The sequence below is a fragment of the Malurus melanocephalus genome, unplaced genomic scaffold, assembly GCF_030028575.1.
Source record: "Malurus melanocephalus ecotype Western Australia unplaced genomic scaffold, MMel_1.1 scaffold_28, whole genome shotgun sequence".
NCBI lineage: Eukaryota > Metazoa > Chordata > Aves > Passeriformes > Maluridae > Malurus > Malurus melanocephalus.
The window spans coordinates 673,883-735,892 of record NW_026623260.1 but is presented as its reverse complement, the minus strand read 5'-3'; the positions used below and the strand labels follow the sequence as shown (position 1 = coordinate 735,892).

Genomic DNA, 62,010 nt, shown 5'->3' with positions numbered 1-62,010 from the left:
AGGATTTTCAGGCCTTTCAGTTACCATGGCAGTATGTTTCCATGGAAGCCAAATTTGAAGCCTGTTGCTGCCACTGGAGTGGCCAAAGAAAATTATTAGTTTTGCAAATTAACAAAGCTACTCACTACCTTGAAAGTCAGCCCACCCACAGCCCTCCAAATAATAAAGGCATGTTGCATCCCTGATAAAGGATTCAATGAATACGTGGGGAAGGAAGAGAAACAAGCAAAAAAAAAAAAAAACCACACAAAGAAAAATAGGGGCTTCCTTTTATGCAACCAACAATGCAGAAATTGCACGAGGCTGAATACACTTTGTGAAATATTGCCCATAAAGGTCAGCAAAATCCTACAGAGCCTCCTGTGTCACTGGCTCCTGAAGAGACTAGAGCTTGGCTGCCATTTGTTTGAAATTAATTCCCCATAAATCACGCTGATGGCTCTCCCTTGCTTTGCTCACACACTTCCCAGGAAAACCTTGGGGAGGCAAAGCAGAATTTTCCTGTGGCTTGCCTAACCAAACTTAAAGACCAGTTTGGCTGCTCTGACACTCTCCTTGCTGATCAGAATATTTTTTTTTAATTCTCGAAATCCACCTTTTGTCTTGTCAACCCTGTTTCCTCACCAAGATGACGTTTTCCCATCATTTTTCAGAGGCCAGGGAGCCCGCATAAGCTGCCTGGTGTTTATCACCTGTAACTGAAACAACAGGGCACAGATTCAACCCTTGCCAAAGGGGAGGCATTGGGATTCAGTGATGAAGCAGACATGTTCCATGGGCTGCCAAACACGAGACCTGCAGGTGACCCAAGCACACCCAGCACTACTTCAAAAGGGCAGATCAGAGTCTCYGCTTTAGAAGCAAGAACCTCCTCCTCCTCACTGGCATGAGAAGAGCACTGTGAAGGCTTTCCAAATTAGGCCCTCTGGGGATAACTCACCTGAAGAATGCTGAACCCTCAGGGAAAGGTAAAGATCAGAGGGAAAGAGGCRCCTGTTGGATCATCAGCTGAATCTGACTTCTTATGTTGAGTCAAAGAAAGATCCAAGGACTRCCCATCGAGACATCAGTCTTGTAACCCTGTCACAAGGTCTCCTGTGCTCTCTGCTACCTCTCTTGCCCAGGGGGAAAAAGYGAAGGAGGAGCAGATAATTTTAAAGCACAGTTCAACCAAAAGCATTCATTGTATATATGGCAGACTTCCTTTGAAAGAGAGGCAAGTACGAATAAAGGGCCTGGCAGCTGGTTTGGGATTCCTGCTCTGCTCAGATTTCACTCAAGGCAGGAGCAGCACAAAGCACTGGGGAGTGCTGCATCCTACCCCTCTGGGAAGAGAWCCATCTGGATCCCTCTGGGAAAACAACCTTCCCCTCTGGAATAAAACCTTCCCCTCTGGGAAACAACCTTCCCCACCCAARAGCCACAGATCTCCAAAGAAACTAAAAAATTACTCTGCAAGAGGCACTCAGAACTAGACTACACATGAGAGCAATTGKCGTAAGTTAACTCCTCTTCCTTGCTTGAGGCATTTTTCTCAGTTCCCAGAAAGAAATCTGAGATCAGAGACTGATAAAATAAATCAATAGAAGAAGAAGGTATGCCTAGTGTTCAGAGACTTCAACTGTCTTAAATCCAATGTCACACAAAGAAATAATTCTCTTTTCTGTGTCACCAAAATAAAGAGGGGGGAAAAAAACCACAAAGAGCTGCCAAATGTGTTAAATACATAACTTAGGGCATTTTAATAAAAAAAGCAAAATACAATTCATCATTCATTGGCTGGCACAATGTATAAAAACCTTTAAATAACAACTTTAATATTAGTCACAAAATACAGCATGRTTTATAAAAATAGCTGTATGCACGGATATTACTGATTATGTAAAACCACTCTGAATAGGCCTTGCAMAGACATTCAGCTTTGACCTTTCAATTTCCAAGTGCTTGTTGCATCTGCTACTTTATTCCTTCTCACTCTGCTTGGGAGGGTTTTGTGCTGGCATTTGGGGGCCGCCTCCTCCTACCCCGCTGCACACAAAGCCCTTGCAAAGGGTTTCACAAAGGGCTGACAAGTTAAGGTGCATCATGGCCATCTAAGTGGCCCAATTTTCACAGCTTATATTTCAGAAAGTGCTCAACATCTGTGTCCTTCTCCATGGACCTCCCTTTGGTCACTTAAAACCTTCAGCTTTTCAGCCAAAACCCTTCCAAATTATTCTTGGCTCTGTTGTACCACAGTTTTGAAACTGGAAGCAAAAATCTGGACACCCAGCCTGAGATTACTGCAGGAGGCAGAATTCAGTGACTGCAGCACCATTTTTGTACAATTGTGCCTCTGCTTCTGGAATTTCTAAATTATTCACACATCAAAATTCACTGATGTCTGTCCAGTCACATTAGGAACTGCAGGAAAGACACACAAAAAGTCATGGAGAAATACAAATTTACAGAAAGGAAGGTTTAGCTGAGGAGAGCATTAATATAATAAAACCCCACATTAATATTAAAATCCCTACTTAATAGTAAATATAAACTGTTACATAAACAGTCTGTTACATCTGTGGCTACCAGATTTAAGAATGTAACTGTTTGACGGTGACATAATGGACACCAAACTCCAGAAAATTAAAAAAAAAAAAAAATCAATGGTATGCAGTACATTATAGTTAAGAGCAAAGAGATGTCAGATTAAAAACCCACCCTTCCCAGTTTTCAGCCCACATGCTGACACACAAATTATCAACCACATAAATAAAACTACAAGGTTCTCTCCATCTCAAGAACCACGAGCAATCCTTGCACCTTTATAGTACCATCCTTATTCCATTTAAACCCAACAAAGATAATGGAGACAGAGAGGCACCCAGTAATCTTCATTCCTGAGTGTACAGAGGGGAGGGCACTGTTGGTTGAGAACAGTCCCTACTGCTGACCCTAACAGCAGCACCTTCACAATGTGCCATCAAGGAGACCAGCCACTGGCAGGGAGAGGTTTGATGCTCTGCTAGGCAAAGTGTGGGTTTTTTCCTGATGTTTTCAAGTTTCCATTTTAAATTGTGCTCTTCTAAGAARAAAATGAGGAAAACTTAGTGATTTATCACCTCAGATAATACAGCAGCAAACTCATCTTCTGCAGTCTGAAAAAAAAATCAGCTGAATTATCTTAATGCACTAAATCTGACAGGCAAAAAACATTCCCATAAAAAGCTGTCCCCTTAAAGTTACAAGTCACATCACAAGAGCAAGCTCCTAATCAAAGTGTCAGAAGCAGAGCAGCTTTTATCAGCGCTGAGAATCCAAATAAGAACACAGAGTGATCTTGCCCCCTACAGAAGGAAGGGACTTTAAAAGGCTTTATGGGGAGCTGGCTGGAAGTCTGTGGTTTTGGTGGCCTGTGCCATGGCCCTGCGCTTGGCCAGGCGGGATTTGGAGGGAGGGGACAGTTTCATGGAGCACATGGCGTGGGCAGCACTCTCCTCCTCTGCGCTCAGCTCGCTCTCGTGCTGGGACAGCTGCCGGTTCAGGGCRATGGCCTCGGCAGCAAACAGGGTCAGGTCCTTTGTGCTGCTGTTCCTGTCCAGGGAAAGAAAAAGGAAGAAGYAGTTTCAGCACTGGCACTTTACCCACTTGCTCTCACAGCAGAGTATCTGTTTCCAGGCACCTCTATTTCTTCTACCAAATCATTTGTACAGCAAGCAAAATGACCAGTTAACATTGGCATCTATCCTCACTCAGCARTACATGACAAAAACACACTGGAATTTTGGAAACGGTCACAGTTCTACTCCTCCTTCCACCAAGCACTTCCGATGTAAACCCAGGAAGCCACCTGAGACGTTGTCTCTAATGTCTACATGTTCTCAAAGGCTGGGCACAAGAGGCCATACTGCTGGCTTTCTTCAGAGAGCTGCAGTCCCATTATAAATGCACCTCTGGCTTAAGCAAATACATTTCTGATGGGAAGAACCACTTGGAATCTCCAGGAGCAGACATGGAGATAGAAACAGAAGTGTGACTCAGGCTCTCTGGCATACAGAATCGCCCAGCAAATCATTTCCAGTGAGGCTTGCCCAGCTCACAGTAAATGGATACTGTGATTACCACCAACCACAATGAAAGTCAGATCCAAGCCTGTGTTTATGGTGATTATTCACCCATCAGAAAGCAGTCTCTTTGAGTAACACATGCCTTTATGCCTTTTCCTCCCCCTCCTGGGCARCAAGCTGACAAAACCATCATTATATCCCATCTAAGATTAACACTGCACTGCAGGAATTCCCTCTAATGCCTTTCCCACAAACAAGCAAGATTAGATCATAAAGAAAATTCAGAGCTTTAATATTTCTGATGTTCTTAACAAAATTAGTGCTRCACATTTATGAAGTTCCATTCTCAGACAGGGATGTTACTGCTTAATTTGCCAACTCTCTCTCACCCATTCTTAGAATAATTATTCTTGGCCAAGTTTACAGATGTTTAGAAAATAAACCCTACCTTTGAAGAACTTGAGGGGTAGGCAATCCCCTTTCAGGAGCCTGCTAGAAGAAGCAGTTAAGAGAAGTTAGTTACATATAAGCATCTGGAAACCAAGCTTTCCCAAGAGTGACAAAAACCAGGCAACTCCCCCCAATCTTTACAACTAACAGATATTGCATATTAACGAATTCACTGTGGGTTTACAAATCACTGTTTGCAAAACGTATTTCATAATCTGCCTCCCCTCACAAGAAGATTTCAAAGCTTGCAGGTATAAGACTATAGGTTTGGAAGCTCTCCAGAGGGTCTATTCCTTCTTTCCTGAACTGGGAACTAGAGCAAAAGAGGACACTGCTGTTCTTTTATAATCATATTTACCAGCATTCTGCTTTACTGCATTAACACAATAATTTGTGTACTGCAGTGCTTGCTATTCACAAGAAAGCCATTTAAAATGCACAAAGCAATAATTAAACAAAAACAAAACAAACACTTAAAGGCTGACATATTCATCCAAATATTTACCACATAGAAAAAATAAAGTCACTGTATATCATTTAATTAATCAAGATACAAGCACTAAAACACACAAGGACTCTAATAAAAAGTTCAGACACAGGGAACAGCTTGTTTGTGACTTTGGAAGAAAAATAACCCTCAAAATAATATGAAGGGGGATACATACTCCTTGAACCCATGAATGTTGCAAAACTTGAGCAGCACTAAGTCGTTCTTTGGCATCACAAACCAGCAGCTTTGAGATGAGATCTTTGGCCTCAGAGGAAATATGCGACCAGTCCTTGTCGGGAAATTCGTACTTGCCTTCCTGAATGCTCTCAAAAAGCTTGTTCTAATAAAGGAAAATTTATTTAATTGAAATACACTGCAATCAGAAGGTTTCTCAGGTGAGACTTCTCACYCACTTTTATCTACCCAATGTGGAGGGCAACATCTGAAACCATACAGTCTCCCCATGGAGTCAACAGAGAGTGACAGGCAGCTCCAGAGAGTGGCTCAGTGCATCCTAACATGGACACAATACACKCTCTGCTGAAAACACTTTACCTCTCTTCACCCCACCAACAAGAGGGCAGTTTAAATACTCAGGTTTTAGAAAGAATAAATTCAGGCAAGTCTGAATGGCATGTCTGCCTGGGCTCAACTTTTATCTGAGGAACTGTGGTGACTACCATAAACCAGATCAAGGATTACAGAACAAGGAAGGGATTGCAGCATTGGGAAGAGGGTGAGGAAAAGCTCTGAGATCTCACAAGAGGAGGAAGGAGAGGAAGCTGCCCAGCCTTACTTTAGAAAGAGTATCACTCAACTTCTGTACTCACTTCTGTCACCCTCACTTCTCAGTGACCGATTATCCTCCCAGTCAGGCACTGCTGCCTTAAGGGCAAGTCCTACACCTAAAGCTCACGGGACAACTCTGCACTCCCCACRTGGCCAGGACATGCACACTCACCTGGCAAACTCTGCAGACTTCTCCTCTGTCCCAGCCACAGTCTGTGCCGCAGTTGCCCACAAAAGGGGGGTAACCACTGAGCATGATGTACAGAATCACTCCCAGGCTCCACAGATCACATCTCTTGTCATAGAATGTGGCCTCCTCCATGAAGACTTCCACYACTTCAGGTGCCATGTATTCTGCAGAGCCACACTAAGAAACCAAATTCAAGCAAGTTTTCAAAGGGTGGGTGACATCAAAACAAGAGTCAGACTCATGATTTTCCTCTCTTTATACCAAGTGGTTTGGTCTAAAAGCAAAAATCAGGCATCAGTGACTACTGAAGTTCTTATAGATGTTTAGCAGCACCATAAGCTGCTCCATATGACTACGAACCTTTAATCCAAGGTCATAATATTAATTTATATCTTTCAAGTTTTTAAATCTTATTCATTAGTTATCAGACAAGTGTATCAGGGGAATAGATTTCTGTAAGACTTCTGCAACACTGTCAGATTTTTCTTTCACAGTAATGGCAAAAGCAAAGGACTGCAGTTTTTCAAACTAATGGCTATTATAAAGTCACACACTGATTACAGAGCTTGCATTCTCCTTAGCTCATTGGCTTAGCTACAGAAGCCAAACATAAGAAAATGAACACAAACATGGGGAAATGAAAACAAAACTAAGGTTCAAAGTCTGCCCATAAGCACACAAAAAATGTGCACAAAAGGTTTCCCCATTTGATTATGTAAGGGATAAGCAGGACCAATGTGTCACTTGCTCGCCAACAGGAGCATTAACATTGGGAGTTCCTGTGCTTTTGTGTATTTGTTCTATCATTGGGAAAGCAAGACAGWTTTTATCACACGTACACTTGCTTGAAACGAACTATTCAGCCCAGGGTGTAGTGGCAGTAAGCTCTTGGGAAGCTCTCCTYTGGAGATAAGAAAAATTGGTTTATGGTAGAGCAACAGAAAAAGAAAGCACAAAGCCACARTAAGTCTCTCACCGGCGTTGTTAATTCTGGAGTAGTTATCGGAGTACATGCACTGTTCAGCTTCACCCCACTACCAAGATCAAAGTCACATATTTTTACTGGTGATATCTAAAAAAAAAAAAAAATAAGAGGTCAGGAAGACTGGGATTAATGCCATATATATGAATGCATACATATATGAAATGGAAARCCCCAGGACAGAACACAAGTACCTAGTGAGACCCAGTCTCTTACAGACATCTTCCATTCCTTGCATTCATCTGCTCTGACCCAGCTGCACCACATCATCAACATCTGATCCTGTTCCATTATTTTTTTATTTGGTTAGGAAGTGCCAGTACACATCAGACCACTTTGGAAACTGGTGATATTATTGACCAGCTGGCCTCTTAAAATGYTGCCTGTCCATCTGAGTACCGGCTCAGAACAGATGAGGCATGAGGGCATCATTGCCATGCCCTCTCTAAGGGCAGTTGGCTTTCTATCTCTTAGCCAGATGTTCACATTTTCACAGCTCTAAAAAGAATTTAATCTCTTTTAGGCTTCACTTCTGTTAAATTTAGTTGAAGTTCACTAATGGGTTCAAAAKTTTTCAAGAAGTTAAGAGACCAGAGCAGCACCTTATCTGGAGATTCACACAGGATGTTTTCAGGCTTCAGATCTCTGTGAGCAATACCTAAACAGAGTATAAATGTKCATTAGAAAGGATACTCCCCTGTTTTATTTCTCATAACTTCTCTTTATTGGAAAGTGGCCTGGGATATATTCTAGGTCTAAGCATGCTACACACACCCACCCCTCTTAAATATTTTAATTATAAAGTGCAACTGTTAAAAGCCATTGTTTCATCCTGCCATACCATTATCATCCTTAATTGTACAGCACAGTCTGTCAAGCAAATAAGAACTTGCTAACACCAGAATTTTTCTTAGCCCAAATTAATTATGTTCCTTAAAACCAGCTTATTGAGATGACTGACCTGTAGGAATGTTTAATTCTTTACACAGTTTAATGAAAATATTTTTGTGCCTTTTACAGTAAAGTTCTTCTTTCCAGATGGATCCTACCAGCACAGATAGTACTTGAAGCACTCTCCCCTGCAAAAAGTTCCCAGAGTTCCCAGATGAAAATATCCCTTTGAGATACAGACTCATTGCTGAAGCAAATGAAAAACTAAAGGCTCAGTTGGAGAYGCAGAAGAAAAGCTAAAGTAAAACAACCAAAGGGCTTCTTCATTCAACTGTTATCAGAACAGGCAAACCSAACAGGAAAGCACAAAGTTATCCATGTAATCCACTTGCAAAGGTGGTTCTGTGTTGTAAAACAGCTCTTCAAATGCCAAAATACACAGTTTCTGGAAGTTCTCCATTTAGTATGATCAAACTCTATTGGTAGGCAGAACATGAGAGGCAAAAAAAATCAAATCAAATGAGCAACTTGGCTGTAATTTACCTTCACTCTAGCCTTGAATTAACACCTTACACTCCAAGGACACATGATTCTACTTCAGAGTACAAGAAGGAAAATCCCACCAAAGTCTAGGAGCTTTAATGTCTTTTCTTCAGCACACTCCACAAGACATGGCTTAAAATATAACAGCAGAGCCAAGGGAATCAGAATATTCATACTGACATAATGCACACGGTTTGGTACAAGAGATGGCCMAATGAACCCACTGAGGTGGCCTGTGATGATATTTATAAGATCAGTGAAACTCCCAAGAGTTGGCTTGGCTTGCAATGGGAAAGCCAACAGTGCCTTTTTGTATTATTGTTTGAATTTAAATGTCTGATTATGTAACATTTGATTTTGCAGTTGCAGAACACTGAGAAAACAACTGCCCTTAGACACCCCTCCAGTAGATTATTAGCAATAAAGCACACACATCTCAAGTGGGTGTAAGGCAGTATTATCCTCCAGCTGAGTTTTAAACTACTCCTGGCAAAAGAATTAGCTGTCCTCGTTCCAATTTTTTTAAAAGCATTTAGCTATAGCAYTTCACCATTAAGCTGTGCAATAAAACTGCTTTAATTTCCTGTTTACTTTAGTGCTCTGTATCCTACTTACTAATTATTTTAATGTCACACAGAAGAATCATAAAGAGAACAATAAAATGAAAGGGGGATGGATGTTGCTGTAGCTGATTCTGCAAGCCATGTCCCCACTGTCCCAGTTCACAGCAAACAACAAGAAAGCAGATTGCTGCTCTACAGCCATTTTAATGAATCACCCTCYTCTTGTTTGGGGAAAGGGAAATTAAAACTWAGAGCTCAGAGAGAACTACAGAAGRTATTAGCTGATGTGATGTTAAACTTYTTGAATGGGGTACCTGGACTTTCAGCTGTTAAGAAATCCACTATAGCCCTAACACATCAAATAAGATTTTTTCCACATATTCAGCCTAAGTTTCCTGTTCCCTATTTGCCCTATATCTCAAAGTTTAAATCTGCTAAACACAGGTATTCAAAAAGTACCTTCTCTRAAGGTTTAAAGTTGAGTTATCACACAGACAGGCAATGAAGATTATGAAAACTCTTAATCCAAACTAAGTTTGGCTTCACATTCTTCACATTCAAATTAACTTCTCATAACAGTCACAACATGGGACAAGATCCATATTCCCCAGGTTTATGACTTTTATGCCTATGCATTCCTACACTTTTCTTTTTAATGGGTTCAACCTGTTGAGGTACMATGCTGTGATTCCAACTCAGCATATAAACAATCCTGCAACTTAAAAGTACGGACTACAACTAAACATTTATTGAACCAGGGCCAGTACCAAGAAATTTGGGCAGCAAATGCAAATCTGCTGAGATCTACCAGGCTAATCAGAGTGGACAAAAGGAAGAGAAAAAAATGTATCAAAATAAACAACCAGTAAACAGTTTCCAATCACACTATTCAGAGTTAGTCACTGTAACATCAACTGAAGCTGCAAGGCCAGGTAATAATGACATAGGAAAGATTTCAAAAGTATCCATCACATTCTGCACATAAATGTATTCTGGGATGACCATAATGCAAGGAAATTTAGGAATTTAAACAAAAGTATTCCCAAGTAGAAAAAGCAGCAGAAAAACACTTTAACATAAAAAAAAACAACCTCTACAAACATAACTGCTTTCAAATCTAAGCAAATTCCAGATGAATTGAGGACTCCTTCAGACAAAGACTTTGGTTCTCTTAGGTCACTCAATTTAGCAGTGAGAGTCTAAATGTGGGGGCCAAAAGCTACTACAAACCAACAGACCTTGTAACCACAGAAATCCTGAGTGATTATAAAAGAACTCAAACCTTTTGACCTGAAAGAAGAGTAAATTAAAATTACTTTAGATCCCTTTCAAGTAACCTTTCTATGGTGGCTTGTGTAACAGGAACAAACAAACTCAACCTAAGTTAATTCTCCCGGGAGGCTAATTTAACTRTTCTTCTTGAAAAGACTGCACAGTCTTAACACAGCCAATTACTTAAAATACCACAATATGAAAATAATATCATAGAGGAAAACAGCTTATGTCATCTGGCATTGCTGTAAATGGAAACACTAGCAAAAGCTGACTACTTACAGATAAATGTGCTTCATAACCCAGTTGTACATATCAACTAGTAAAGATGGAGGCAGCCTTCTCTCACCTTTTGTATGAAGAAAGTCTAGAGCAGAGGCAATGTCTCTCACCACTTTGCTTGCCTCTCGTTCATTGAAGTGCTTCCTCTTCTGGATATGGGCCAGGATTGAACCTGTCACAGTAACAGGTGAGAGGTAAAACCTCAGTATGAATGCTGAACTAGTTCCAAGTATCACGAATCCATAACTTCATTTTCACACTTTATAACAGCCTTTCACAGCAGGCAACTTCTGTGGAGCAAGGAGGGGAATGACTAAGAAGAAAAAGGCACAATGGAGCAGCTTCACCACTTAAGTGTGCTAGACCATAATTTTCAAACAGTGCTGCTCTCTAGTTTAAGCACAGCATGAGAGGCAATCACTTTTTACTGCCCCAGGACATGACTGGTCTGTTTTGCACACACTGTGACAGCAGAGATTTGCCAACAGTACCAGTAAAACTCAAACATCAGTGAAGGAGATACATAAACACTTCAACAAAACCCAACCTTCCCCAGGGCATGGGTGGTCACGCTCAAACTCTCCTCATTTTCTGTAATGTCACCACTGAAACCCTGCACTCAGAGTCAAGGATACACATTTTGTGCCCCAACACCATCAAAGTAAAAAGATTTGACCTTTAAATACACATCAAATTTCCCACTGGCATCAAGGCAAGGCTCATACAGTGACTTAAAGCAAAATTTGCCCAGGGATATAAAATCTGACAAAAGACCTCTAAATTAAAATGTACTGAAGGGCTGGGAACTTGCAGGCAGAGCGTCTCTGGCATCCCTTTAACAAAGAATAAAGGGAGGTTTGACTCCTTATCTTCTTTAAGTGAATTCTATCTATCTTCTCAAAAGATTTAAAATGTCTTTGAAAAACCAATTACATGTAGTCCACAGAGATCCAAACTCCCTAAGTAGCCTTACTATTGCCTTCTATTTTCTTATTCAGAGAGGTATATTTGTAAAAGCAATCAGGCAAAGCAATTCAAGAAATAACTGCCATTTATTATCAGCCCCAGATACTCAACATTTTCTATCTCAGGTGATTGCACTTTTATTCTTCAGTTTTAGATGTGGAAGTAAATGTCCCATTGAGTACTTCCTATTCTTATACCATCAATGTTACTGCCACTCCTCCACAGTGAGRATTTAGAGACGAAAGAGGAAGGACATTCAAAAAGAAGAGAGATGGACAAAGACTGCTCAGATATGCACAGCCATGCTGTGTCAGACGGGTGGAGGCAGGCTACTTTGGACCAGGTTATTAGATTTCAAGCAAGTTTTCCCTTGCTAAAAACATCAGTTTCTAGTTTGCTACATAAAGGAGGACATAAAGTTCAAAGGGGTTTCCTGGTACAGTTGTTCTTTGCACTTTTAGGAAGCAGTAACAGTTCTTYATTGTTTCCACTCCTGTGGAAAAGACCCCACACTTTGCAGGAAACAGTAGTGAGCCACCTGAAGCACTCATTTCACTCAGCAGGTTTATTTGAAATTACMTTTCTGAATACAGCTGATGTTCAAACTCTCTCAGATAAGAATTATATCAATATCAATGAAAACATACTCTAYTGACTTTATATTCAGCCCACGTAGAGAATTCTCACTAAGAAAGAATAACAGGGCACTCCCGCCACAGTTCTTGCCACCTCTCCAGCACTCATCAGAGAGAAAGCTTCATTAGCACCTCTCAAAATGCATTTCAGAGGGAGGAAAAAAAGAGGAAAATACCCTTAATTCATGCAAGTTCAATATAATCAGCTGGATCTTAACTCTTGCAATAATAAAAAGCTGTCAGACAAGGATATTAAAGGGATTGTGCACATCACACCGAACTGAACACAGATAAAACAGGAGCAGAGCTCTTTGAGTTACCACAGCTACCAGAAGGCAAAGTTGAAAATGGAAAGCCTAAATTATGCTCCAACACTGTAGCACCAGCCTCTGAGACTGGAGTTACAGAAGTAAGGCTTACACTGAAGATTAATGTTCTCATTCTTGCCAGCCATGCCACTCACATCAGAATCTGCAGTGCTTTAGATCTGACCCCTAATTCCCACACTTTGCCTTCAAGCCACATATCTAACAATTCAAATACTGATTTTTTTTTTAAGAGAAAACTAGCCTCAGCACAGTTTGCACATACAGTTTGCATATTTCTTGCACATACAGTTTGCTCCTGGAAACYTTCTTGATGACAGACAATAGATGATCTCTGGACAGCAGCATACTCCAGAAGCTYAGTTTTGCTTTGAAGAGTTTGCCACAGTAACTCATGGTTTTGCACGGCCATGCAATTAGTGGGTACTGTAATTATACTCAGTGCAGACAAATGTGAGAAAGTCCACAAAGTCCTTGCTGCAGCTTTCTCATTCCCCAGGTGAGTGGRAAGTGCTGGAGCCCAGTGACCACTCAGGCTTACTTGATGGGCTCTCAAAACCCATAAGCACAACTGGTTCTCAATGTAAACAGCCCCAGGCACAGGCAAGATGAGTTTCATAACAAAGATCRTGAGTTTCAGGAAATAAATCCAAGCCTACATCAAGGAAAAGCTCTACCRGAGTATATAGATGCTGCACTAGGTTCATGCATAATACCTGACATTCTGTGTGTCTTCCCTTGCCTGAAGGTACTGCAACCTACTGACTGTATTTCAAACCTTCCACTGTAATAGAGGTGACGTTTCCATCACTCAGCTACAGAAAAGGGACTGCAAGCGTGTGATCAAACCCATCAATACTCAAGAATAAYTAAAATTCAAGCTTTGTATATTTCCTCTACATCTTGTCCTGAAATTCTCAAGCATTTATAAGCTCTACACTTACTACTCTTAAACACTGAGACAAACAGGAGCCAAAATGATCCAATGAAAACAGGCACAGTTTCTGCACAGTACCTCCTCGCAGCTTCTCAAAGACCAGGTAGTAGCTTGCATCATCTTCAAAAAATTCTATTAGCTCCAAAATGTTCCTTTAAAAAAAGAACAAAAAAAAAAAAAATTGAAGAAACAAGCACAGAGCATACACAGAGCAATGGCGAGTTTTAGCATGGATAACTACAAAGTGCCAGGAATTACCAAAAATACAAGGTCTAGTTAAACAGGTTGCTTTGGTTGCCTATGGCATTAAAACCACATTTCCAAWGCACATGTAAATTTAAGCACAGGAAACAGGCCAAACACCACACTCAGACAAGATTGTGAGAGCTCTGCTACTGCTCAGTTGACAGGAAGCTAACTGGCAGTAGGTTGTATTTAATAATTCAAAACATTGCATTTGTGCTGAAGGCAGAAATAAATAAAAAATAATTAAATTGGCATCCTTTCTCTCTGAAAATCACAAAGCAAAATATACAGGGCTCAAAGGAAACAGGCATATGTCAATAGGATACAAAATCCTAATGGCTCCTCAGTTGCCATTTTTAGACTAACTCCTGTTTAGCTTATGTAAATTCTTTGCAGCACTAACACCTCAGGTTGTTTTGAGAATGTCAAATGTGTAAGTCAGAATTTTTTGCATTTAATGGTACACACAACCCCTCAATTCTGCTTGTGGTCCTGAGAGCTGGAGATTTTCACCAGTTGTGTATTGGATGACCATATGCTTTTAACTTCACAAAGAAGAAACCCATGGTTTGCTGCTCTATAGCACAACATAAGCACATGAATTTGGTAAACAAGTTTGTTTTAAAATTATTTCTCTATGCTGTATTAAGTATTTATTTGAAAAAGCTCAGTATAAGCTGCAGCATTCTAATATAGACAATAGGTGTTATATATGAATTCTAGATTAACAGAGACATCTAAAAGCAGCTTCAGAATTGGCTCCAACCCATCAGAGTTCCCAGAGCATGCAGCCAGTGCCTGCACAGCTTTTCTTCCTCTTCAGACRTGACTAGCAGCTTGACAGTTGCTTCATCCTGTGGCTACATGAAGTCAGMACACATCCAAATGAGAACTAAATTAGCTTTTTGCTGATCTTAGAGTTCTGGGGCAAAAACAGAAAGGCTGACATAAGGAGGAGGACAAACCACACATGGGGGAAAGGAATGGTAAGAGTTCCTTTCCATAGCAGCTGATATCAGGCCAGCTTTTGCTGATGGTGAAATCATAGGGGAGAGTGTCAAAATGTTAATTCCTCATCTGGACAAAAGCCATGCATCACTGAAGCACAATCAGGTTACAATGTCCTGGCTGCTAATTGAGTTATGTAACTTTAATCTGTAAACAATTTCCCTAAATTTCACAGGTAAGAGAAAGGGAAACTCATAATCTGAATAGGTCAAGTCTAAATTTCAACTGGTTCAAAGAAGATTACCCACAAAGCTTCTACCCTTTTCACACATAAAAATTTGGAAAAAAAATAGTCAAGACACTTTAAATAAACAAAGAGAAGACTATACTTACCTGTTACCCTGACACTGGTAAAGAGTTTCTATTTCACGAAAAACCCGACTCCGACTATGCCCAGCATTTTTTTCAATGATCTGTGAAAAAGAGTTAAGACCTCATATTTGAAAAATTAGTGCAGGAACTATGCATGCAKCTCTGGAATTAGGTAACTGTACCAAGGTGTGAATCTAGGACATGCCCACTACAGAAAAACACYTTTGTTTGTTTAATTTCTCATCTGGCATTTGTTTACAGGGCAGAGCAGTGTCAGCAGAGCTCTGGGAGGCATTCAAAGGACAAGAGAAATTAGGACAGGAAGAGAAGAAAGGAACTAAATCCACGTGTTACACAGCCACTGATCAGTTACCACAAACTTTTCTTCCATCATTTTAACTTTGGATTGTGCAGAAGAACAGGCTATCCTCTGGAGCTCTAATAAAAATATATATAACAACAAATCTGTAAATGAGCCCTAACACTTTACAATGATACTGCAGAAGACTGGCCTCTATCAAAAAATAAAGAGATAGTTTTCCATGAACCYGTGGCAGTAACTGATGCTCTCTAAACTCGGTGCAGCAGCCAAAAGCTTGCACAATTTGTTGGCCATGCTGTTTAATGACTCAGCCTCYTCTTTCATAAGAAGAGACAAAGGTAGGAGACTACAACCAGACCAGGGTATGAGAGAAAAGCGTGCCTTGAGATCTAACCATCACAGTGATCTGCTATTTGTGACTTCTGCCTGCAGCTGATACTCCAGGTCACTCTGGAGGCACAACACTTAAGATGATAGTTTTCTCAACAATTATAAAACAGGCTCATTTCAAGCATCAAAAATTTCCTAGGGTTTGCTATTACCCACGCTGTTGCAGGTTTTCACTGAGATACTCAGAGGGAGAAGACACATCACAGACAGAAATGATGCTGCTTTTACTCTTTACTTACTTTCACTGCATATTCTTTCCCAGTTTGGAGACTGACAGCACCCTGAACTTTAGCATATGCCCCCTCACCAAGCAGCTCAGCTGTCAGCTTGTACAAGTCTGCCAAAGAAATCCAGAAGAAAGGGCACATCTGTCAAAGCATTTTAGTGAATAACATCAAAACAAGCTCTTTATCTGATAAGCAATCCTCAGATTTATGCAGTATTAGATACGCCAGTCTTAACTATGCTTCATTCTTCACCTCCCTCTTTCAAGTTCCAGAAAAATTAAAAGTAAACTTCATTACAGCATCAAAATGACACATTTGTTCACACTAGAAATGTTTTATATCTCAGTAATATCTAGGACCTCAGCTGCCTTCTCTGTCTTCATGTAAAACTCAGAAACAATTTTTTCACATGGAAAACAATTCACTCCTTGATCAGAAAATGCTTATCATACATAATACACTTCTGCAGAGATAGTGTTTTAAGTACAACAAACTTGAACAATAAAACCTAGAGTACTACCACTTTTATTTGCGATGAACCTTCCATTGCTACTTGCCCACTAAGAAGTTTTATACTGCTCAGTTTTGTAACTGAACTATATTTTATTTACAAAGCTTCACAGTATTTGTGCTCACATCTATTAAATCCAAACATTTTGACATCAGCACTGTTCCTACCAAAACAAAAGCAATGTTTAGCTAAGAAAATTGAGAAAAGCCAGTAGAGGCAAAGCAGACTATTATAATTAAAAGCTTATAAACTGTCACCAACCTTCAAACTTCCCAGGGACCTGATCTGTGGCTCTGGTTCTTTTCTTCTTTTTCCTTTTCCCACTGTCTGCTATGGGGACAGGCTGACTGCTGACCATCTCTGTGGCAGAACACAGAGGTGACTTTAACAATCAATTACTTTAGGAGAAAATACACATGCTTTTGTGTGCTTATGATCTTATGTAACCAAAAGTTTTTCTGCTTGCYTTCAGCATAGGATGCCAGTTCTCCTGCAAAGAGCAGAGAAAACCTAAAAAGACAATTCGAGTGCCAARTAATAATTCTGGGGACATACGATAAATGTAAAAACAGGAGGAAACAATATTGCATCTRTACGGAATCCTTATCTCACAGCACAGCAAGCCAAAGCACAGAAATAACCCACAACAGAACAAGTGCCCTGATACCAGACAGCACTTACAGCCCTCACAAGGACACTGAGTTATTCTGCTGCTTTACTAACAGATTTTTTTTCAAATCAGCTCAAGAAAATGAGCCTCCAAAACAGCAGGAAGGTGTGGGGACATTTCGAACCRCTCACTGAAACAAGGTAACCACAGGAGTTAAGAGATCAGAGCAGCAATCTAGGTCAGTTTATGCTGCCAAAAGGTCAGAAAGAAAATAGTTTCTCACAGAACCATAATGTACCCTTCTAAACCATAGACCAGTGGGTAATTTATGCTCCAAAGCAAGAAATGTTTATGGCATTTAGATTTTTTTTTCTAATATTACTAGCTGCACATACTACAAGAGCTTAGTCAGAGATAACAATTCACCTATGCAAGATAACATGGCAGAAAAAACAACCTGCATATTGTTATTGAAGGCCTAAATAAAAACACTGCCATATTTGTACAGCTAACCTATCTCCAAAAAGGTTAAATGATTACACACTGAGATACTAAGAGGGAGCACTTCACACCAGTCACATCCAGCCAAGTCTGCCATGAGAATTTAAAACCTCAGCTCAAGGTCTTCAAGGCAGTGCAAACTGAAGCTAWGACATTTTACAGCCAGGAGGAGTTCTGAGTAAATGTACTTGGAAACATCTTGTACTACAGAAAAAACTAAATCCATAGAAATAGTGTAATTATGAGAATACTGGTATTGAAAGAGCAAGTTGCAGGAACTGCTGTCAATTCCCTTTTAACAAAGATTATGAATAGCAGGTTTTCAGCCTTTCACTGTTTCAAAAGTACTCATAAAACATGGGAGAAACTCCAAGGCAGACACCATTACACAACAATGTACATTTTTCTTGTTCGTATCTGCCAGCACTAGCTACTATGAGTGTCACTTAGAACCCACATGTCTGAAAATTTAAGACAAGTATTATTTTGAAAGTCCTTTAACAACTTACCAAAGCACTTAWAAATGTATCACTCAAGACAAGAGTAAATCCTCATTTTAAAGTCTTAGGTAGAATGTGTTCAGAAGTCATGATGATGGATGTCACATGTGACTTCTTAAATACAGTAATATAAAGCACATTTTCCCAACTTCTGAACAGCTTCTTTTTAACTCAAACTGACACACACAGTTTCAAATTTTAACATAAAGGGAAGGTGAGCCTTTGACAGCTATTTCCAGTTCTTCCCTTTTTCAATTCAACCTGCATCAGGAGTTATTTAGAAATGGGACTAAAATGACATGCATAGAGCTGCTCTGAGAGAGAACTGCTCTGCTTGAAGGAGGTGCTTGATTTCCACAAGGTGTCAAAAAATAACTTTAATGACCTGACCTTCTACAAGTCATAGCTAGACAGGTTCTATTCTATTTCTAATATCACACAGTTTCAGAGGTTGTAACAGACTAAAAATCAGCAAAARCTCTGGGATGTGAATCCTGTATTTTAGCACAGCTGACATATTTCTTCACAACCAGYTCCTGCACTCTACCAGCTAGCTCTGATATTTACAGTCAGCTATTTAATAACTCACTGCATTATTTCAATTTCCTTTTGTCTGACTCAATACCCAAATTACAGAAATTGCTTCCCTGAAAACAGGAAGTTCCCTAGTCATGTATACAGAAATCAAATTGCTGAAAAGTTGACATATTTTTAACCTGTAATCTTGACTAAATTTGCCATCAGAYTAAAGCATTAAACTTTTCCTGTATTAGATTCTTATTACTTCTCTGGTCTGCTATTTCACATCATTGTGTAGTTCACTTCCACCAACACATCTTATCCTTTCAAGGTATCACAGCTTCACTCTCATTACTCACTTTGTTACAATGAACCAGTACTTAAGTAACAACTGCGACAAGAAAATGCCTTTAGTCCAGCCAAATACTTAAGAGCATTTTCAACCTTTCAAAGAAATGGTTTTTTTTCTGTGACTGTATAACCAAAGAGTTTCTGGTGACAACAGAGGACAGCGTGCCTTAACCATCCAAGCAATGCTGAGGTGCATACTGTAGGATTGCTTCTGGTGACAGAAATCCTGTGGGCTCTGAGGCAGCTCACCCTGCCCGACAGCTCAGGGACCAGATGAACTGCTCTGCAGAGAAATGGTCTGCGGACCCATCAAGTCCAAGATGAATGTCTTCAAATTCTGATCTGTCCTTCTCCAGGCAGGTTACGATTGTTGCTCATAGAGTAATGTAACCACACTGTGAGTAAAATGAGAGCAAGTTTCTGTCTAAGCTGGAGTTTTGTTGAAGCCCCTGAATTTTATTATCATCATAACTCTGTGTTGAGGCAATATTTAACATACACATTATTCAGAGCCTGTGTGAGAAGGCAGTTACAGCCTTTCCCTCTTGTTGTAAAGAAAACTTGAAAACAAAGCTGAGAGAAGAAAGGGAGCAATTACCACAAGTTTCACTTCATTCAGACCTTAAGTCGTCTTTCATCTTGCTCCCACATATGAGCATGCCAAAGTCTACTACCCAGATCTAACTCCCCTTTCATTCTAAYCTGCTTCCCAAAGGAAGGAAGGGTATATTTGGAAAAGAAGCAAAGTGTGTGTAACAGGAAGCACTTGGAGAACACAGTAGAGATGCCTTTTTCTATTAAAAAGAAAATACCTTGTTTGTGTGTTAGAACTCAGTGAAGAAAGCAGAGCCYTGGTACCGCCACTGCTTCAAAACTCCGTCTTGCTTGAACCACGTTGTTCTGCAGGTGAAAAGAAACACCATCACATCACCAGTCAGAAATCATGAAAATATTGTTACATACATTCAGATAGTGTCCAAAGTCTAAAGACATTAAAAGGACCTGTTGTGCTGGGCTTCACATGAACACCCAGCAAAAGCACACCCCTACAACTTCAATGGAACAAAATGAAAGCAGACTTCAGTCCAGTCTTCCTCCAACTCAGTGTCTCACATTGTTTGTGGACCCTCCCTTTCCCATCAAAACTGATTCCTGCAGATGTCCAGCTTATAATGAAACAGGGCACACTCAATGGTGCTGACTCTACAAAAACCATCTAGTTGCAGGAAGCTCAGGACAACCCAGGCTACCTTTATAAAGCAGCTACATAGTGATTGTGTTTGTAATGTTACACATCAAGAGAGACACAATTTGAAGAGGAAGAATGTGCACAGTTTTATGACAGCCTTGTGTTGAATCAGAAAAATTATTTTATACTCATTCTGTATTARGTATATTAATTTCAAATTGTAAGAAGTGAATATTCTTACTTAATCTTTGCACTAGTTTTCACAATCGTTCTTAGCTCTCAGAGTTAAGTTCTCATTCCACCTACAATAAAACTTTTCATTTAATCTGCATTATCCTTGAAGAGAGAGGAACTTAAAAACATTCCAACATCTTTCAAGTAATATCCAGGAGCATTAACACTTTAAAATGAACACCCAAAAGTTCAYAGGAAGCCCAAGCAATCCAATTTCATGAAAGAGCAAGTCTGACAAAAATCATCAGCACAGCCTTATCACAACATTGCTGTAACGGCTCACAGAGTGTCACAGCTGACACCACCCATCTGAAACCTTTCATGCTGGGGAAAAGGTTACAGCAACCTTTCTCTTTACCTCCATACTTCCCTCTGCCATTCCCTCTGTCACACTTTCAGAAGACCAGTGTCACATTATCTCCTGCTTGCGCAATTTTCAGAGTAACTTTTCAGTTCTCCCAGCTAGACACTTCCCTTGCAAACTAAGCAGGGGTTTYCTGAGGTTATGAGTCCAACCTGCCAGCAATGGGTGRATCTCACTTTTCAGAACTGCAGATAAAGTTATTTCAAATAGATTCCTCATACCCCAATTTATTACTTTACCAGGACTGCTGCTCCCTGGGAAGCAGGGAGAACYTTAATGGAGAGGAGAGCACACAGCTCCTTTCACCCTCGTGTTGTCAAAAACAGCATATTTTGATACATATTCTGTAGACATGAGACCTTCTCCTGAAATCACGCTGTGTTTCATCAGGCACACACGTATTTCTTTAAAAGCATTAGTTATCACTCAGAATAACAGCAAAAGAACTGTTATCATCCCCACTGGAAARAAAAAGGCAAACAAGAGAAGTGTCCTGACCCAGCCATGAGCTAACAAGTAAGGACAACAAATTAAGACTGAAGGTGGCCTAAAAACACACTGTAATCTTTTTAATTCCTTGTTCAAGGACAATGTGTCTCCAAGGCAGCCACATGGATGGGAGGATATAATAGGGTGTATTTCACAAATTAGCAAATAAATGTGAATGGTGGACCCTGCTGGGAACAACATGGTACAAACACTGGCCATTGCTCTAAAAATCATTCTCTCTCCTTCCACATCCAGCAGAACAGTCAAACAGGATGTAATGCTACTGATCACTGGCAGACAGTTCATATTTAAGACTTAGCATCACAGGCTAGTAGGAACTTAGCAGCAAAGTTATTTTAAACTCCATCACATACATTCTAAATGAGAAAACTCCTAGCAATAGTGCTTTGACTCAACTACTTAAAGTTTCTCCAACCCCTAGAGCACTTTTAAATTAAGGAGATATACAATATAAGTAGGTTCTGAGGGCYCCTTACTGAACAGCAAGCTGTTTACTCCCTTCTACATCTGATGGCATCAACAACTCTTGGAAGACTGTCTCTGCATCACCAATTAGCTCCTCTAATTCCCCTAAGCTCCCTTGCCTCTCCCCTTGCAAAAGAGAAAAAACTTATTAGAAGACAACTTTTCATTTCATACARACACAAGAAAAACATTTCCTACTCTTGCTCCACACCCCACAATCAATCAGATAATACCATTTGTCACTGAAGAAAAAAGCTACACAATATGTACCATATCAGCAAACAGCCTTGTCTGGAGACATTAATCTAACTTACTGTGTTTTTAAACTTTGAAGCAAGACTGACTTTTTCTCATTTTCCCCTCCTCTGTGCTTTCAACTCTAAAATTAAGTCATTAAACTCCATTGTATTGTGACATTTGATGCCACATAAGATYTGTACCAGTGTTTTAACAGTTGTTACAGGTACTGGAAGGTGAGAGGAAATTCCTCAKAGCAGTAAATACTTTTATTTAAAATCACTACCGTGTAACATTCATACTACGAAATACTGTCATAGAAGCACTTTGGTTGAAAAGGACCTTTAAAGAACCAAGAAAGGTTCAAGTGTACAAGGCACCCTGCTTTACCTGGAAGGCTGCCAATACCAAACTCAGACACCTTTAGWACTGCAGTGAAAGAGGTTCAGCTCTGCAGGAGTGCTTTGCCTTGCTTCCATCCAGCACCTGGGAGGCATGAAGAGGAGMTCTGTTTAGGTAAAGAAAAAGGGCAAATGATAGCTCTTTGAAGTTATCAGAACACATAATACATCAATCTTCCCAAGCCAATTGCAAGGCATAACAATGTGTGATAAAGAGGCTTTTAGAAGCGGACAGCTTGTAAAAGAGAAAAAAAACCCAAAAGGCCGTGGCTTATTTCTGAACAAACCTTCATAGACAAGTGTCAGCGGTGTCAGGGGAATGGGCTGATTTTTGGCTATCTCAAGTACTGCTGATGCCAGCAGCCAAGCTGTCACCCAGGGCTGTCCCGCTGCTTCTCTTGCCTCAGAAGGTCACCCTGCTCAAACTAACACTGCAAAGTACACTTTAGGCAGATTTTCAGTGGTCCTCGGMGTTCACAGCTCTCCTGGTTTTATGCCGGAGATAAAACACAAGAACGAAAAGATTTCACGTGATTGCCCCTAGAAACTGGTTCATTCGCCTACGCCTGCTCTTTTCCCACTCCAGCAAAGTCCTCAATAGAAAGCAACTGCCGTAGGAGGGTACAGACTTACCACTCTTTATTGAAAAACGCGCTAGGTATGAAACACAGCACTTTAAACCTTCGGGGAGTAAATTTCCASCTCCGGACAACAGGAAATTCCCGCATTTCTTGGGGAGCGCCCCTCAAGCTGCCTGCCGGAGGGATGAGGCACCTTCCAGCCGYAGGGGCTGCCGCCGGCTCCCGGCACCCGAGCGCTCTGCCCTCCACACTCCCGGACGAGCCGCGGGAGCCCAGCGGACCGCACCTCTCAGAGCTCCCCTCCCTCGCCTCCCCTCAGCTGACCGAGTCAGGGACCATCRTAGCCGCAGCCCCCCGCCCTCACCTCCATGGCGGCCGCGGGTCCCTCCTCGGCGGGCGGCTCTGCGCGCCCCCGCCCTGTGCGTGAGGGGAGCGGCGGGAGCGCGCCTGCGCGCGGCACCGCCCCCTCCACACCCCCGGGAGCGCGCGAGGCGGGGCCGCGCCTCCTCTGAGGGGACGGGACCGGGAGCGCCCGTGAGGGACGGCGGGGACCGGGCCCTGCTCCCCAGGGCGCTCGAAATCTTCTTCCCCCTGCTCCCCAGGGTGGGCTGGCTGCTCGAAATCTTCTTCTTCCCCCTGCTCTCCAGGGCGGGCTGGGCGCTCGAAATCTTCTTCTTCCCCCTGCTCCCCAGGGCGGGCTGGGCCCTCGAAATCTTCTTCTTCCTCCTTCTCCCCAGGGTGGGCTGGGCCCTCGAAATCTTCTTCCCCCTGCTCTCCAGGGTGGGCTGGGTGCTCGAAATCTTCCTCTTCCCCCTGCTCCCCAGGGCGGGCTGGCTGCTCGAAATCTTCTTCTTCACCCTGCTCCCCAGGGTGGGCTGGGCGCTCGAAATCTTCTTCTTCCCCCTGCTCCCCAGGGTGGGCTGGGTGCTTTCAATCTTCTTCTTCCCCCTGTTCTCCAGGGTGGGCTGGGTGATTTCAATCTTCTTCTTCCCCTGTGAGCGGTATCATAGAACCGCTTGGGTTGGAGAACAGAAGATGATCGAGTTCAATCTGTGACCGAACACCGCCGCGTCAACTGAGTGCCACGTCCAGTGTTTCTTAAACATTGAGTAAGCCAGGTGTGCCTTCAGGCAGGACAGGCTAAGARCTGAAAGGAAAAATAAACAACAACYTAGAGCTTGGATAAACCTAGGGARGCRCATGAAAACTGTGCTCTTGGAMAAAGTGCCCAAAGGATTCCTCAAAGGTGGTGCTGAACACCTTTGCCTGAGCAGCAGCTCTGTATCCCACYCTCAGTTCCTCCTAGCCCCTTTGGGACAATCAAAGTACTTTTGAATTTTTTCTATTCTTCCTTGAAAATTTTAGATGCAGCCTATTTTCCTCCAGCTAATTCCTTACCTCCCTRGAACTGATCCCTCTTTCTATATGGCAGTGAAACGTAAGTCCCCTTTACGGCCCACACAGCTGCAGAAGAGAGCAGCATGAAAAAGCAGTGGGGAAAAGACAAACATGCCACTCAAATATTTTAAAAATATTTTTTTAACAATTCAAATTGAATTAGGCTTTTCTTAGGTTGGTTAAAAAAGCTCAGGAAGGGAGAGTTATCAGTACTATTTCCCACTGTAAGGCTGAGCAATAAGGTGGATTGATTTGTGGAGAAGAAGGGAAGAAATAGCTCGTTTCCATATTAACGCAGACAGATATTTTGTTAGGTCATTCTCAGTTTGGGGGACATGCCAGCTCTCCACTTATTTTAATAGAATAAATGAAAATATGTAAACTTGGTAAACTTAGARTTTGTATTAAAAAGAGGAAAAGAGTAAATTGAAATCAAGTCCAAGATGAACTCCTGTGAGATAAACTCCCTGCCTCGTTTGTGATAGAGTATCTTTTCCATAAGGCTTTCAAACATCCATGGAGATACTGGCTTTGCTGGAAAGCAGATGYCGATGCCGAGAGATTGCAAGCATTGCTGCACTGTGTGGCTGCAGATATCACAGCGATMATGGGAAACTTTGAAGCAGAACTTGAACATGCCTGGAAAAAAATCATCAAACTAAATTGGAAGTTAGTGAGTTATCAGGACTCCAAAAGTCACATTTAGATCTTCTAACTCACTTTGCATTTGCAAAGATCTGGGTATTTGCACACAGTGTCACTCCATTTCACCTGGGAGATGGACACTGCCAAATGGCAAAAAGCCTGTAGGACTATGAATGGCAAAGGGAAATAGCCCTTTACACACACAGTGTGTAGTAGTCTGTGCAGTGCACCAGAAACCATCTTCAAGTTGTCATGAAGTGAAAGCAACCTCTTTTAGTTGTACTGGCCCAAACCGTTCAACTCTGCTGCCACATATAGGGTCTGTAACTTGTGGATAACAGTGTTTTGCACTCAAAGCTGTTCAATTCCRGTAGTGTTTGCTGTTGTTGAACTGGTTCAGGCTGAAACACAAAATTCAGCTTAGTTAATGAATTACAGCTTTAACCCTTGAGCATTCCAGCACTGTATGGTTTCCACACAGCTTGATATCCACAATTCTCAAAGCCACAAGCTCAGCAAATCCAAGGCAAGTTAAGACATATGTTGCCTACTCTTGCTGCCTTCTCTGCTAAGGGGCCAGGAAGATGCACCASAGTTTGAGAGAGCTGCCATTTCCTCACCTGGGTTCAAAGGACGTGGCTCAGCAGCAGAGAAGTGCCTGAGACAAAGATCAYRGGTCCTGGGACAGGATGGGGYTACTGAACATCAGTGGTATYTCTGTGRCATCCTCTCCCAGGATAAAGCAAGCTTTGTTCTTGCCACCAAGTGGGCAGTATAAACAGCAGAAGCACTGAAGCCTGTTTTCTGMGGGATGCACTCGTGCAAGTTGGTGCAGTGCTCTGATATCTAACAAGGTGCAAACCCAGGTGAACATTTCTCCACAGCAAAGCCAGTCCTGGCCGCCGTTCCCCACATGAGTCTCTGGTAGCCCATCCAGACTGAGGACACTCCTGCTTCCCTCTCTSCCCCCAGGGAAGGTATTAGTAGTCTTTGCTCTCCACCAGCTGCCCACCTACTTCCACAAYGCATCAAAACCTTTYATCCTTGGAGGGTTCAGGACATATKTCTGCACATGTTYRTCTCCACTCACAGAAGTAAAGGGTAGACTGCAAGAGTAGCTCAAATCCAGGCAACCACATTCCGACTCCCAACGTGTAGGACTGTATCAATTCAAGGGAGGTCATGTCACACTTTTGTAAAGTGTTTTCAAATTGAATTCACTGTGGTTTTTAATTCCCATCCATTGTGTCTTGTTCCACCTTTTTCCACTGGGTTAAAGAGCTCTTACGCAAAACAGCATCTTCTTACTGTGGGAGGGAGCAGATGACTGTTCTCAAAGCAAGGTGTATATACTTGAGTTGTTGTTTTTCTGTCCCTTTTGTTCCTTGCAAAATAACCCAGCTGCACAACACACTTAACCAGAGGGCAAATCTTGTTTCAATCTAGTCTGTTATAAAGCAGGAGGAGAAAATAAAATAAAAAATAGAAAGTATATTAATTTTCTTTTTTTTTCCTTTAATAGAATAGGCATTGTATTTCTGGGAAATGTTTATGCTAATATTTCAGGGGTAAGTCCCATGAAAAGTGAAGAAGAAAGCACCTCCTCAAGCAGTGTAATTAGTTTATTAGCCACAGTAAGTCATTCTTCCACATGACTTTTCCTTTTATTTTTTAATAGCTTTTCAAGTGGATGGCTGCTTTTTACCCATGCAGMGTGCAGCAGAGAAGAGACGGAGCCATTTGTTGGCTGTTAGGCAAAATAAGAAGTAATTACCAAAGCTAGTTTTGATTTAGCAGTGTTACAAAGGGATCACAGTACTTTGGCCTATGTTTTACTACTCAAATTATTTCAAGCCTTGACTAGAATTATTCTGCTCTTATCTGCCCACAGGCAAACACCTGAATCTATAGTTAAGCACCTGCAATCTCTTCTGATTTTCAGGACACACAGCATGTACTGTTCCCTCTGCTGTTCAAGGAATTTGTACAGGCTTGGTTTCTCTGAAAATTTAGGCAGTTAGACCCAGAGAGAGGCATATGCAATCACAGTTGCCAGGATCAAGCTTCTGTGTCAYTCCTTTGTTGTGAATGTCCCTTCTTCACCCCCACTCCACCCCATAAAAAACACCAGAAAAAAAGAGAGAAAGCACTGTTTCTTGAAGRAAACCTTAAGATTCATGTGCAGTGGATTTAATAGCATGGGATATCTCTACCCCTAGAGACCACGTTTCAGTGCTCCATCTGGCAAAGCTGTTYACAYYGGGGACAAGGAAAAATTCTCAAAAYGGGCATGAAAAATTTCCRTGTGGATGTGAATACCAGGCTGAAACCTGCTTTTTCTGCAAYRAARTCCATGARGAGTACTMACAACTTCACACAAAGTGCTACCCCATTGCCCATTGAGACAGAAACTCCAAAGAGATTACATTTAATGGAGAGCCTGAGTAACGTGGGACCTGGAAAACATGGCCTTCTGGAGAGCAACAAACCAAACCTTCTGTAAACAAGCAGGAAAAGCTTGTGTCTACTGTACAAGCTCATCATTGGAGACTGTTACAGTGCACCCCTGAACTGCCCCATCAACCTCAACCACATTCTCAGCTGCAGCAGTGACTTCTATCAGTCCATATTGCATTTCATCCTCAGCAGTTCCTCACTGGGCAAGAGGAGCAAGATCCAGTGATGTCACACGTGGTGTTTTGATGATATATTCCTATTAGAACCAACAGGKCTAAGCTGTCTCATGCCCTTGGGTTCCCTGGGATATTACCCAGATGAGTAACAACCTCTTTGGCCAATTTTCTGGACGCTGCAGTTCTATCCCATGACACTGTACGTGCCACATCTCTCTGAGCTGTCTGGAGATTTAGGCAGTATGTGTACATAGAAAAAAGTCTGCAGGCCAGGGATGAGAAACAYTCTCAGAAAGTCCATTTGACAAGTGAGGGTTGATAATTTCATCCTACCCAAGTGGGTTCCTCAGACATGAGAGATGGCTCTACAAGTGATCACCACAGAGGGAGGCTCTCAGAGTTTTCTCTTTTGTTATTTTGCAGGAGAAGGAGCTACTTTAATCCTCCGATTTGCTATGGGCTTGTTACAAGATAGTGTAATATTAAAGTGTCTCTGAGTTTTAATGGATTTGTAAGTCATAGCACAAAAAGGGTGTCTTTTGGGAGAAAATTGTTGTCACTGCTAGATACAGAAGTGGGAAGATGATTTTCCCTCTGAGTGGTGACATTTTCAAATGCAGAATCCCAGTTTTATCTCATTGTGTTCCTGATCTATTTAGGTATTTATTTTTGCATCAGAGAGCACTAATACCCAGCAGATTGYTGCTGGAGGATTACCCAAATGGCAGTGAAGCTTCTCCTTTTAACACTGGCTGAAGAGTCGCACAAGTTGAAGAATATTGAAAATATGGGTCCTCTTTCCTCATTACTTCTGTACCTGTCAGGAGGTTGCTAAATATGGAATAACCTACGTCCAGCCAATAGCATCTGGACCCTACTGTTCTGCAAGAACAATCCAATATTCCTACAAAGTCCCAAAATCCCTTCAAGTTTTCCACAAAACACATGATTTGGGAGAACAAGTGCCACATACATTTAAGAGCAGAGGTTGTGGAGCTGCTGTASTCACTTAGTACTCACCAACAGGTATCGTCTGAACAGTGCTGTCCCAGCTGTCCTTGTTGCTGCCAAGGAACCTGTGGCTGGCCCCATTGGTGATCCAGCTTGGATGGGTGAGCTCAGGCAATTGAAGAGACCAGAGATGATGAGACAGGCAAAGTGTGGTCTGAGTAACTACACAGGCAGTGAGTCCTGCCCTATGGGTGTCAGTAGCAGATGACATCACCTGGAATCCCCGAAGCATAAATGTAAGGTGCCTCACTGGACATGAATGGATTGTGTTCCACTTGTTCCTTCAAGAAATTTGCAGGTAGACCATGCTTTTGTTTCCCTCACAGCCACTTCCACAGCAGAAAACTCTCTTGTGTGAAAGACCTCATGGTGCTTTGTTCGCCATGCTGACATGACATTTCTCCTCTGACTCAGGATCTCTTTATAATAGGGACCTGAATGCTGCACTCTTGCTTCAGGGTTTTCTTGACATTTATGAGTCGTTTGTCCTTCCCTGACCTGCATGAGGGAACCTGGCTGAGCAGGCTGTGTTTCAAAGCCATCACTCCCCAGAAAGTRAGAGTTGTACACATTCAAAACAAGCACTCTTGTTGCTAGTTGTGAAAGTCTTTTGACTYATGTTAGCTCAGTCCCAAAAGAGTGAACAAGGAATTTTCAGTGTTACAAGTGGTATTAATCTTACCTAGTGTCATTAGCCCACCTCATCCCTTTCTCATCCTGAGTGGATTCATCGTCATCTTCCAGCATGGACAGATTTTGAACCTTTGGAAGCAACAGATTCTAATTGTCTCCTTCTCTCTTCACAAGTCTTCTTACATTTTGCAGACTTTACCAGGAGAGGAGTAACATCTCAGCCTAGATCATATCACGGTTATATCATGGTGAGGATTAATCCAGGACTGTCCAGCCTTAGCTTGGGCAGGTTTAAACCCTGGAGCCACTCAGACCAGCAAACCCTCCAGCACCACCCTATGTCCCAACCCCACTGGGCTGCCAGTGGCACTCCTGCCAGGGTAGGTCAGCTTTAATCCCTGCCTAGGCCTGGCCAAAGGCTGTATGCTTCACTGGCTGAGCCCAAGCCCTCTCCCCATCCCATCCCTGTGGCACTGGGACAGCAGTCATTATGTTCCACAAAGCCCTTTTTCTCCCATCCAAAGCTATTCCTAAATTCCTCAATGTTTGGAGATATTGCCTAGCACCATCTGTCCCAAGCCACCCTCTATCTGACCTGGTGACCAGCACTGCAGCTTTTTGTTCAGTCCCAAAGGAAATGCTGGCTGCAGAGACRAAAAACAAAATCCTGGCAGTAGCACATCTGCCCTTCATCCGAAGAACCAAGAATTCTGCACAGGGACAGATGAGTTCCAAGCACCTGGCAGGCAGCTGAGCAGATGAGTCATTTGAGGAGCTGGGGCTAACAAGTGATATGTGCATATTTAATGTATCCCAGGGTTCCTGCCTGCTTTCAAATTGCTCTGGGATGTTTGTTGAAGATCGGGGGATGTTGAGGGAGCCTCATAGGCACTCTTCAACCTTCTGAAAGGAGACATTTGATTTCTCAGCACTTTCTGCTTCTTAAATATCTCTGCTGTGCTCTGGCATTAAACTCTCCAGGCCAGRAGGCACTCAGATTAGGCCTGTATTAATACAGATAAATCAGGGAAGAATGAAGTACACCAGGCTTATTAATGTTTCTTTACTTAGTAACAAAACAAGTATGTCTGGACTTCAATTATTTTACACAGAAAATATTGGAATGATGTATCAGGTAGTTTTGTRTCCATTTTGCTCTGTTTTATTTCATGTAAAAATATACATCTGGTACACAAGATTTAAAAAAAAAATCACAACAAAATAAGTGCTTTGAGCACTAAAAATTCATGTGTGCACTTTAATGTTGGCCTAAATATTTACATTTTCTAGCCAGATCTGCCCCCTACCCCAAAAATGGGCAAACTCCAGATTATAAATATTATCTATATCAGATATAGAAAACTTCCCCAGAAAAAGAGCAGGAAACACAAATGTAACGATTCTGTGGCTCAGACGAATTGCTTTTCACACCCMCAAAAGAGTAAAAAAAGAAAAATATTTTTGTCACAATTAAAATGGCACAGGAAACACAACACTAATTATCAGGCACTGCAAACAGAAAGAGAGGAAATTTTGAGACATGATACCTTTCAGGGGAGTAATGACACAGACCAGGTAGCAATAGTATGCTTGCAGATGGTCAAAAAGGTTTAAGAATCACAGAATAATTTTGTGTCAGAAGGGGACCTAAAGARCAGAGTAGAGGAGATGTCAGAGTCCTTCACCTGCTGTAAAGTTGGGTACTGAAAACCAACAACTTCTACAGCCAACATCTGCCCATCTTGAACCAAGACAATGTATCAGGAAATGCTGATATGTTGAAAATGTTATTTTCTGGCAACAGTTTCTTTCCATCAGTTTCTTTCTCCGGTAGACAGTGCTGATCACACTGAGTAGTGGCCTAGTTCACCTCCTAGGTCTGGGGCCACTTGCCATTTGTCCAAGCACCRTTGGATGCATCTTATAACATCATCAAGTCCCCTCTTCCAAATRTGAAAAATCCCTTAAAGGGAAAAATGATCCCTTTGGTAAAGCATGAATTAGGGCAGAAGGAGACATTCATAGCTCGTGGTTAAAAACAGCACATCAACAACTAGACACAGGAAGGCAGTGGGATGAAATGCCAYCAGCTTTGCAGGGCTGATCTCAGGGGTTATCACAAACCCATTGTGTGTGGGAAAGGCAACAGGCATTACATGCTGGCCAAGGTCACACCTGCTSACAGGGCAGGAATTGCTAATAAAATATTTGGAGATCAATATAGCTGAGGACAAAACAAGAGGAAAGGTCGCTGAAAATTTGATATCAGACATAGGAYTGAGTCTCAGAAATCCAAGTGTGCAAAAGTAAACCCGACTTGCCTTGTACTCCAGTAAGTCAGTGGCTTTCTAAAACAGGAGCCATACACAGAGACTGGAATCTACTAAAAGAAGAAAAATCTGTCCAGAGGTTCTTGGAAGACTCAGAAGTCAGCCCTGGCCTGGAGAGGATCTTCTGCAGTGTTCATAGTTCAGTGAGTTGGAATGCCCAGCACAACTCCTTGGGAAGAGGTGTCCCAGCACAGGGTGTCTTGTCCCACCAGACTCTGAGTGAGCCAGCTGAGTTCACTTGCCAGAAGACTTCAGTGGCAAATTCGTTCTGTCATTTCTTTCTGCATTGAAGGGGGAGAGAAAAGAAACACTAAGTGCCAAAGACAGGTTTGAGTATCATGATGTGTCAGGCAGTTTGGGAGGGGTCCAAAACCAATCCAGGGAAGCGACTGTGGGAGTCTCAGGGAGCCTTTTTTTTATTTCCCATGACAGCCCTCCTGGGAACTCAGCAGCTCCATCCTGGCACTCTCCCCGGTCTCTATGGCACAAGGTTATTTTGGCTGTGCTCTAGGCTTGAGAGCAGTCCAAGGAAAGAGCTTTGGCTGAGATGTTGAAMGAGGAAGGTCYCRYTCCTCRCTCAGCCACAGAGCAGCCAGACAAGGTGATGCCACTGTCAGGGCCTCTCTTTGCAGCTGCCTTGGGAGATGAGACATGGAGCTGCTCCCAGCTCTCACTCCAGGTGCTGACCACAGCTTACCCAGAAGACCTGTGGTTTCAGCAAGGGATCCTCCAATCACACTGCAATGCAAATGAGTGCTAATAACAGGCCACAGGAAACCTCCAATGAGACTAAGCTCTTAGTATAACAGACTGTTTTCTTTAGCCAGAATGGCATTATGCCAGCTACATTAGGAAAGTGTCCAGCTTTCAGCTGGTGRAAGATGGTATTGGTCCTTGCCTTAAAAAACTTAACTAATATCTTGCAAATCCTGCAGTGGGATTCTGGCTCATCAGGTTCATGGCTTGTGAATCTGTGTGTGCCCACACAGATTGCAGCCCASAGGAAGGTTTGCACATTAAAATATACTCCTAAAATAGATCTGAAGTAGGATTGGTCCGTGGAGAAGGAAGAATGTAACTCTGAAAAAAGAAAAACTAAGGAAGTAGGATGACCCTTGAGCAACCCTATAAAAGGCCCTTTAGTGAWATAGCCAGGGGAGACAGAAGCAGCAAGCTCTACTCTTCAGTGCAGAGGACTTTGTTTTTCAAATCCATTGGAGACAGTAGCAAAGAGAGCACTTTTCTGTAGGAGTAACATGAAAAATCACTGGCACAGAACACAGCCATCAAATGAAAAGTTGATGYTCTGCTACAAAATCACATTGCAAACAGGAAATGTTCGCAAACATCTTGGAAGGAAATGAAGAGGGTGAGATGACTGTGAACATCCTCTTGCAACAGCACTGAGCCCACCCCACTAGCACAGCACCAGGCACAAAAGCAGCCACGAACAGGAGGAACTGCAGTGACTAGTGGGCTGATAAGCCACCAGTGAGCTCCTCAGACTGGTCCCAAATATCCAAGACATTCCTCACATTCAGGAAATCACCACAGCTCTGCCTTAGTGCATAACCAGCTGGACCCCTGCCAGTGCTGCAGCCCAGAACCACGACCTGCCCTTGTCAAGGACACAAGAGCATGGCTTCTCTMTGCCCCCATGTTCCCTGATTTATTAACAGCGTGAATCACTGCCTTTCRCTAGTTCCGTCATACAAAGGATCCCATTCTCAGTCCCCAAGATTTGCTGCTGAGACATCACATCCCAAGAAAGCTTGACAAAAGGGAAATTGAAACAGCAAAGGGAGATTCAGCCAGAGGAAAGCTTAGAAGTCCATCATGGGATTCATGGGGACTAACCAAATGCAAGGTTAGGACAGCGGTCTGGGCTCATGAGGCAGCCTGGTTGCAGGACACCCTCAAACACACTGACAGCAACTCACTGCCTGAGGGAAGAATGCCCTTCCTCCTCCCTGGTCCTTCCTCTCAACCCTGTAGTTGGGTCTGCTTGAGGCTTGGATGTCAGGCAATGAGACTCAGACCAGAGGCAAATGTGTCTCATTTCCTTGTAGTTTAACACTGGTTGCATCTGTTCACCTTAGAATCATGCATCTTTCACTTTAGAAYCATGCAGACCCATCAATCATCTCATGYTGCCTGTGAGTCATTGGCATTGAAAGCCTATTCAGCTATGTCAGCATCTGCTTTGGCTACCAGGGGTTAATTATTTACATTAGCAAGCAGCASTCCAAGGGGATGACACTATTATGGATTGTGCAGCAATGCTGAGKAGGTTCATCATGAGGAACACTGACAGATGACAGGCTCATACTGAACTGCCATTTTCTGGAGCTGGGGGCCATTGTGATAACATATCTCACAATTGAATTCTACAAAATACTTAATCAATACTGTTGTCATTCAAGTCTCCCCTGATTAGATCATCATCTCTCCACTCTCACTCTCCACCTCCCCATCCCAGGGGCATCCTTACCAAAGGCTCCAGCTCCCGGTGGTCAATGAGGCTGAACTCCCTGATGAAATAGTAAAAGTGCTTGTAGCAGGTGTTGACGTGAGCCTCAGCACCCATGTTGATGATGCTGTCAAAGTGGTGGATGTAGACATGGACAAAGACACGGAAGAGGCGTGTGAGGATCTTGGTGCAAACTTGCTGGAACTGCTTGGGGAAGGGAACACCTGCAAAGCAGAAGCAAATTGGAAGCCATTTGAACATTAAAAAAAAAAAAAAAAAACCAGCATTGAAATGTCTCAGTCATGCTTGACAGGCAGCCATAGATGACAAGGAAGAACACTCTTGGGTAATGTCTAGAGTGACAGCTTCACTGGGGCAGTGTGCCATCGAGCTCTTCCCATGTATTTTCTCTTAGCCCAACTAGCAATTTCACACAGGCATGGGCTGAAGATTTGGAGAGTTGCCCCAGCAGAAAAAATTTCTCCTCCATTTGAGGTGGCCACAAGTCTCCACATCTGGCTTAATCCAGAGTAATCTGGCAGAAGATCCTTCTGCCCTTTCTGCCTGCCTTTCCCCTACAAGCCTGTGCAAGCACAGTGTAAGTCAAATTGTATTTACCAAGGTCCATGAACAACATCAAAACACCTCCAAGTAGAGAAGATACCTTCCTCTCAACCCAAAAGCTTGGTTAATAGTGTTTTTCTTCCTTCTCAYACCCTCAAACATCACTTCTGATGCATCAACAGAAATGGGTGGGGTTTCTACTTTTTTCCTGATCCTTATTTCAATAAAATGTCTCATTAAATCAGGAAGAAAACCACCCATCTTAATGATGTTTGGGTTGTAATTTCACTGCGCCTGTATGATCCTGAGATATCCTCATAGGATGGGACCCACCACACATAGCTCTGTGCTTTCAGCTTTGCCCCAAACAAGGGCACGGTGTGGGATATTTCCACCCTTGTTAAAATGTGCTGCTATCACAGTGAAAATCTCAGGATATGATACTATCAGTGCCAGCAACCTTGGGGTAAATCTCTAAAAGAAACTCAGCTTTGAAACACTAAACTTTTGGGGGATTTTGTGAAGAGGAGAATGAAACAACTGATATTTGTTTTCCTGAAGCTTCTTCCTCTCCCYAGAGCAATTCAATGCAAATACACAAAGAACAAAATAAAAACCTCCCTTCCCACGGTTGTACCAGCCTCCTCCCTTAGCTTCTTATAAATGCAGCACATAACCTCTTGAAAATCTTTCCAAACAAACTCTGCTCAAGCATGGCCAGCTCACACATTTCACACCAGAGAAAGCATGGGCAAATATCTTAGCTAAAGAATTTAAAATGGTAATTTTATCTTTGAATCTTTCTCATCAGCCTTGMTAGGCAATTAGAAGTGTTTTTCCCAAAGGCTCCTGGCAGTTTTGTTTCCCAGCAGCAGTGCCGAGCCCCTCTCCTCTGTGGGTGGCAAACGCAAAGGTTCTGTCCTTCTGACATCACGTGTGGAGACTGTTTTCAGTCACCAGGGTTGGGCAGGTGCTGCGTTTGAAACTCATAAAAGAAAATTMTTTTTGGTCTAAAGCAAAGTCAACCTGAGTACAATCTCCCTTTCCTTCATGCACAGTGTTGGAGCAGTTGGGCAGGGCTGAAACTGTGCTTGTGCCACATCTGGATGTCGCAGCCACCACTCAGAGGAGGACACAGATCTTGGCTCAGCATCACACAAAGGGGTCTTGAGACTGATTAATGGCCACTGCTCTGCATTACCACGAGCACACTGCAGCTTCAGGACTGCTCCCAAAGCAGGGACTCAGCATGACCTGTTTCACTGCCAGCTCTTACAGATCCCATTAGGACTTTCCAGGAAAGATCTGGCAAAGTACAACCAGTCTGTGCAAACACCTTAGAGATGGTACCGGAGATTTGCTTCTGCCCAGCATCCTTGGCTACAGAGCTCTCCTTGCCTGCTAGTCTGACACAGGCAGGGATCAAAGAGAGATCTCCAGGCTCCCCTGCAGTCAGGAGGGACTCAGTGCTTCATCAATGGCTTCATCTAAGCTTCGTGCACTGAGTGAGGATTTGCTGAGCAAGTAAAAGCTGGAATCACYCAGCTGGGGACTCAGACATGCCATTAGGATGGCCCCAGCTTTGAAGAACGGGTCAAGAAAMGCTTTTTAAAAATAAAGCTCATCACAGCAAATAATTTCTGGTGAATGCACACTTCTGGCTGGGGAATACACGCTGTTCTGAACAGCCTGTGATCTCCCTGGGACCAGAAGTGAGCAGCTGGGATCTCAGCAAGGTGCCTGRGAGCAGACAGGAATGCATTTGCTGCCTCCAGTTTGTCACCAGTCGCAAGTCACCAACTGCCTCCYGGTCAAAGCGGGCAGTGAGAGAGAAATCAGACCTGGCCATCCCTGGGAATTTACTGCCAAACTGCAAAGAGTGATAGTGAAGGAAAACAGCWACCCTCAACCCAGCCCTGAGCTGAGAAGGAAATAAGATCAGAGTGAAGAGCAGATCAAACAGATCTCAGGCTCCCAGGGCTGATAGCATCTACAGTGCAGATACCATGGCAGATGAGCCACCTCCAGACATGGCAGATGGCGACAAGTGGCTTTCCATGGCTTTTGTCCTGAGGTTATTGTCTTACACATCTTGTCACCAGCAAGTCCTCATGGACATGCTGGCAGCTGAGGGGAGACACCTCCAGCTTCATCCTGGGTTCTCCAAAAGCAGCTTTTGCATCAGGGAACAGGTTTAGCATAAGTCACAGAATCAAAGAATAGTTTCGGTTAAAAAGAATCTTTAAAGGTTATCTAATTAAAATCTCATGGTCATCAGCAACTATGGGASCTGCTGAGCTCCTACACCTAATGATGTATGGAAAGATACCATCAAGTGCCAGGACCTCCAAGCACACTTCTGAACTACTCAACCAGGAGCATTGGAAGCTCGCGGGAGGTGAAGCTGAGCTGTCCTTCTGTGTGTCCATCACCAGATGTCAGTGTGTGGCCGTCCCCTCCGGACACGGCCAGGMTGTAGTGGTGGCTGTCTGTATTTCYACAGGTCACCCCTCATCCTACCACCACAGGTCAGGACACCACAACCCACTAATGCCCTTTGGGACCAGGGATCACTCGGGTCTGGCTCTCCCTTCAACACCCCTCTCGCTCTCACACCTGCCCAGGGAGGCACAGCAGGGYTCTGCTGCCTCTCCCCGTGTCTGCTGTGCCAGGAACCTCGGCACAGGCTACGGATGCTTGACTGGACCCTGCATCTGGCACAGGGCTCTGTGCCAGCCGATCAAAGCACTTCCCCTCGGCAAGGAAGCGGGGCGGATATCTGATATGCAGATTGCCCCTGCCAGCAGTGGTGCCTCGCTGCTGATCTCCAGTGACTTGGAAAGCARCCCACAGCAGCCCAGCAGGCACCAGCCGTGCTGGTGAGGAGCTGGGAGAAACTCCACATCCCCTTACCCAGAGCTGAAAGAAAGGGCTCTGCAGTAAAGGCTGCATCTGAGAGCAGCAGAAAGATCCGGCATAAACCCGGCCTGACCTGGGTCAGGGCTGCTGGYGCAGCGGATGTCCAGCAGACAACGCTTGTGACATCCTCTCCAGCACGTGAGGGGACACAGCCAGAACAGGCTGTGCCTCTCCCTGCAGSCAGGCACGCACTGCAGCCAGCGTGTCCCAGCAAGGGGACAGCTGTGGGATGGAGATCTCTGGCCACACGCACCCATCCTGCCCTTGTGGGTGTTTGGCCTCACACTGAGCAGCCAGGMTCGCTGTCAGTCCCATCTGAGCTGTTCCAGCTGCGGTGAGGGGTCACTGCCACAGCGAGTGCAGAGCGATGGGGAGCACACCCCACACATGGACTCCCCTCTGAGCTCCCAGATCCCTGCCATGCTCAGCCAGGCTGGTCAGCCTTACAGCCAGCACAGAGAGACCCCACCRGTAACCAATGCACCAATAAATGGCATTTAGGAGTGGGGCAGTGGTGGCCCTTGCTTAGGGGACTTCCTCCATCTTGAAGGTGGCACATCATGGCAAAAACACGGGACAGTAAGAGATGGATGAGGCTGGTGGGACAGACCCTGCATGGCTGAGACATCCTGTTAGCAGAAATAGAGCAGGCCAGGGGAAAGTCAGGATGGAGCCCTAAGATTTGACAAACCACCCCATCAGGGTGAAGATGCTTGGTTTTGCTTCATTGTTCTTAGTCCTACACACCTGCAAGGACCAAGAAACACTATCCTGGTTCATCCCATTAATGGTGGTCTAACTGCCCCAGAGGGACAGCAGAACATCACAAAACCCACCTGGGTTGCTTTAAAAGCATTGAGATTAATGCTTTAAAAGCATTAATTCCCTGTTGCYCACCATCCAGCAACCTTGGAGACAGCAGCAGCAATCCCAGTTCTAACTCTTCTTGCAYGATTTTTAGTTTAGATATTAGGAAAAGTTTCTTTACTGAAAGGGTAGTCARTCATTGGAATAGACTGCCCAGGGAAGTGGTGGAATTCACCATCCCTGGAAATGTTCAAGAGGCCTGTGGATCCAGGACTTGTGGATATGGTTTATGGCTGGACTCAATGATCTCAGAGATCTTTTCCAACCTAAATGATTCTGTGGTTCTATGACTGATAAGCAGGGGGTCACAGAATGCAATGTGAGCTTGCTCAAACACCTGGAAAACAATTTATACATATACAAATAAGGTCAGCTCTTCTCTTCCATCCCTGACCACAGGCTGCACACAGACCAGCCAGCATCTGGGAGCACCACCTGTCCCAGGGCACAGACAGCCAATTCCAGGAGGACTGGAGCAGAACAGCCATCCAAAGCAGAGGAAAAGGGAGAAATTCACTCCTGCTCCAAGCCAGGGCAAAAGCTGTAAGTACAGCAGGTACAATTTCACTCCAAGCAGCGTGACTCACAGCTCTGAAATGAATTGGCACCTTTCGTTTGTCTTGGATGTTTTGCTTGAAAATCCCAAGACATGATTTAAAGCTCCAAAGAATCTGTTTTCCCCACTCTGTGCTGATTGCTTCAAAACATAAGGAAACCATGTGTAAGAGGAAATGAAAATGAGAGGTAACAAAGTGCCTGTGCTTATGGTAAGGGACTGCCAGTGGGTGCTGGATCTTTCCTGCCATCTCCTATCCCTAACAYGTGTGCACCAGCCAATTTATTTTTTTCATGATGAATCAGTACTGGGAAGCTATTTTGCTTCTTGGCAAYTGTGTTTTTTTCCTCTGYRAATGCAGTAATTCAGTGAACTTCGTGATGAATTGTTGTTATTTCTCAATTTCATTTTGGCCACCGTGGTGTTCGGTGATTCATTTTTCCTAAAAATAAGKCTTTAAAGCCCTGTTTAAAACTAACAGCATGATGGCAGCTGCAAGCTGGTGTGGTATTAATTTTGGAAGAAAAAAAGCAGGGGGRAAAAAAAAAMCAAATTATGTAAAAAAGAGCCAGCTGAGAGAACACCAATAATTAGTTGAATTCTGAACATTTTTCTCCTGTTGTTATGGCAAGAAAGTATCGGGTAATTTCACACTGAGTTTTCTCTGGTTTTTATAATTGCTTTGGGACCGTGCTTGAATGACAGGCTTGAGTTTTGAAAAGCTTTCCAAGAACTGCTCCAAAACCTCCTGTGGCCGGTGCTCTGTTGAGCTACAGACAAATCTGGCAGAGAGCACGGGGTGTTTSCGGCGCTGGGTCTGCTCCAAACCCTGCCCTGATGATTTAAGAACGGGGAGATTTCAGCAGCCACCATGGTGCTGATGGAGGACACCTGGCCTTGTGCAACCTCGTGCTGGGCTGACAAGTGCAGACACAGCCATGGACCCTGGAAATCCCATCCAGCCAACCTTCCTCCTCAGCACAGCACTGCCCAGCAGCAGCTCCCTCAAACCAGGCAGAATGATTACTGGCAGGAGATGGTATTTTCCAGGTGATAATTTGTTCATGTGGCCACTCACTGAAYAAATCTACTAAAATAGTTTTACCAGCTGGTAAAAGTACACCTGTAGTATCGTTTATTCTTCTCCCTGCCTGGGAAAAAATGCTTACTCCCCTTTAAATGTATTTTTCAGGATGGCTACATCAGTTGGAAGAGTGGAAACAAATTACAAGCACACACAAAATGATATGGGTTGTCTGGGAAAGCTGCTGCTTCTGTAGATTTACAGCCATCAGGCTGGCATAGGTCACCCCATGCAGGTATTAGTCTCATCTTAACTGGCTGACAAACAGGTTCCCACTCCAGAGAAAGGATTAGACAGTGGGATGGAGCCCTGCAGGAGGATTTCCCTGGACATGGGGAAGACACAGTATCTCCCCCAAGCCTTGCTGTGGTATGCAAGGGGCTTGGCAGCCCCCCCAGACCCGTTAATAATCGCCACCATAGAGATTTTCTACCGGTGCCATCCGAGGACTGCGGCCCTGCTGGTTAACTCTGCCAGGTCACAAACTGTCTGCTGCTGTCGGGCTCCCTTCCTGCCATGTCAGATGCCAGCTGTCCCTCTGGTCTCACTGCAGAGCTGGCATGAGCCCTGCATCACGCAGCTTGGCTAAACCAGAGGTGTTTGTCACTCTGCTCCCCTCCCACATCTGGAGGAGCAGATGCTTTAGTGGTGCAAATCAGCCCAGCTCTGCTCCGGTCACTGGAGTTGTGACCWTTTATCCCATCCCCTGTGATGCCTGAGGACTCTGTGAGCCCACAAGCCAGTGAACCATCTCTGCTCATATCCAGCTGAACCTCTCACCCCAGGGTCAAAGATTTCCCCCCTCTGACCCATGAGATACCTCTCCCTGAACTGTCAGGAACCTATAAGTGGGCCCTGCTGAATCATGTACTGCTTCAGGTAGTGCTTGGGTGGAGGAGGATGCTGAGGTTAGCCTCAGGCAATGTTTGTGAGTTTGGGGAACACTTGCTGTTTGTAAGAAAAACAAATTTAGAAAAAAGAAAAGTCTGTTTTGTCTGTGATCAAGTGATCCTTAGCCAAGGAAATCTTTGTGCTGGGACACCTTTACTGAACATGGCAAAGACAGGCCAGGAGGGAAAGCTGAGAWGTACAAAGCTCATGAAACACCTGCTGGGACACTGAGCTGTTGTGCCCAGGGACCACTCCAGCACAAGCAGGAGTGAAACAAACCTTCGTGCTAAATCCCATCTCTGCTGCTAAGATCTAAGAGCCTCACCACAACTCCAAAGCATGACATTTGTAATTTCCCCTCATCACCTCATCAAACTCCTTTGCCCTCCTTAAAACAGCTCACATCTCCTCTGTGTCCTCTCAGTGCCTTATTCCCCTTGTCCTGGGTCTTTTCCCAAGGTGTTTTCCTGCAGCCAAACATCTCCATCTTCTGAAATGCCAAAGGTGCCAAGTAATTACCCAGTGAACAAGGCAGGCAGTGAAAGGCAGATAATTGGGGACACGAAGATGACAAAATGCCACCAGCTCCCTGCCTCCCCCAACAGCCTTTCATGTGTTTCAGAGTGCAACCTCAGTCTGAGTTCCCTTTCATTTGTGTGAGACTGGAACCACCAAGACATGCTGACACAGGGACTGATATCATTCAGAGGGTCCCCACAACAAAGGGGCTTGGAAAGAGGACCCCAGGAACAACTTCGGAAGAGAAGAAAATGGATTCGACCCATGCTCACCTACAGTTATCCTGGATCTCACCCACAGTGTGTGTCCCCACACTGAAACAAAAGGAGAAGTGGAAACCAGGGGCATCAGCCATCCCTTCCTACATCAGGATGTGCTAGAGCTCAGAGGGAGAAGTGACAGAAATGAGCTGAAAGCCACCAGGGCTATGACTGCATTAGGCTTTTGCACCTCAGAGAGAGACGTGGAAGAGCAGAGGGTGCTGCAATGTCCCTCCTGTGGACATTGCTCTCTACAGCGTTAAGACTCCCTGCACACCTTTACTCCCTGGAGAAGTTTTCAAGCAGCATCATATCCCAAATCCCACCTGAAAGGCATGAAATTGGATCAGGACACTCTCCTTTCTGGCTGGAGGGAAAACAGAATAAATCCACATCTGTACCTCTGCTTTTAATGACAYGCAGATCTTCTCCTTGGGGAAAAGCAACCTGAGGAAGAGGAAGACCTACCCTGTTCCCTGGGGATGCCATCTCACCCCTCGACAGCAGCAAACCTGTGCAGCCAGAATGAGCAGGGACTTTCCTGTCCCCAGCAGGGCTGGGACTGCTGGCCCACTGACACTGTGAGCCAGCCACACTTCCAGCCTCCTCTGTCCAGGGACTGAGTGTCCCACATGCCCCAAAGGCATCCTGCCTGTCCTCCAGCATGAGGATCAGCACTGTGCTACCCTGCCTGCCCCAGACTAGCAGCGAGGGGAAATAGGCAGTGAGTGCCTGCAGGTCTCAGCTTCAGGGAGTTGTCCCACACTAACTCTGGCAAAGTCAGAGCAGCAGTGTGGCCAGATCAGACCAGATCAGGGGTCTGGAGCGGTCACCCCATCCCAAAGCCAAAATAGTCTGGCACAACCGGGCTGCAGGCACTGCCTCCCCTCTTGCTGAGACCCAMAACCCCTCTCAGACTCCAAGGGCCAGAGACTTTCCTTAAGAAGAGACACAACTACATGTACAGCACGGCCAAATAACAAAGTAATCCCACACAGACCATTTTCTTCAATGTTTCCCAGCATATTAATGGAAATCTTGATCATAAACTGCACTGATTTCATACAGCTCTGTCTGCTTGGCAAAACAAAAAAGGTCAAGCAGACATGCAAATCCATGTTTTTCCCCCACAAGATCCTTAAATTTTTTTTTTACATTCAAGTAGTTTCATGTTCCATCTGAAAAACAACCACTCCAAGGCACGACCTGATACTCTGGAAGACCCATCAGCTGCAACCCTTGAACTCATCTCCCCAAATGACAAAAAAGCAGCTAAGTAGCAGCTAATATCAGCCTTGGCAGCTGCTGAGCATTGCAGGTCAGCGACAGAGGGGTTAGTTTGCAAACTGTGTTTGTCTTTGGCAGCTGCTGAAAGGTCCTAAAGCCAAACTTTTTGAAAAGTTGTGTTATACACCCTGGGCCTTGGCAGTGGAAAGGCCACATCCTAGGGGCAGACATCTGCTCCAGCTAGGTAACATGATGTGATGTATTATCAGGACTGAGATGGACAGGGGCTGAGGAGTGAAGCAGCAAGACTGGACAAAGGTTGGACCTCAGGATCACGACCCTGCATGGAAAACCAGGAAGAAACTGAGTGGACTAGTTGAGAGAAGAATAAGGATGTGATCACAACCTCTAACCAGCCCTGAAGCTTAACTTCTTAAGGAAAGGCAAGGAAACTAATGACCTACCAGCCTTCATTTCTCACAAACACAGAATAAGTTCAAGCACAGAAATGTTGTATTTCCCATCCCTTACTAGCAGGATGAGAAATCCCAAACTCAATTTGCAGCAAAAAGATGGGCAGACACTGAGGAAGACCTGGAACAGGAAAGGCCATGGTACTTGGAATCACAAAGCTCATCAATACCAGCCCTGAGGTGCGCCAGCAGCTTGGAAATCTGCACCAGTCCCAACCCCAGCGAGGAACCAGAGCACACTCACCTATCCTGGTGGGGAAGATGTCCTCGTTGTTAATGAGCATCTCGATCCAGTCCATCAGCATGCACATGTACTGCGGGGCCGACAGCTTGGTGGGCTTCTTGTACTTGCTGTCATCCTGCCACCTGTACTCGTACTTGAGCCCGCCGGACATGATGGGGCAGCTCCTCTCGGTGCAGTACTCCGACATGGTGCCGTAGATGAGGTTGATGCGGTTGAAGAAGTCCACCACGTGCACGGCGATCCAGTCGTTGATGCTCTCTCCAGGAGGCAGCTGCACCACTGCCTTCAGGTCCAGCCCGGACTTGAGGGAGGCCTGRGCTTTCTTGTACAGCTCGAAGCGTTGCGTGCCCGGCTCAAACTTCTTTCGGGGACGAAATGTTTTGTCTTTGTTGAAGACTTGCTTGAGACACAGAGCCATTGCAGGCAGGGCCAGCCAGGCTGAAGGCAGAGGCTCAGAGCAACATGAAACCCAAGGCTGGGGTCCTCAGGGATGGAGGTTTCTGGGAGAAGAAAGAGACACATTTCAGTCACACATGAAGACAGCTGCACGTGTGGGCACACTCACAGGGGCTCACACCAGAATGCTGGCTGACCTCATTGCTCTGAGCACATGGGGACAGAGATTTGGAGGGAGCTTCTGGCCCTTCCAAACCCACCAGGGTGACCTGGAGCAGCTGCTGCCACATCACACAGCAGCTCCCGGCGCTGGAGAGGGTGAGTGCTGCCACACAGAGCCCTTCCTCCCTCCTGAGCACTCCAGGAGCTCACCAGGCCCCASCCAACCTCTATCTTCCAGGCTTTGACCAACTGCTATTGCAATAAAGTGAGAGCCATGATAYCAGCAGAGCTCACCAGCTCAAGCAGTCCCAACCTGGTGGCCTTTTCCTCTCCTGTCAAGGGGGAAGCATCTCTTTCCCAGGAACTCAGTACAAATAACCCCTGGCCCTGCAGCAGCGGCTGGCGAGCGAGGCCCCGGGGACCGCGCTGCGAGCACAGCTGGCTGCTGGTTCACACAGCCCCAGCGCCAGGATCAGTGGGAAAAGGGGATTATTTGTGTTGTTCTGCCYYGTGTGTTTGTCCAAAAGAACAAAACCCACATCCGAAGAAGGGAAACGCAGCCCARCGCAGCAYGACAACATTGCCAGGATGCCGCCAGCTCTCCAGGCATGCACACAATGCACACAGCAGCCCTCGGGGTGGTGGAGCTGATGCTCCGGGTGACTCCAGGGCTCAGCTAAGTGCTGAGATCACYCCTTCCTGCCCAAGATTAGCAGCACAGATGAGGGCTGAAGTATTTTCCTTTTCCTCTCTGAAATCCAGTGGAAATCCCATGYRCCCGAGGCTGTCCTGGACAGGCTGAAATTGTGTATTTTGTTACCTGCACTAACACAGTGGTGTTAATTGGAGACCAAGGCCTCCTTGAGCTAAATGTCTTGCTGAGGYTTAGGGAAGAGAAAGTCCTCCAACAGCCTCCCCCTGAAAGGRGGAGATGGAGAAGCAGTTAAGAAAAAGGAAGGAAAATAYTTACGGGAAAGGGGAGTCACTRACCCAAAGTTGCAAGCAGGAGGGATTGGTGCAAACTTTGGACACACATTTATCATAAGAAAGACAACTTTAGCCAAAATTGCTATTTAAACTCTGTTTTCTAAACTCAGCCCTGAGCCCCAGGCAGATCCTATTTTGTGACCAGCTAAACATCTCTCAAGTGAAACCCTCAGCTTTCCTTAAAGCTCACCCTTGGGGGCATCACTGGGAAGCAGCAGGACCTAGTGATCATCCCAAATGCCTGCAGGATCTGCCTGGCAGGGATTTCTGCACCATAGCCAGCACATGGAAAATCCTCACATGGAAAAGCCCAGCACTCCTGCCATTAGTGCACAACCTTTCCCATAGGCTGGAGGATGAGCTTTGCAACCCTTACACAGTTCACAGCACAGAGGCACCAAACCCCACCATGCTCTGCTGTATCCAAGTACAACCAGACCTGGAAATCCATGGTTTTAGGTGCTTTCTGCCCCACAGAGGGGGTCACAGCCATCGCACAATGTTATGCAGTATGACTTCAAAACCAACTTCCCCACCTCATGTGGCTGGGTGGATTTTAACAGCCACATCCCTGCTGCCCTCATTTATTGCCTCAGGGCAATGACTGGGGGATGTTTCTTGGATGCTTTTTCTCCCCCTGCTCCAAGCAACTGGTTCCACCCATGGCAAAGAGCTTGTTTCCCACTTCAAAAGAACAGCACAATCTCTCCAAAATGCCAGCTGATGGAGCTGGCATGATGTCATGACTCCTATCTATCCCTTGGGAACGGCCTGTGCTGCAGCAGTCCTTATGGATCCCACRGGAGGCCAGGGGTCTCTGGGCACAGTGAGGCTCTAAAGAAAAGCTCTTATCCAGGGCTTCCTGGATTCCACATATTCAGGCACATCCTGTTGATAACACCTCTAAAAAAAGCCTTCTGGGGAGTTTGCTAATGCATAACACTTTCAAAAATATGTCTRCATACATACATACACACATGTATATTTATATATAACTACTGCAACAGGGATCCTAATTTAGTAATGTAGGAAGTGCTGGGATACCCTCAGGAAGAGGCACTCAGCAGGCTTTGCCATAGTGCAAAGTAGCAATGATGGAGCCAAGCAGTGCCTGGCCCTGCAGCCAGGTTTCCCTGGAATTTCAGCGAGGGAAGTCGTGCCAACAGGCATTTTTCTGTGTCACCATTTCTGTTGGCCTTGGCTCCATCTGCTCTGTTTCAGGAGCTATTGCTGTTTGCAGAGTCTTCCTGGGCTGTTCCACGGTGATGAGCGGCCACCCTGGCAGGTGACATCCCATCAAGCGTGTCACTTGCAGGGGCTGACAGCACTGAAATCAGTTCCCCTTTAGTGCCTCACACTGCAATTCCTCTGCAAATATTGAGCTACTCRCTGGGAAATAATCTCATCTCCTGAAGGCAAACCTGTAACTCATCTACAATTGTATCCCTGCATCATCCACAGCTGGTTCCCTGTGTTAACCTGCAAGCTGCTCTCACTCACCAGGCAGGTGGGAATGTGCTTTGCAGTTCAGCACCATCTGAATAAAAAAAAAAGAGCAGCAAACCTGCTAAACATCTGCCAGATGTTTTCCTACCATGCATCTGTTAGAGTGGGAAGGGGGGAGCAAAGCTGCCCAAGTGCTCAGAGCTGACCTGTCCCCAAGGCTGCAGGATCCAGCACAGCACCGCAGCCTCTCTGCTCCCCAGGCAGCAATTTCCCTTTCAGGATCCTCGTCATCACCACTACCAAATCACCAAGTCRTTAAAAGACCTTGTTAATCTTTACTGGAGAAAAATGTTCTCCAGAAATTACATTTAACACAAAGCCAAAAATACAACCTGGGATTTATGACCTGAAGAAGCAGAGAGAGGCACTAAGCCAAAGAAAAGATTTGTTCCCTACCTCGCTTCAGAGCTTTCCCTGCCAAGAGAGATTGATGGGGAGGGACTGATGGGAGCAGTGGTGGCCAGCACCAGGACATGAGATCCCAGATCTGGCCCTTGCTGGGGCACTGAGATGGGATGCAGCAGCTTGGACCAAACAGGCTTTGCAAAGTCTCCAATGCCTCAGATGCCACTCAGACAGACATTCAGCAGCCACCTCTGTTTTCTGGGAAGAAAAGCAAAATTCTTTGTGAATGAACCCAGACACATCCCGAGTCTAACTGGAGGAAAAGTGCCTCAGCCAATGCAAAACCAGATATTCCCAGTTTCCACCTTTATGCATCCGACCTGGCCGGTGCTCTTCCATCACTGACCAAGTATTTGGGGCAGATCCATGTAAAGAGATGGAAAGTGGGAAATCTTCCAAGGTTTAGTTGTGGCGCGAAGTTCAGCTGAGTCTGATGTTCAGGGCTGCTGTGTTCCTGGAAATTGTGCTGTGGTCCACTGGGGTTTGGGGTGGGGCAGGAGACCTGTCTTAGTCCAAATCGCTGCTCTCACTGCTTGTTTTGGGAAATCCTAAAGGCGAGCTGCCATCCAACAAGCTCAGACAGCAGCTTCCTACAGCATGACCGGGCAGATCCCGCCCCAGATGATGCTGGCAGGGCCTGAGCCCACAGGTCTCTGCCTTCAGTTCCCACATGCAAAATCAAAGCTTTTCCACGAGGAACCTTGGCAAACGCTGCAAACCCCCTTCCCCATGTCACTATTCCCATCACAGGACGGTGCTGGCACTCTGGGGGTCCACAAATCCCTTTCYGAAGCATCTGCAAATCCCCAAATCAAAACTCATCCTATGCTTTGGAGCAAACAAGGAGTGAAGCAGGTTGAGCTGTAGACTTTCCCTGCTGTCACCCTGTGTCCCCACAAAGGATCTTCAGAAGAGGATGAGCAAAGCTTCTGGGAGGACAGAGACTGCCATTTCCCCTGGGACATCCACACCATGGCGTACTTGCTACTCTCCCCCATCCACGCTCCCAAAACAGCCTTGGCTTTGCAGAGCTTGGCTACAAACACAGCTGAGTGGCCACAAAATCCCATCCCTGGCCATGAGGGCTGCTGGCTTCAGTCCTGCCCTGGTTTTAAAAGCAGCAGCAGAAGCAAAACTTGGTGGGATTTGGCAAAACCCAAGGAGCACAGGGTTAAGCTGTGCAAGGACAAGGCAGAGCCGTGCTGGGGAGGTAGCAGGCATGTGAAAAACTGAWGTCCTAGATTGCTGCCAGGTCCAGAAACAAAAGGAAATTAACTGGATGGGAGGGATGCAAGTTCACGGTCAGTCTAAGTCGCTAATTTCAGATTTGAGGGTTGGTTTTGTTTTTTATCTAATCTAGCTTGCTTTCTTACTTTCTTTTTTATCATTTGAAAACCACAAGGAACAAAGCAAGACAAAGGCTTTGTTGTAAATTAAAAACAACTCTGAAAGGTCTGTTTAGAAATGACAAAACAAAAAGGGAGAGCAGGCAGAGCTGCAGGAGGGTGGCTTCCTCCCCACAGTCCTGAAGGCGTGGGGGCAAGGTCACCGAAGAAAACCTCTGGTTTTGATCCCAAATAAGCTTTAGTCAGAAACCCAGCAGGATGGATCAGACAGATGCACTGCCAGACTCCAGGATGATGGTCACAGTGATAGTCCCAGGCTCCCTGCCTCAGTGTCCCTAATTTCAAAACTGATTCCCCTCCCCAGGCTTCCTTTRTATTAAGGGCTGCAAAAGCAAAAGCTTCAGGGGAAAAAGTGCTTTGCAAGTGTCCCTTGGAAGCACTAATGACCGTGAAGGGTAAGGAGAGAGGAAAGCTCTGACACCAGCACCTCCCRTGGCTCCAGTGCCAAGGGCATCCTCCCTGGATCCATCTTCTGACAGTGACAAATTTGCAGAAGCATCTGCCTGGAAAACGCTGCATTAGCAGCATGCTCCAGCCCTCGTGGGCTGTGTGACCACTGGGGAGCACAAYGAGGGGTCCAGCACTGCAGGCAATCCGCAGGGAGACTCCAGTGCCCACTGCTTTGGGAAGAGAGCAAGGAGGCAGAGCACAGACCTGTCCAGCTCCAGCAAATTGCAGMTTAATTACTGCCAGCTCTGCACATTCCCCTCAGGCTTCCCCGGGGAGATGTTTACTTTGGGGCACCCAGACAGCTACTGCTTCTCCGCTTTAGGGGATTCCCTATTTGCCCTCCTACCCCATAGTGTAAAAGTCCCATCCAGCCCCATCCCAGGACAGCATCAGCTCAGCCACCGTGTGCCAGAGCCCTGAGACAGACAGACAGACAGACAGACAGCCTCCAGATGGACAGTCTGCCCAGAAATCTGCTGGCCTCAGGGCACAGATGGCTCTTCACTGCTCCAGGAAACCTCACAGCCTGGCTGAGGAGTTGGCAGCCCTGTCTCTGAGCTTCTCTTCAATCCCCACTCTTTGGGTGTTCAGATGCAGTTTGGTTTTCAGCCTGTCCTAGAGCAGCTTTGTCACCAGCACTTCTTGGTGGACTCATGCCCCAAAGATAGAGGCTGCTTCTCCCAAGCAACCCTTGAACTGCAATAACTGCAGGAGGGACTGGGCAAAGGGTGCTTCCAGGGAAGGGAGTGTAGTCCCTCTTTTCTTGCCTTTCCAGCCTTGTACTCGTCTAAGGAAGGGGGGCTGCAGAAGGAAAATGCTGGGGAGCAGAGTCCCAGGCTATTGGCCCCACTCCTCTGTGCTTCCCTCTGGAGCCAAACCCCAGCTGGGCTGTCCGTGAGAAATGGGGTTATTGGCTGCAGATCCCAAATATAACCCAAACGATGGAAAATTCCAGGAAATGAGCCAAGACAAGATGCCAGGAGGGGGATCAAGGCCCAGCACATGGGCTGGGRCAGCTTCAGAGAAGCCCTGGGCTCTCAGCAGCATCTTCCTGCTACCAAACCTTCCTTGTAAAAACTCCCCAGGTGCCACAGACACTCATGAGAGCATCCCCGAGCACCCCTCTCTGGAGCAGAGCAGGACTCAGACCCCGCACTCCAGCTGGGGACAGCTGCCAGCAGGAAGCTGTGCTGGTGCTTCCCCCAACTCACATGGTGCTTGGAAATCCCCAGCTCATCAAAACCGGACCCAGATGGTTTCCAGGAAGCGGACCACTTACACCCTGGCTCACCCCAGCRCTGTCCCCCTGCTCTGTCCTGCTCCTTGCCCTGTCTCCCTGCCACACCCACCAGAAGAACAGCAACTCTTTGGGGACCACAGCCTGGTCCAAAGGCACCAAAAGAGCTTTTCCCAAGTTACAGAAGCCACCTCCACGCAGAAAAGCAAAGCGTCATCTCTCCAGGGTAGAGGCAGCATGTCCTGTTCATTTTAGGTGTGATACCCAGTGGGACTGGGGGCTTTTTGGGGTACCTCATTCCTGGGGGCTGAGATCTCGCTGCTGYGATCAGTAACTTGCTGCGAGCGCTGCAAAGAAGGATCCAACGGCCTCGGTGGTGTCCGACAGCTCTGCTTCAGTCCCACGGGTGGTTACTCTGTTGTCAGAGCCGTAATTCCAAACACCGAGCGCTCCAGGCCTGCCAGCTCAGGGAAGAGACGAGAGGAGATAAACCAACTGCTAAAAACCCATCTCCACCGCTTGCTCTCACCCTGTTCCTCCGCCCACAACTTTCCGCCCTCCCTCCCACACCGGCAAAGCGGCTGCCGGGGCTGTCCCGCTCGGGAAACGCGTGTGCTGCCTTCCCCTGCCTGTCCCCCTTCCCTGCCTGTCCCCTGCCCCTGAGGGACCCCCTTTCCCTGCACACGGCCGGCCATTTGCACGGATCCCTGCCCAGCATCCCCGAAACAGGTTCCCTGGTTCTTACTGAGCTGGGACACCCCAGAGGAAGGGGAAGAGCYTTCTGCAGGCGTCCATCGCCCTGCTGGGTGAAGAATTGCTCTTCCCCTTCTAATCCCAACCCAAGTCTCGCCCATCTAGTCCTTAAAAGCACCCCAAGAGCATCCCCAGGGGTGCGGTGCTGGCTTTTTACAACCCCAGGACTCACCTCATCCCCGGCACGGCGGCTTCCCGTCTCAAATCCCTCCGCTGCGCTTTCTACCCTTGTTCAGGGAAAACGAAAGAAAAAAATATATTAGAAAGATGAAAGTTCAAGCCGGGCTCTCTTTCGGGACTGTTGGCAGCTCGGGGATCGCAGCAGCAGCAGGGAGAACCGCCTCGCTCCGGCGCTCACTGGGGTTTTGCTAGAGAAACCCGGGGCCGAGGGTTTTTGTCCGGTCAGTGATGTCACATCCTGACCCTGCCGGCAGCTCCAGCTGTCCCTGGAAAACCCGCTCGGAAGAGTGCSTGCAGCCCCCACCATCCTGAGCCGTGGGCTCGCAGGCTCAGGGGTGGGCGCTCACACTCACACCCACACCCACGCACCATTCCTGGGTGCTGAGATCCTTCCTGGCGTGCAGTCCCGTGCCGCTGGCTGGCTCCGGCTTTCACAGGACAGCAGGGAAYTGGAAGAAAGGAGATGAAATCCCGGAGTATTTTCCCCTCCTCCCCCCATCTTTTGACAGTCCGTCTCCCTTCATCCTTCCTYCCCTCTGCACACACACAAAAAACAGCCGGGGGTTTCCATGCCAGGCCAAGCTGGATGCCCTCCAAAACAGAAAAGCTGGAGAGAGGGGTAAGAAAAAAAAGAGACAAACTTTCTCTGCACAGAGCACTTACTTTCCATCTCAGTCGGAGGTGGGGAGAGTTCTGAAGCGCGTTGCGGTATTTAAATCCTGCTCAGCAAAGGCAAGCCTGAGCCAGCACGCTCGGCGCCGGCAGGAGCGGCCAGCAGCGTGGGATGGTTTGGCAGGAGCCGGGATCTGCTGTGGGGTCAGACTGCGGGGCGGGGCTGTGACACCGGTGCGCACCCACGGCTGATGTGTCGGGTGGTGCAGAGCACGGCGCTGACACTCGCGGTTCCCTTCCTCTCACGGCGACGTGTCGCTCCCAAGGGATCCCCGAAGTGACATGAGATGCTCTGGCCTTACTGAAACCTCTGCAGATTGCTTGGCAGCGGGACAGTTCCAGCGAGGGAAATGTTTCTAGGTTTTCTTACACGTGTGTGCTAAACTCAGGTCAAGCCAAGCGCATGCAGGTGGTGGGGTGAGCTGGGGAGTGGGGCACAGGGCACAAGTGTGAGAAACGAAACCCCAAGCCCAGCAGCCTGAGATGGCAGGAGGATGTGGCTGCTGGGCACGTTGGTRTAAAGCTGGAGGGTTTAGGATGAGGGTTTGATTCCCTGAACCTTCCTGGCATCCCCTACTGCTGCAGCCACRGCTTCATCTCCTGAGCCCATCCAGCAGGATGTCTCTGCAGGATCCAGACTCCTTCCCCCATAAACACCGTTTCTCAGCTGCAGGTGATGCCAGGGTTTGCCCTTTGGGCACAATGTTCAGAGGCAGTCTTTAAAAATTAAGTTATCCAGCAGCTTCCCAGATTAGAGAGCAACAAGGGAGCTCAGCCCATCCCTTCAAGGCTTTTGCTCTCCTTTTCTCCCTCTCTCTGTGACACTGGCGTGGTGGAGATGCAAAAGAAACTTTGGCACCTGCAGTAGCATCTCATTAGAAGTGAACAAGACATTTTAGGGCCCATTTAATGGGGCAGCAGCCACTGGTGGATYACTTTCAACTGGAGCTGAAGGAATTGCAGCTTGCACACGCCAGAAGCCCCTTGCTTTTCTACCTGTCCTCATCTGGGACATTGCTGAAGGGCAGGTCCTGAACCAGGTGAAGGAGAAAGACACACCACGGACATGCAGGATGCACCTGTGCTCTGCACCCRTGACAACATGGGATAGCTGAGGTGTCTCACACCTGCTGAAAAGGTAAAACCTTGAGGCTGAAGTGCCCTGCACAGCTCCTTAAGCAGGAGGGAAGCACGAGCCATCAAATTCATCTGTCCAGCTGCTTCCCACCACCACCATCATCAGGTATTTCAGTACAACAGCCATAACCTCAAAGCTCAACTCTGTGCATCCTCCACAGGACCTGCAGGCTGAGCCTTTTCCACTTTCCATCAGCCTTGCCCTGCTCATGAGTGAATCTCAGTCATTGCAGATAATCTCAGGTCAAATTAACACCCCTAAAATCAGAATCAAACTCAAGCAATCCAGCAGACTCTTCCTGGCCTCTGGCAAACCAACCCCATTCCTGGCTCCAGCAGGTTCAGGTGAAATCTTTTCTCATCCCCAGTGCTGGATGCTCCCTGCTCACATATTACAGCCACCCCAAGTCCCAGCAAGGGCTGAGCAGCTGTGCTGTCCTCCATCCTGGGGACCTGTGCCCATGCTCCTCTCCAAGGGATGCAGCAAACAACGGAATGTCCTCAGATCTTGAGAGCAGGAGGTGGAGGTCTGTGGAGCAGATGTAACTCCCAAAAGCAAATGCCAAACCAAGAGGAAATTTTCAACTGAAATCCCWGCAAAAAAATGGGCAGAAATCCAAAAGTGAGGGGGCTTGGCCGAATAGCAAAGATCCCAAAGGCAACTCGTAGCCAGGATCTGCATCCAGGCGAGATGGAGCCAAAATACTTGGAGGCGAGATGGGGTCCTCCCACCCTCAGCAGTCTGGAGCCAAAGGAGAGGGGCCAGAACAGCACGAGGGCTGGAGTTACATCAGCTGCAGCCCCACAAGTTCACAGGAGTGAGCAGCACCTCCTGTTCAAGGAGTTACCCCYTTGCACGATRTTTTGGAAACCTCACAGAGCAGAGYCCACRGTCCCAGAGTCACCCAGTGTCCCAGCTGTGGGGAGGGAAGCAATGGTCACTTGGGAGAGAGGAAAAGGTCTGAGGGACAGGTTTGGGGCAGGAGGGATGTGTTATTGTGAAGAGGGCATTTGTCTGCCCTGCAGGAAGGAAGAGGGGAATGCTGGCCTCGCTCCCGAAGGCAGGTGCACGGCTGAATTTATCGGGRGGAAGGAAGCAGCGACGGAAGCGAGCCCGGAGCACTGGGCGGCTCCAGCGGAGCTCACGGGCAGGCACGGGAAGRGGCCCAGGGCAGCGATGCAGCTTCTCAAGGCTTGTCAGGACACGGCTGCACTAGGAGCAGACTGGGTGAGCCCCCTGCCAGCCCCCACCGCTGCGCTGGGCTCTCACACAATGCCCTGCACGGCACTTCATGGGCACAGCCCCTTCGGCAGCGGGGGTAGCTTGTTGCCAGGCGGAGCTTGGAGGCTCTGAATGTGCACAGCACAAGACACTGCAAAGGGAGCTCTGGGTTTGCTCTGGTTATTCCCAGAGAGGAAAAGGACGTGCACAGAAAAGTTCTCAGCTATGCAGCGTCAGGAACAGTTAGTTCCCCTGCTCAGCTCCACTATGTCCTGCACGCACTCAGAGACAGGGAGTGAGAACTTGTTCAGCTGTAGATCGGAGGGCACTGGAGTCTTGCCATTTTCTAAGGCATAGGGAAAAAAGCCAGGGGCATATAAAAAGCACTGGAGTCATCATTTTAAGTAAGGGTAAGAACGTCATCCTTCAATCTGCACTTCCCTCATTGCTTTGACTGCCACCTTCCTCCCTTCCCRGGGAGCAGGACGGGCTCTGGGTTTATYTCCCCAGGGTGACRGGGTGGGTGGGCAAGCCAGAGCTTWGAGATGCTGGTAACAAAGAGCCTCTGGCTGCAAAACTTGCTCCACCACTCCAAGCAGGAATTCCTGCCACATCCCAGCCCTGGGCACTCCTCCAGCTGGAGGCAGACCACAGCCAGCACTGAGGGGGCTCCTACAGCACCTGGTTCAGCCACCCAGTCCTTGCTGCAGGATGCTGCAGGAGCTGAAGTTTAGATGGGGCTGCTGGGAGTCTTGGGCTTCTCCTCCATCAACATGCCCACTTGAGGGCTACCAAAACCAGACAYATGCATCTTGGGAAGATCCTAGCCCAGAAATGACTGGCAGTCAGCAAACATGCTGGGAAACTACTGCAGGATGTTTGCCCCCTCCAAGGCAGCTTCGGTGGGATCTATGACAAGGGGCTGGTGGAACTGTGGGCTGAACTCAGTGCAGCCCAGCTCGTTATGGACCATACAGGAGCAGCCTGGGCATCTAAAGTGTTCTCAGCACACAGCTCACAAAGTTCACAAAGCTGAGCAGACAGGCTCAGGCAAGCTGGGTGTGTGCCCAGAGCTCAGAATAAGGAGACAAACCTTCCCTCTAGTGGCTGGATGGCACATGAGTTCCACGATCACCTCTCCCAATATCAACCAAGCCTAACAGCGTTATTTTTCACYAACCCTTAGGCTTAACACAGATCCTAAGTGCATCAAATCTTACAAATTCTGTGTGGGTTTTTAGTGGCTTGAAACTGGTGCAGCTGCTGATTTGTACAAAGCCAGACAGCCCCAGGGGGCTGTGTCCACTCTGCAGCTTGTAGTGCCCATCCATGCCCATGATCATGTCCGTGGTCAGCCCTGGCTGTGCCAGGCAGCACAGTTCATGCACAAGTGCATCCCAGGCACTGGAGAGGTCACACAGCCACAAATCGCCGCTGGTTTCTGCAGGATAGGTGGTTTGTAGGGCAGTTCTTCAGCTGAGTTCCTCCCCCTTACAGAAGTTATTCACTGCGGCGGAGTATCAGGCCTAGCTTTTCTTTTAGACCTTTTTATTATGGGTCTTCCCATAATAATAATTCCAGTTTCAGGCTCATCAGGGGTCATTTCTGCCTTTTTTAACCCCCTGGGAAAGTTCTTATCTTAGGAAAAAAATCACGATAGATTGAAAACACCACCACTCAAAATGACAGGTAGTGACCACTACAGCCTTACACTTAAGACTTTGGTCTTTTATGCTCAATAGGAGGCTGAGGTATAGATTTGGAAGGCTTGKATTTCACTCCCAGGGATGTCAGATTATAGCTCTACTAAAAATGAATGCAGCAACTTCGACTTCTTCAAAGAAGAAGTGAATAATTAATGAAAACAGCCCTTCTATCAGCTAAGGAAAAATRATAAATGGAGCATGAACACTACAAACCAGAAGTAGAAATGCTTTTCAATAAAGGTCATTTGCTRTTYAGATCMCAGCCCTATCCACACCCCCTCTGAYTGATTATTCCCCTGCTRTGCAGACGGCTATGTACACACCCAATKCACAGAAGCAAAAATACATTACCAGGGAGCAAGACCAGCTCCTTGCAGCAAACCAAGATGTGGYGCTTCTAGAAACATCCTGCAATTTCCTGGAWGGGCAGGTGTTCACACCCARCATCTAAGAGTTGGTGATAAAATGRACACCAACATAAAACYGCACGGTGTAGCTGCAATGSTTAGCTGAAGTGTTCATGTCATAAATCMAAAAATGGGCTSKGTTTGAAGGGACCTTTTAAAGGCCATGTAGTGCAAAGAATGGRCTGAGAACGCATGGAGTGATGGTGGGAATTACAGCAACACTTACCAACACTGCTGTGTTAAAGCAGCTCTTCATATTAATTCCAAGACATTTCTTTTCATGAGCTGTCGCTTAACAAACAAGAAGATGTCTGGTGACTCTCTCTCTGTCACTATGTCAGTTCATCTTTCTTTTATTATGGATAGTGCCCTTTCTGAAGTGGGAACAAGAGTTATTTTCTGTCCCTTCAAATACCATTTGTGAGTTGGCTGACTAAATGCCAGTCTGAGAAAAATTAATCCTGCAAAACAGGCAATGATTCCTCTACACTRTCAAAAATACACTAAAAAAATAAAACCATGTTCATACTGCTCAAAATAACATATTAAAGACAGAAACATAGCAACAGGACACAATTAATATATCAATTAAGAAGAATAAAATTCCCAGAACAAATGTGGTGACTCTCTTCTTTTAATCCTGAGAAAAACCYAGACCACAGTATACCTCTGTGTAAGAAACCTCACAAAGAAACAAAGAGGTGTCTGTTTTAGACCACTGCTCCTATTCTTTCTTCTTGATGCTCAAGCCTGTATGAATTCCACACAGATTAAAAAGTACTGAACCATGCAATTATAATGGTGGAGGGCATTTAAAATGCATTTAGTGAGAAGAAACATCAGTTGTCATCTCTCTCCTGATGTCAGTACAGCCCGTTACATAGTTCCCCTCCTGTCACTTTATTTCAGATTTCAACACTCCAGCAGGAAGTTAGAGGACAGGGAAAATGGCTCTTTCTGRTGAAGTTACACTGAAGTACTGGGCTCCATTTTTTTGGCAATTAGTTAYTGTTGTTCAAATGGCCCAAGTCCTCATCTTGCATCTTACAGTGCCAGACGGGCATGATTATCATACTCCCAGGATGTCTCCAGACTTTCTGTAGCCAAATCCAAGCTGTGAAACAGAAGACACAGGAGCACCCCTCCTAGGACCCCCTGCCTCTGCTGGCTCCTTTCACCACAGGCCAGGCTCTATGACTTGTCAGATACCTGCCCAGATCTCAGTTCTCTTCCAAGCCCGCTTTGCTCAAGCTCTGCTATAACTGACATGTATTTAAATTCACTGGATCTGTGGTTGAASGTCTCCACTAATCCGTAGGTCTCGGAGCGATCCGTGGCATAGAACAGCTGCACCTGGTTGGCCAAGCACTGGGCATCATGGACCACCTGGGATGAAAACAGAGCTGTTACCATCRGGCTGGGGCTGTGCCAGTGTCCCACTGAAACAGAAAGGCCTCAGTCCTACTCATCACATGGCTCAACTCCAAGTCACCTTTATTTAGCAAATCTCTTAACAAATCACCACCCTGTTGTTTTTGACCTACTTAAAACACTTCAGCACCGTGTGTTTTAGCAACTCTCCTGCTGTGCATCTGCCTCAGAGGTCAAGTGTGTCTTTTGTGATCCCTGCCCACTCTAAAATGCACCAAGTCCTCATTTTTCCCTTCTTACAGCTGACCTACTTGCAAAGATTGTTTGCTGTGAGACCCAACAAGGCAAAAGCATTATCAATTACTCCAGTTATTGTTTCAGAAGGGGTGTAAGGAGGTCAGTTGGAGAAGGGATGTTTTAGTCATCTTACTTCCACCACTACAGTCCCCAGTGCCACCACTGRCACAGATAYCCCAAAAATCATGTGYCCAGAGGSAAAGAGCAYRGGYRTRCACAARCTGARCACACAACTCTGGAGTCTCCTGCTYTGACAAATAGGATTAAGCTTCAAAACACTGTGTTAACTTGTTTGTASATAGCAACAGCTTTCACTTAAATTTGCTTCTGTTAGTAAGAAAAACAGAAGCTTTGTTCTTTTACAACAATCAGTTATAATACTCAAATGAAAAAAAAGAATGCATGAACTGAAATCACCAAAGACTGATGACTGSCTTCTAGCTTTCCCTAGCCTTATGTACATTAGGTTAAAGATAGTAAGACCATTCTTTGGCAAAGGATCTTTGAAAGGCTTCATTGTCATTTGCTTTTCATTCAAAACTGTAGGAGGAGTCACAGCATCGAATGAAGGAAGCCAAAGAGATTTCTCTTACCAAGAACTTGGAGTCCATTTCTGCTGTCATTAGTACTATCCCTTTCTCCTTCTGCAGATCAGGATAATGGTACAAGACCAACTGGCTTGGTGCAGTTTCACCTTGGGTCTGAAGGAGAGAAAGAAACCTGTCAGTATCCCATAAAAACCTTCACTCCACTGCAGACTTGGGTGCTTGATTATGAAACTTTGARCATTAACTGCCCCAGAGGTGGTTACTTCTCAGGGCTTAAGGGTCAGTTCTAATTAAAAGTTCATTATTTTGGTATTTACAGAAAACAAGGAATTTGCAGAGTTGTTTTTTCTCCTTGACTAATTTTGCATTTAAAAGAGCCCACCATTTTTACAAAGGTATTTCTAAAAGCATCTACTGCTATTTTAAGTAGCTTGCACAAACAGTTCTAAAGTATAATATACTAATTAACCCATCACTAAYGGCAGCTTTTGTCATTGTAATTCTTTCAAGTTAAGCTACACAAACTGTTGGTTAAACTATTTAACAAATACCATWTATTGCAATATGCCGATATTATGCATTTCTGGATCCGAAGTCAATTGTGAACTTTTTATCWCAAACACTCACCTGAACATTTATCAGGGAAGTGAAATGTAATTCTGTTCCAGACCACTGGCCCACAAAGAACTCATAGCCTTCTTTTCTTGGCAAAGCATACAGAAACTGCAGAGAAATTACACAAAAACCAAACCAATTATCCTTTTCATAGAACAAAATGATGCCTGTGTTACACAGGCCTCCAGCATTAATGCTTTAGTGAGAGAACCACAACAGAAAAAAGGGTTTCTTTGCCCCACCAGGAGTCATAGGACAGCAAAAAACAGACTTCAAACTAAATATGTTGGCAAATACTTTTACCAGTATTTTGATACATAAAAAGGAAATGAAGAGTGGAGACCATTCAGACTCTGACCTTTTTGTTCTTACCTAGAAAATTAGCAGCAGAAATGGTTAAATATAAGGTAAGGAGCATTCAGAGCATTTAATCCTGTCATTTCACCAGCTGCTCCAGAACAGCCAGCATCTTCTCTCTAAAGATTTACAGTCTACAAAGCTCCACAGGCTACAGACTTGCTCATTTTCCCACACCAAGGGAAGGACAACATGGGAGTAGAAAATCATGCAGGATACCTGACTGAATGCCAGTGCACAGTACAGAAATGCACATCAGGCTATAAATAACCTCCCAATCTCCAAGTAGCTCAGGAAGCCAGATACAYTTGATCTCGCTCTTGGCAAGTGAAGTATGTAGGACTAATCCATCAACCTAGTAAAGTCTCCATTCCCTGGGAGATTCTGTGCTGCTGTTTTCTCAACCCTCCATCTCGTCTATCTAGATCAAACTGGYTCATGCATATGAACAGACACTGCTTTATCTGAGCACTAGGACAACAAGTATTTGAGCACCTGGATTTTACCAAATGGGCTGATACAGTGGGTACCAACACAGGAGGGACAAAAGTTTATGGATTAGGCTTTGAAGAGAAGCATTACAGCTCTACAATCACGCACGCCGTACGTACCGATGGACAATTCTGGGCTCTCYTCCAGATCAAATCAAACTTGTCTGCCTTTGGGGAAGGAGAAAGAGAAGTTCAGTTTTCGTAACAAAAAAGTGGATGCAGAGTTGTTCACAATCACCTCATTAACCTTTACAGGGTGCAACTTCCATCTGGAGAAGGTCCCRCTGAGGGGACAGATGGCAATGAGTGTGGAAAGCTGCATTTAGTTCTTATTTACCTAAAAGTCATCAAGTGTTCTGTTTTAACAATGCTGTCTCTATGRTGCAGCAGCAAACTCCTTGGATCCAGAGCTTTATTCTTTGGATGTGGGGGCCCCAAGCCTCGGGCTTACATCCTCTTCCAGTAATTGCTCCACTGCATCATGTAGTGTCAACAGCTGAGCAAGACAACACATCCCTGGCTCCAAATTGTGGATTTACATCATTGTCATCTGTTCTTCAGTATGAAAATGTAGCCCATCTATTCACTCAATAATATACTTATTGCCTAGGTTTAAATTAAAACCACAACCCTATTTGGCCAGCCCTGATGAAACCTGGCAATCTCATTTACATGTTCTCTGTGCTTCCCCAATCTTTTGCCTAATTTTTTTTTTTTGCTTCCCAGCACTATATTAATATCCACKCTTAGGTGTTCAGGAAAGAAAACATATGCCATTCATCAACAAGAAATTCCTTCGTGTGTRCTTTTGAGCACTGGTGAATTATGCAAGGTCTTTCCTCCAGCCAACAAAAAGCTTCTGGCAAAAGACAAAGGGKTTTTTTTCCCTCCCAATGACACCATGAACTGCTTCCTAATATGCCTGGGATCTGATTTGTATTGAAGCCTTAAAACGTTTCCAGCATTACTTCTAAAACAGTGCACCAAAGCACAGTGCCACAGCCCCACTAATGAAAGACCTACATCATTTTAACTGGAGTCCCTGGCTTTGGCCCTCTGCTACAGTAAATGTGCAAGTCCAACTATTTTCACAACATCCACATGTTGGGAAAGCYGGAACATGAAGCTGCTTGCCTTCAAATCCCACACTGCCCTTTTCAGAGCCTATAGCACATCACACATTTAGAATACTGCCTCCCACTRAATTCAGCTGCAGCTCAAAGGGCCAAATACAATTGCAAATCAGAGCCCAGATCTAAATGAAGTTTCAAGAACTCAAGGAACACACAGTTGTGAACAGACAGATTTAAGAGATCAYGATCACAGAATGACCCTGAAGAAAAGAATAACGAGAAATCCCCAAAGTGAAAAAACCCTCCTTCAGCCAAATGCAAACTAAGAACAATTAACATCTGGAAAACTTATCAGAGTAAGAAATTGATCTTATCTCAGGAAACACCCTGCAATCACAACGAAAGACAGTGCTGCCAATAACTGTAAATATATGAAAAGYAAGTCATAAGTGCTTAGCTATGTGCAAGTTACCAGCCAAGTGCTCTAGAACTGCCATATTAACCTCAAGGCAGCTGCCTGTGCTGCAGGGAAGAGGSGAGAGAAACAAGCAACTCTGAGAAAAAGCAAATAACTCTAAAAATACAAATGCTGCTTAATAAACACTAGAGCCTTGTGAAATGTATGGGATACTTGCAATAAAATAAGCCTGGAAACTCCAGCCAGGTGTACAGAAAAAGGCATTCGACTTATTGAAACTCCTGAGTGAGAAAAGAGGGATATGAATTTTTGGAAACAAAAGCCTTTGTCCAGGGCAATAAAATCAGTCAACTCAGAAAGTAAGTCTGTTCTTGAAACCTCATTGTCCTTTAATGACTGTTTTTAAAAGCTGCAGAATCACAGYTGGAAAGGAAAGCTTTGCATGCTGGCTTTTCAAGTGCATAACTGCAGGGGAATTACTTACAGGAATAACAGCATAAACCGTGTCTTTTGCAGAAAAATACTGATTCCAAATCTGTAGGAAACAAAGGAGATACAGTTGAAGTCCAGCATTTAGCAATAATGTTAAATGCTTTAAAATGTTAACTAACCTTTGTAAGCACTTTGAGAAGCCATTTTCCAATCAAGCC

At 45.4% G+C, this 62,010-nt stretch overlaps 3 protein-coding genes across 12 annotated transcripts in view; all 3 read right to left on the bottom strand.

The window, feature by feature from the left end:
• Positions 1–1,722: 1,722 nt before the first annotated feature.
• Positions 1,723–23,304, bottom strand: MKNK1 (MAPK interacting serine/threonine kinase 1). Of its 6 annotated transcripts, none has more exons than XM_057390536.1 (14): positions 23,205–23,303; positions 22,249–22,366; positions 19,672–19,759; positions 16,640–16,738; positions 15,880–15,977; positions 14,950–15,029; positions 13,441–13,514; positions 10,566–10,670; positions 7,550–7,605; positions 6,942–7,037; positions 5,948–6,142; positions 5,162–5,326; positions 4,495–4,538; positions 1,723–3,573 (listed from the first exon to the last, which is right to left on the bottom strand). In XM_057390536.1, the coding sequence occupies exons 4-14, from the start codon at positions 16,734–16,736 to the stop codon at positions 3,345–3,347; spliced, it is 1,239 nt and encodes a 412-aa protein (XP_057246519.1). In that variant the 5' UTR covers positions 16,737–16,738; positions 19,672–19,759; positions 22,249–22,366; positions 23,205–23,303; the 3' UTR covers positions 1,723–3,344. The 6 variants fall into 6 exon arrangements, with proteins under 6 accessions (XP_057246519.1, XP_057246522.1, XP_057246521.1 ...); XM_057390539.1 differs by having other exon boundaries at positions 4,495–4,535; XM_057390538.1 differs by having other exon boundaries at positions 22,249–22,344.
• Positions 23,305–30,215: 6,911 nt separating this feature from the next.
• On the bottom strand, positions 30,216–51,897 carry MOB3C (MOB kinase activator 3C). Of its 5 annotated transcripts, none has more exons than XM_057390531.1 (6): positions 51,710–51,897; positions 51,039–51,093; positions 50,407–50,577; positions 43,565–44,064; positions 33,982–34,184; positions 30,216–31,771 (listed from the first exon to the last, which is right to left on the bottom strand). In XM_057390531.1, the coding sequence occupies exons 4-6, from the start codon at positions 43,980–43,982 to the stop codon at positions 31,742–31,744; spliced, it is 651 nt and encodes a 216-aa protein (XP_057246514.1). In that variant the 5' UTR covers positions 43,983–44,064; positions 50,407–50,577; positions 51,039–51,093; positions 51,710–51,897; the 3' UTR covers positions 30,216–31,741. The 5 variants fall into 5 exon arrangements, with proteins under 5 accessions (XP_057246514.1, XP_057246515.1, XP_057246516.1 ...); XM_057390532.1 differs by lacking the exon at positions 51,710–51,897 and adding an exon at positions 51,416–51,673; XM_057390533.1 differs by lacking the exon at positions 51,710–51,897 and adding an exon at positions 51,416–51,673 and having other exon boundaries at positions 51,039–51,088.
• Positions 51,898–56,810: 4,913 nt separating this feature from the next.
• The window catches only part of ATPAF1 (ATP synthase mitochondrial F1 complex assembly factor 1), a 7,158-nt gene continuing 1,958 nt past the window's right edge, over positions 56,811–62,010 (bottom strand). Inside the window, exons 4-8 of the mRNA XM_057390530.1 lie at positions 61,845–61,895; positions 59,990–60,037; positions 59,034–59,129; positions 58,452–58,559; positions 56,811–57,576 (exon numbers count right to left, since the gene is read on the bottom strand). Of these exons, the coding sequence (XP_057246513.1) occupies positions 57,382–57,576; positions 58,452–58,559; positions 59,034–59,129; positions 59,990–60,037; positions 61,845–61,895 (498 nt within the window). The 3' untranslated portion in view covers positions 56,811–57,381. The remainder of the gene's footprint in view (positions 57,577–58,451; positions 58,560–59,033; positions 59,130–59,989; positions 60,038–61,844; positions 61,896–62,010) is intronic.